Genomic DNA, 57,500 nt, shown 5'->3' with positions numbered 1-57,500 from the left:
TTCAAGTTGTTAATGGATTCGACCATGCTTACAGTGAAGGGTGCTTGAGGACCATAGGTTGTTACAGCCTCTTTTAGCTGCTTCACTGTTTTGAAATTTAAAACTTGGTAAAATCGCTGCCCTCCTGCCTCAAATACAGGGCATGTTAATATTTGAGATCTTGTCTCAGGATCCCAACTATCAACTGCGGGGGTTGGGGGCCTCCCAGCATATGGAGGTGGCGCTGTTGGTTGGACACTTACGCCCTCTGGTGATAGAAAGGTGTTAGTAGCAGTCTCCTGTAGAGGTGGTGCTGTTGGTTGGACACTTACACCCTCTGGTGATAGAAAGGTGTTAGTAGCAGTCTCCTGTTGTAACTTTCCCCCTGATGGCTTTTTCTGTTTTACACTTTCTTTCTCTGTCTGACTAGCTTGAGAGGCCTTCTCTTTTACTTGAATCTTTTCCTCTGTCTGACTAACTTGAGAGACCTTCTCTTTTACTTGAATCATTATGTCTTCTCCTTCCTCTACCATTGTCTGAACTGAAGGCTTTGGACTAAGCAAACAAGATACGAATGTCCACAATGGCAATGTGCCAACTGGCAGAGTCCCTGGGCTTTTCTTTTCTACTCTTTTTAAATCTTCACCATGATGGTTCCATTGTGATATATTTAACAACTCCTCCTTAAAAAGCCATGGGCTACATTTTTGTATTGTATCAACGTATGCCCTGACTGCTCTTGATTTTACTGGGATGCCTCCTTCCTCTAACAATTTACTTAACACTCTTTCAGTTTGTTTTTTACTAATTTCTGATCCCATATTTCTACTATAATACAACCCAACAAGATGACGCCAAACAAAACCGAGACAGAATGAAATAAAAAGGGAACAACAAAAAGTCATTATGGCCTTTCTATCCTCCTGACATGGGCATCCGTCCTTTCTCCCTATCTGTTCCTCAGATGTAAATAGTTTTTCCTCAGATGTGAGCGGTTTTTCTTCCGTCTCACTCATCTCCAGGGACAGGCAACTTAAAACAAAAGTGAAGCAAAATAAAAGAGGAATCTTAAAATGGCTACCCATCCTCTCGCCCTGCCCTCAGGGGCGAGCAGTTTCACTTACCCTCAGTCGCTCCCCGTGCGAGCCACCAAATGCCGCAGTCTGGCTGGGCACAATCAGGAGCCACTTGTCAAAAGAAACTAACTTTATTTTTAGAACCACACACGACAAACAAAATAGCCTCTCAGGAAAAACCCTCAGAGCCTCAACTGCCACCACCGGCTTTCCACAAGCCTCTCTCTCCCACACAAGCTTCTCTCCACCTCCCACAATCCTCCTGCTCTTGAGGCCGATTGGCTGGGTCACGTGGGCGGAGCCAAAAAAGTCCCCCAATGAGCAGCTCCGTGGTCTGAAAGGGCAGGGAAACAGTCCAATGAGCATCACCGCAGAGAAGCCAATCAGCTAGATGTTGCTGGGGCCGAGGAGCCAATCAGCTAGATGTTGCTGGGGCCGCTGTGAGCCAATCATCAGCCAGCAGCTGGAAGTTTGTTGGCAGCTGGAAGTTTGCTGGGGCCCCTTTGGCTGTGGCTCTCAACAATACCCAAAAGACCTAAGAAGAGCATACTACAGGGACACAGCCACATCAATGTTTATAGCAGCAGAATTCATAATAGGTAGAATGTGGAACCAACCTAGATGCCCTTCAATAGATGAATGGATTTAAAAAATGTGGCATTTATACACAATGGAATATTACTCAGCACTAAAAAATAATAAAATCATGGCATTTGCAGGCAAATGGATGGCATTAGAGCACATTATGCTAAGTGAAGTTAGCCAATCCCTAAAAAACAAATGCCAAATGTCTTCTCTGATATAAGGGGGGTGACTCAAAATGGGATAGGGAGGAAGAGCATGAGAAGAAGACTACCACTAAATAGGGAAGAGAGGTGGGAGGGAAAAAGAGGGAGAAGGAGAGTTGCACAGAAGATGGAAGGAGAACCTCATTGTTATACAGAATACATATATGATGTTGTGATGAGAAAAAGAAAAAAAGTGTGTCATATTAGATTGGATAGAGAGAAAGGATGGGAGAGGAGGGGAGGAGTAGGGAGGATAGGAAGGGCAGCAGAACAGACAATATGATTGATGTATGTACATTCCATGTATGTATTATATGTCAAAATGCATTCTACTGTCATGTATGACTAAAAAAATAAATAAAAATTTTAAAAAAGGGAAGTTCAATTGGGACAGTAGAGCATGTGCCAGGACCTGGAGCCTTGCCTCAGGAGAGGCCCATCTCCCAAGGTGGGCTCTCAGCCACCTGCTTTCCCACTGAGTGCCCTGGCCTCACATAGCCTTCCCTTCTCCCCTGGTGCAGCAACTGCTGCCATGCTACCCCCCAGGTAAGGTGTGGGTGCATGGGGGGTTAGGGTAGGGTGCCCACACCTGGGGCATGGCTGAGGCCATCCTCCATCATCCCACAAGTCGGCAGCACCCTGGCCATTTCCACAGGCACCTCTTGAAGGGTTGAGCCTTTTCCCCAGCGCATCTGGGTGCCTGGTGCATTCTGGGGTGAAGGTTCTAATTCCTGGGGGGTTGCTTTTCCTGCCATGTTGGCTGGGGTGGCACCTCTTGGGAATGGAGGATGCCTGGCTCCACTTGCTCGCCTCCTGCTGGGGCGTGACACGTCCACCCAGTCCTGTGGCTGGAGGCAGCAGAATCCTGCAGTGGGGTGGAAGGGTCTGCTAAGATCCAGAGCAGATGCCTGCGAGGGTCTGTAACCTCTTTGGAGGAAGTGCGACACTAAATAGTCAATGAAAAGCAACATGACAGAGAGAGAGAAGGAGAACGGAAAACACGAGAGAGGAAGAGGGAAAAGAGGAGGACCCCCTGAAGACACTTTAATACCTCTCAGGTGACTGTGCCTTTTGGCAGAGGGCTTTGCCTTCTTACTCTGCTCTGGCCCCTCTGAAGGCGGACATGTCTCCATCCTCCCTGCTCCTCCTCGTGGAAGCAGCTGCGTCTCCCTCTCCCTTTGGCCTGGGGAGGGGGCTGAGGATGGTGCCAGCTCAGCCTGGCTAGCTCTAAAGATTATTCTAGAGCCCCTATCCTTTTATAAGTAATCCTTTAATTAAACCCGCCTCAGATCCTCCTAAGTGAGACGTCCTTCCACCTCCATCCCCAAACACCTGGTCTTTCTCCTGTATTTCACTTCGAGTTCAGCGGTCCAGCTTAGAGCCTGGTGTCTGTCAGTTGACACACCTTTTCTGAGCACCCAAGACACATCCAGGACACTGACAGACAAATAAGTGACTGGGAAAGAGTAAGGCAACCAGGTATAGATGGATCTGGGTACTGTGTGGGACCTGTGGACCAGGTGGGCAACACTAACCCTATGGCTACAGGACCATCCACTGTCCAGAGACAGCACTGGGGCGGGGGTTGTTCCACACTATGGAGGAAGATTCTTGGGTGGGCAGAGAAGCTTGCACAAACTTCTTATGGCTGCATCAAAGGTCTTTATCACTGGAAAACCACCATGGCTCTTTCAAAAATGGCCTACCTGGAGCAAGTCCGTTCACCTAGCTACAATCCTGGATCTGTGAAATACAATTACTCCTCATTCTTCCAGATTCTGTGAATTTGACAACCTGCTAAAATGTATGTGCAACTCCAAAACCAATACCTGCAGTACTCAATTCTCATAGCGCTTTTGCAGGAATTTGCAGACATCTGCAGAACTGCCAAGCCTTGGGTCCTTTCACATGCACACCCCCAGCTGAGGTCATTCAAAGTGGTACTCTGACTTTTTGCTTCAGTTCTCACTTGCTACAAACAAGTGTCCTTTTCTATTGAGTCCACGATTTTTTTTTTACATATTTGCATTTTTTTTTTCTTGGAGATTTTGCTGTTTCAAGTGGCCCCAAGCAAGCACTGAAGTGCTGTGTAGTGTTCCTAAGAGCAAGATCTGGGACTTACCTGTGGGGAAAATATGCTAGATAAGCTTCACTGGGGCATGAGATATAGTGCTGTCAGCTGTGAGTTAAGTGAGGGAAACAGAAGTGCATACTGAACAGGGCTGCAGCCTGACCGGTGGCTGAAAATGTGACCATAGCCCATAGGAACCTACCCCGAGGGGCAGCAGTCAACATGGCTAATTCAGTGGTCAGGGACTTTAGGACAAGAATACCAAGCATCAACAGTACTCCAACTTTTTGAGAATCAAAACTCTTCTTAAAATCTACATTCTGGGGAGAATAATGGTTTCAAGTGCAGTTAGATCATAGTGGGGCGATCCTGGTTTACAACAGCGTATCACAAATTTATAAGGAACTAGAAGAGAGGAGATTAGAGCTTCCTGACACTAAGAAATGGTGAATGTTTAAGGGGAGGGCGTTGCCAATCAAGCTGTACGTGGTGTGTGTGTGATCACTGTTGAGGGCCACAGCCGAGTTGGGATGACCATGGCATTTTTGCCAGAATGGAGTGGTTGAGAGGTGACGCCAGCAAGCCATTGAGATGATGATGGTTATGTTAAGCTATGTATTCAATTGTATATTAGACCCCTGCTGTCCACCTGGCCTGCTACTTTGGAGCTCTGGAGGTGGGGGGGATTCCTGGGGAGTTCTGTTGGTTGGGGAAGTGCCAGAGGAGGGATTTCCGGAGGAGGGATTGCCTGTTGGGGTGTGGTGTGTCCCGGGAGAAGGCCGAGTGTGTGGCATTCAGGGGAGTTCGGAAATAAAATTTGTTCCTGCTTGAGTGTCTCGTGATTTGTGCCCAGCCAGACTGCGGCAGATCACCACTCCACACACCTGCGTGTAATAATAAAATCCATGCCTAGAGGACTTTTTCACGCTTTTTTTGTTTTATTACTGGGGATTGAACTCAGGGGCACTCAACCCCTGAACCACATCCCCAGCCCTATTTTGTATTTTATTTAGAGACAAGGTCTCACAGAGTTGCTTAGCGCCTTACTGTAGCTGAGGCTGGCTTTGAACTCGTGATCCTCCTGCCTCAGCCTCCCAAGCTGCTGGGGTTACAGGTCTGTGCCACTGCACCTGGCTTTCCTCTTCTTTTCCTTCTGTTTCCCTCCTTCCCACTTTTCCTTCCTTCTCTCACTCCATCTCCTTCCCACCCTCCCTCACTTTCTTTTTTTCTTTCTCTCTTCTTCACAGTGATTGTTTAGGTGTAGAGACCTTGTCAAGTTCAGTTTCGGCCTGGGTACATCATAGGTGCTGCGGGGAGGCAGCGGCACGAGATTTCTTCTTCCCAATGATGTCAGGAGTCGCAGTGGCCCTGGCCCTCACCCATGAGCTCAGCAGGAACTGCACGTGGTCATGCTCTAATGCTACATTTCTTCTTCACTTCTCACCTGGAATACGGCAGTAAGGAGAAACTTCCGGCCATCCACCCAGTGGTATCCTGAATATAGTTTGATTAAATGAAATTAAAGTTGGGGTCGATGTTGGGTCTTCTCCTCATTCACCAGTTCTCCAAATAATGAAATGGTTTCCAGGCCTCCTCTGGCTGAACTCTTTATGTCATTAGGAACTCACAGAGTTCAGCTTACTTAATGTTTCAGCCTGTTGCTATGATTACCTTGTTGGTGCTCCAATGATGTCATCTCTGGCCAGTGAAGCTGGTCCCTGAGTCCTTCCATACATGACCAGTCCTCTCAGTCTGCCCCCTTGCTCTCTGACATGACAAGATGTCCCAGGCTCATTTGTGTACAGTGGGTCCCTGACTTAATGATGGTGTGAATTAACAATTTTTTTTTTCTCAGCTTAACCACTGAGCAATACACCCAGCCCTTTTTAAAAAAAATGTTTAATTTTGAGACAGGGTCTCATTAAGTTGCTTAGGGCCTCATTAAGTTGCTGAGTCTGGCTGGCGTTGACTTTGCAATCCTCCTGCCTCGGCCTCCGTAGCTGCTGGGATTACAGGCGTGTCACCACTTCAGGCTAACAATCTTTTGACTGTGGGATGGTGTGAGTGTGTACCCATACAGCCACTCTGCTTTTCATTTTCTGTACAGTATTCAATAAATTATGTGACATACCTGACACTTCATTGTAAAACAGACTTCACATTAGATTACTTTGCCCAGCTGTAGACTAATGTAAGTTCTCTGAACATGCTTAAGGTAGGCAAGGCTAGGCTATGATATTCCATAGGTGAGGTTATTAAATGCACTTTTGGCTTAAAAATGTGTGAGTATGTGTGTGTGGAACAAACCCAGGGCCTCATGTATGCGGTGTGAGTGCTGTATCACTGAGTCGTACCCCCGCCCCACATTTTCCACTTATGATGGATTTATTAGGCCATGACCCCATTGCAAGTCAAGGAGCAGAGTATTTCCTTCTCTGGAATAAGCCATTTCTCCTTTTAGTAATACGGACTATTTAAAAACTGCATCTGCACATGGGAGATGCCTCATTCTCTTATTCCCCAAGATGACCTTATTCTTTTCCCCCCAGATGACCTTTAAAAAGGTTTCTAGTATAACCTTCCTTCGTGTCTTTATTATGAGTGACTGTTTACATATTCAAGCCCCTCCAGGTCTTTTCCAACTTTCTCTTTTCACTAAATAGTTCCTTTCAGCAGTTTGGCCAAGTGTCCCAGCAACCTGTGTATTCAAGGTTTGGTCCTCAGGGTAGCACTATTGGGATGTGGTAGAGGATTTTAGAGGGAGAATTAATAGAGGTCTTGGGGTCTCTGGGGGCACACACTTGGAGGGGATTTGGGAACCATGCCCCTCATCTTCTCTTTTGCTTCTTGGACACGAGGTGAGCAATTTTGCTCAGCCACATGCTCCCCATCATTGCTACGCAGCAATCCCACTAAGAAGCCTAAATATACTGGGCCTTCCAAACATGAACTAGATCCTCCAAAACTGAGCCCCAATAACACTTTTCTCTTTATGACTTAATTATCTCATGTATTTTATTATAGTGATGGACAGCTGAGTAACACACTGGCCATCGCCTCATGGTCTATAGGTATATCCTCCATTTTTTTCTTTTCTAGCTGGCTTATTCTACTAGTCCCGTCTTAGTGAATATTTAGATTGTTTTATCCTTTTGTGTATAAATAGTAAAAGAAGAGAATTTGCAAAAAGAAAACAAATATAAGTACAAGTATGTAGTGAAGAACTAACCCTGGCCAAAGAGAGATCTAGCCTCTGCCCTCAGTCACCGGGAGATCCTCTGGACTGGGAACATCCTGCTGGGCAGAAACATTGAGTTTGCCTGGGGGCTCTGGGCTATGGAGTATTAGTTCCAACCTCTAGAGGAACCAAACCAAAGGTATTAGCCCAGAGATAGGCGGCAGTCTACGGGTTAGCCACGCAGGCTGTGACCAAGTCCCAAGAAAACCTCTGGGCACTGAAGCCCTGGGTAAACTTCCTTGAGGCAGGGTCTTGCTGAGTTGCTTAGGACTTTGCTAAACTGCTGAGGCTGGCCTTGACCCATGATCCTCCTGCCTCAGGCTCCCGAGCCACTGGGATTACAGGCGTGCACCACTGCACCCAGCCAGGAACACACGCTTTTAAAGTATACTTTCATAGGCACAAGAGAGGAAGAGAGAAGGACATCTCTCCCCATAAACCCGCTGCTTCTTTTTAGTCAGTCTGAGCTAACTTCATTCATGTACTTGCCTTATAGAAAGTTCCCTGTGAAGTCTAACCAAGATCAAGGAGGAACCTCCTGTGGACAGAGGGGTGAAAGTCTGACCTGAGCCTGGGATGCAGGGTGGAAGGCCATCCACAGTGGGTGCAGGGTAGGATATTAGTTTTACAGAAGCATGTGTGCCAGCTTGTGTACGTGCAGATAAGGAGCTGTAGGGAAGGCCGTCCATCAAAATGTGCTCACAGTGGCTGCGATCTTTGATTAGTTGTTTTAACTCTTCACACTGAACACATTTACAAAAAAAAAAAAGCCATTTTAAAAGACACTACCATAAAACAACCATTCTATAAGTTGTCACTTAAGATAGAAATGGAATATTTGGCCTTTCTCAAGAGCAGGCAGGCAGTTTTATATAATCACTTCAATCAAGAGTTGCGAAGGTGAGTCTTTGATACATCCTGTAGACAGCTCCATGGCCAGCAGCCAGTGTGAATTTTCTTTACCATTCTAGGTCAGGTGCTGGGAATTCAAAGATAGAGCCTTCCTGTCTTCTTCCTCTGACAGATGCTGTGGCCTGAGGGGTGGGGGGGACTACATCTGCAAAGTGCCATGTGGCTGTCTTCATGAAGAGTCAGGACCAGAGAGAAAGTGATCCACTGGCCTTGAGAAGTTGAGGAAGGGCTCAGAGGGGATGTGAGGAGTGGCCTGGGTGGGAACAATCAAAGGTGGGGCTGCAGATGTGGGGTTTGGCTGCCCCGAGGAGCTGAGGCCACACAGTTGGCATGCAGGCCACCCTTGTGACTGGAGCATGATGTGAGCACTGAGGTGCAGGCCAGCGTTCTGTCAGGTTTCCACCTTAACAAACTGAGGAGACTGAAATACTTTCTCACACAGCCTGTATTGCCAGAGGTCCGTGAGGCAAGGCCGCATCCTCTGAGTGGGGTCTCACAGGCGCCCATAAATGCACAGGCTGAGCCTTGCTCCTTCCTAGAGGCTCTGGAGCTGCCCCTGCAGGTGGAGGTAACAGCTTTCCAACCTGCCCAGGGTCCTTGGTGGGCTTGGAACGTTCACCTCCCCTTCATTCCTCTTCTGACGTTGAGAGCCCTTGTGATTCCGAGGGGCCAACCCAGGTCATCTAGGATGACCTCCCTGTTTTTAAAGTCCCTTGATTAGGAACCTGAATTACATCTGTAAACTTCTCATTTGTCTGAAAAGAAATAGATTATACCCTTCCAGGGATAAGGGATAGAATCCTTGGTGCTGTAATTCTGCCCATCTTTCTCTCTCTGACCTTGACCTTGCCAGCCATCAGGACCTAGCAGATTCCTGCTGAACCATCCAGAAGGACAGTATGTGCATACAGGTGACAGAGCCAGTCACAGCCTCTCCAGGCCTTGCCCTTCTGTTGGAGGTGACCAGGGATTTGGTTAATACCGGTGCCCAGAAACTCTTGCCCTTGCTGGACCTTGGTGGAATGGAAGGATTTATCATTATTTAAAATTCATAGCCAACATTAAAAGAAAAAAACTCAGGAACAGGATCATGAAAATTCAGATTTCCGCTGGTCTTGGTGGCACATGCCTATAATCCCAGCAGCTCCGGAGGTTGAGGCAGGAGAATCGCAAGCTCTAAGCAACTCAGTGAGACCCTGCCTCTAAATAAAATACAAAACAGGGCTGGGGATGTGGCTCAGTGGCTGAGTGTCCCTGAGTTCAATCCCTAGTACACAATAAATAAATAAATAAATAAATAAATAAATTCACATTTCCATTTTCTCTCGAAAATCTAGCATTTCTGGCAACCCTGAGTTCCAGGTCAGGCTGGTACTGGGAAGCCCCAGGAGAAGAAAGGAGGACCCACATCTCTTTCCTTGGCGTATCCGCCACAGGAGGCCGCGTTAAAGTCCGCACCCCATCTCTGGGGGGACTCCACCAGGGCAGGACGGAACCAATATTTACCAGCGCCCAGCAGCAGCAGCCCCTGCGCATATATTAGCTCATTTAATTCTCCAAAGAAGCTCTGGAGAAAGGTTCCCTTCCTATTCCGCTGATCGGAAAGCAGGGTACACACAGTGCCTCCCTGGGGCGCACGGTCTGCGCGCTGGGCCAGGGGCTGCTGACCAGGCCACCCTTGCGGTCCCCGCGGCCCCGCACGCGGTCCGCCCCTCCCCGCCCCAGCCAGCGCGGCCTGGAAAGGGCCTCCGGGGCTCTCGCCGCTGGCCGGAGCAGGTCCTTCGCCCCGGGGCCGACCCGCTGTGTCACGTGGAGGGCCCAGCGCAACCGGGGCCTCCCGCGGGTCTACTGGGGGCAGAGTCCGCCGGCGCGGCCCCGATGCTGGAGCATCCCTTTCTGGCGCGCGGCAGCCGCGATGCCCAGGACCGGCCCAGCCGCGGGGGTGCGTCGCTTGCGCCCGGAGCCCGGCGATGAGCCTCTCGCCCAAAAGGTAAGGGACGCCGCCCGCCGTGCCCGAGGGCGCCCGGATCGCAGCGCGTCCGGTCGCCCTCTCCGCTCCAGACGCCTCCCCAGAGAAAAGCCCCAGGGAGAAAACCAACCGGCTAAAAGCCAGCACCGGCTGCCCCTGTGGGGACGTGGGGCTGGGAGCCCGTCTGCTTGGGGAGCTTTCTCTGTCCTCTGCACCTGGAGAGCCCCAGGTGCTCTGGAGAGCGCACAGCCAGGAAGCGCACAGTCCGCTGGAGCGCAGCCCTGCGCGTTGGGGGTCACTTGGGAGCTGTCAAGCCTGTGCCACAGGAGAGGCCTCCCATCCGCGGGGACTGAGCCAGATTGCGTGGAGACCTGATTCCAGGTCTTGCTGGCCTGGCTCCAGAGCCGCGCACTGCGCTCTGTACCTGCAGGAAAACAACCGAGGGTCCCAGCGCAGGATGGGGATTGCAGCCCTGGCTCTTTCTGGGCCTGCGGGACCCAGCTCCACAGTAGGCTCTGTGTGTTTGCTGTGACAGACAGGCTCCCCTGGATGACTTGGAGCTTCCAAGCAGCTGCTACAGGGCTGCGCCCTTTGGCGGGATAAGAAACAGGGTGGAGAGAGAGGCAAGAACCCCTGTTCTGATGCAGCAGTTTCCAGATCACGGGCTGGTCTCCTCCTTGAGCCTCTGTAAGGTGGGATTGGTAAATCGCAGTCACCTTGGTGGATGACCACACAGGTTAGGTCCAGCTCAGTGTCTGGCACACAGTGACGCTGGGCATTTCCTTCAGGCCATGCAAGTGTGTAGGAGGTCAGAGTGTTTTAGTCCTGCTTCCCATCTTTGCTGGGCTGGCCCTGTCATTCAACTCTGGGCTGAATGGTATCCCCTGCTCCTTTGCTCCCCAGGGGACTATGTAGCCTGCTGGAGAGAGTCCACAGGGCCCTTATGTGTGGGGTGGAACACTGGGCTTCCCATCTGGCCTGCTGTTCTCCCACAGAAGTCAGGCCCCTTCCAACAGGTGGATTCTACTAAGTCCTCTCTGTGAGTGAGTGGGTGAATGAATGAGTGAGCAGGCAAAGGACAGGAGGAGGAGATGGTTTCTTGGTTCCCAGTCTTGCCCTTGGTCCCAACATCTACAAAATGACAGGCTTCGTTGTGATCATGAGAGCCCTTCCTCTGTGTGTTTCATATTTCTTTGTCTAAATAAGAGACGCATGCAAATGACTAATAATTTGAGAGATCAAGAAATACAGCTGGGCATGGTGGCACTGGCCTGAAATCGCAGTGGCTGGGGAGGCTGAGGCAGGAGGTTCTCAAGTTCAAAGCCAGCCTCAGCAACTTAGTGAGGCCCTAAGCAACTTAGCAAATAGAAGAAGAACAGAAAATAAGTCAGAGTGCTGGCTGACTCCAGTGTGAGCCGTTTTGTTTAATGCATGTCTACAGGAGCCAGAGATTTTGCGACTCCAGATCTTTCAGAGACCTCCTCCAGGGAGCAGGCACTAAGGGTAATGCACCTGGTACCAACAGACAGTCCTCAGCAGAGCCCCATATTTTCTGAGGCGGCAGAACATCTAGATCTGGGGAGGTGGGAGGCCAGTTGACTGTTTAATCTTTTGTAAGTTAGCTTTGGGTCACAGAACAGGAAACTGCATAGTCCCTGAAAAATGCATCAGCATCCCTCACTTTCAGAGTTGAAATAGAAATATCCCAATGCTAGTGATTCCCAACCTCACTGTTGGTCAGACTCATTGGGAAGTTTTTAGGAAAGTACTTTGTTCAGCTTTGCCCCTGAGATTCTGATTTTACTGGTGAGGATGTGGCTCATGCCACCAGTAACTTTAAGGCTGCTGGGGATTCAGAGGTGCAGCCAGGGCTGAGAGCCTGTGCCCCATGCTGTTTCTTGTCAACTGTCCTCTGTGGTCACCTCTTGATATTTTGTGTGCTTCTATTTGAATGTTCTCACTCTTCAACTTTTTCATGCAGGTCTGTGATTACTCTTGTCTTCAAGCTCTTGGGTCCCTGGTGTTACCTTATAGCTATTTGCAGAGAAGTTCTTGTGAGGGGAAGATGGCAGTTACCAGAAGCCTGCAGAGGGCTGGCCAGGGCTCCCTGGGAGCACGAGAGAGCAGTGTTGGTTTCATCTGCACTACCCTCAAGAGCAACATAAAACCAGCCAGCTAGGTGGGAATGATTCAGTGACAGAGGGGACAGGGCTTGTGATGACCTGGAGGGCATGTCCCTTGCCCTAAGAAAAGCACAGTCACCTACCTCCAGCTGTGTCATGGGGTCGATCATAGATTGCAAAAATGCTCACCAAGTCTTCTGATCCTTGAATGCAGGCACTTTTGCAAGATGACTTTGCAATTCCTTTCCATACAGTTAGGGTGCATTTCTGCAGCCCTTGAACCTGCAGTTGGCCATGGGACTTGCTTTGGCCAATGGGACATTAGCAGATGTCCACAAGCAGAGGTGTGCGAAGCCCATGAGTGTTGGTGCTTGCTCTCTCGATGCTCTGGACGCACATGGCCAAGAGATGTGAGCAAGACCCTCCTAGAACACCCAGTGCTCATGACCTTCAGGATCAGCTAAGTTGGCTCTAAAAAGGGCTGCCCAGCTGACCTGCAGAACATGGGAAAATATTAAGTGTTTGTTCAGGTGATGAAGTATCAGGGCAAGCAGCAAAAACTAACTATAACAGCCCCACCTTGCCAGATGTTATCCATCTTTTAAATAGGAACCATAAGTTCAAATTTTTGTGTAAGTTCCAGTTTTGAAAAAATTTGAATTAGTAGCCAACATCCTAAACACATTCTACAGGCCCAAAAAAACATACCTTTAGAGTGTACTTGGCCTGTGGGTTGTTGGTTTGCAAGTGGCTATGCTGAGGGACACGAGGTATTTGTCCTAATGCCTGTTTGTGGTCACTCATTCACTCACCCTTCTTGCCAGAGTGGCCGGTGCCCTCCACCCTTGGCTGCTATCTGTACGGGATGCCTGCTGTATGGGCACTGCCCCAGGTTCTCCGGGTGGTCTTTCCATGCGGAAATGTGGGATCGCTCGTCCTCCTGGAGAGAGTGCAGTGTGAGATGGAGTCCAAGGAAGGACAGTGGGAGGGCAGCGCCTAAGCATGAGATCAGGCGTGGGGGTGGGGCCCGCGGTGGGCAGTGGACAAGGAATCCCATCTGTTTTGTCAAGAGAACGTTGTTCCTGGAGGGAAAGCCAGGGAGAGAAAGTTGGAGAGAGGGGATTGTGCGGCCCCTAAAGGCCAAGCCAAGGATTTCCCACTTGGTTATCTGGGCCAAGGAGAGTAGCTCTAAGGGAAGAGAAGTCACTGGCAGCTTTTGCACAGGGCGCCCTGAGAAACAGGGGCCTGCTCTGTTTATCCACGTGCAGGATGAGTTTATGGCAGGAGCAGAGGTAGGCACGACAGGGCCAAGACTGTTTGTAGTGACAGACGGAGTGTTGGCATTGGGAGGAAAAACCCGAGTGGAAGAATGTAAGTTAAGACGTGTGGGGACTTCTCTTGACCTTGAGATACGGCTAGTTGTGCTGATTTTCTTATCTATATGAACAAGACATGTTAGTGTGTTTTCAAAGCACTTCCATCAGCAGCTTCAGATTCCCGGCTCCTGTCGCCTGCCGGCCTGACGGTCTCTGGGGCTCGTGGTGGTCACTCCTACGGCAGGGGAGACTGAAGAGGGTGTCTGCTGGGCATTTGGAAGGAACGTCCTTGCTCTCCCCTGAGAACCTCTGGAATCATCTGTGCCTCCTTTCTGTGCTCTCCCCTCCCTTCTAAGGCTTACAAAGTTGGGTCAGGAGGGGAGGGAGGAAACACAGCCATTTAAAATCCAGTTTTAAATCTCGAGGAGAAGAGGAAATCTCACAGCTATGAGAAGAGGAGACAAGGGAGTCGGGGAGGTGCATCCCTCATGGCGCCCTGAGAACTGACGGCAGGAGGGAAGCCGCAGGGAAGGGCCAGTGTAGACCCTGCTTCCCACTCTCACTGACCCTCAAGTCACTTTTGAACTTTAAAAAGCGGATCCCAGGTCCCACCTCCTGGAGATTCTGACACGGCTGGTGTGGGGTGTTCTTGGCACCAGGGTCTTTGAAAGCTCCCCAGGGAGTTGACCCCTGCCGTGGGGACTGAGAACCCCTGTGTCCACCAGGGCCCTCTGTGGGCTGGTGCAGCATGTATGAGGTGCCTCCAGGGGAGCATCTGTATTTGGCGGTTGCCATTTTCATGGTAGATACGCACAGTGGTTCCCATGGGCTATCATTTGGATCTAGAATGTTCCCCAAAGTCCCATGTATTAAAGACTCCATCCTCAGCCTGTGACTCTCTTGGGAGGTGGTGGAACGTTTAAGAGGTGGGGTCCAGTGGGGGATCTTAGGTCATTAAGGGTGTGCCTTTGAAGGGCACATTGGGACCCTGGTCCCTTCCTGGCTTTCTCTTTCTGCTTCCCAGCTGCTGTGAGGTGAGTGGGTAGCTCTACCATGCACTGCCTGCCATATTGTGCTGCCTCAATACAGGTCTAAAGCAACAGGGTCAATCAAATGTGAACTGGATACTCGGAAACTGTGAGCCAAATAAACTTTTTTCTCTTTATTAGATGAGTGACCTCAGGTCTTTTCTTACAGTGGCAGAAAGCCAACTAACACACCATATGAACTTGAAAAGTATAAAGTGTTGGAATGGGGTGTCTAAGATAGGTCACTTTCTTGGGTTGGATGAAAAGAATTTGTTTTCTGGGAAGACACAAATGGCTTTAGTACAAGTAAGCGTGCTTATTACAGTTCATCTGCTGAGAACAACGTTTCCCAAGTGAAATGGGCAGGAGAGCTAGAAGTTGCACAGTAGCAGGAAGGAGGGAAGTAGGCCCAGAAGGCAGAGCAGATGAGATTGCAAGTGGAGACAGATGTCAGAAATGTGCCTCTTGTTAAGGCAGGGAAAGCCTCGAGAGCACTTCTGTGGGCTGCTCCTGGAGCAGGCTTGGTGTTACAGAGCCTGAGCAGATCTTGACAACCCAGGGGTGTCCGGATGGCCAGGGGCACTGGAGGGAAACCTGTGCTGGTCTCATTAAGGTCTGTGGTCTGGGTGATGTCTCACAGAGATAACCCCCTGGCCTGGCTCTTGGGGATGGTGGGAGTGGTTTTCCCCATCCTCCCTCTGGAGGGCGGGTGGACGGTCTACCTCAAGCTTATGAGTGTCAAAGGGCTCCTGTCTCCGGGTCCAGTCATAAGGATGTTATTAGCTTCATTTTTTTAAATTTGTCTTCCTGGGTGTCAATCAAATCCAGGCCTTGTACATGGTGCGCACACACTCTACACCAAGCCCTGCGTCATCTTCTCAAACCAGGAACAGCAGCAACTTTAAAAAGATATTGCTGTAAATACTTTTTTAAAAAGTCAGAATTCTCTGCTGTCCCAGTATGATCTTTCTGAGGTTTAATAGGACTTTCATTTTTTTAAACATATATTTATTTTTTTTCTTTTTCTTTTTTAGGCATAAAAGTCAGTAGAATCTATTTTAACATTTATATAAGCTAAGGAATTTTCTTAAAGTTGATGTGCATGCACTGAAAAAAGCTAGAAACAAATCAACTCTTATTGATACAAGATGTTTTTTACCTAAAACAGAATTCTAAGAGCATCATGGGAAACTCTTTCTCAATATTAAAGATGCTTGATGGAAAAATAATTGATATTAATAGTTTTTCTATTAATATTTTATTAGATATGTTAAAGAAAATGTATAATGTGTCAAAAACATATATAGTGCATCTTAGGTTTTGGTAATGTGCCCTGGGGAAGTGTCCTCCTGCCCTGGAATGCGTGTGACTCCAAAAGCGATTCATTCTTACAGCAGTGAATCCATCTCTAAGAATATCGTTCTGCATCAACTTTTAATTCAAGCATTTCTTTTTCTGTTTGGATAATTTTTAACAGCTTTATTGAACTATGATTGACCATCTGCATACAGTTTGGAATCTTTTGACCCTATGAATACGTGATGCATTTTTAAGATTAACTTGCCTGACCAGTAAGAGACACCCATTCAAAACAGGCAGGAAGATGGCTTCTGTTTACAGTGGATAGCTCAGGCAGTCAATTAGCTTATCAGACTATTTTTCTTTCTGAAGTATATGGAAAGGGCTAAATAGCTGGTCAGTGTGTGTATGTTCTTATCTCATCGATGCAGAATCAGAAATGTGAATCATCACACAGGGAGGCAGCAGTCCTGGCCCTAAGGAAAGGCAAACAAAGCCTCTAGAAACCCCTTCGGGTGGTCGGTATTAGCAACTGTTTAAAATCGCATCACCCTTAATGACAAGCAGGAGAATGTGCATGCGTGTGTGTGTATGTGTTTGTGCGCACGCACACGCGCATGCTTACCTGCACATGTCTTCTTTCCCATACCATTTGGAGGCCTGTGGGATATCTATGTCTTCTTTCATCAAGAAGTAATGCACTTTTTTAATCCTACAAAAACACTCATAGGGCCCCAAGATATTTATGTGTGCATGTGTGATATACTTGTGTGTGTGTGTGTGTGTGTGTGTAATATACAAAAGAATGTTGAGCTGAGCACAGTGGCACGTGCCTGTAATCCCAGCACTTGGAGGCTGGAGTAGGAGGATTGTAAGTTCAAAGCCAGCCTCAGCAACTTAGCAAGCCCCTGTCTCAAGGGGGGAAAATAAAGGCCTGGGACGTTGCTAAGTGGTTAAGCTCCCTGAGTTCCATCCCCGTACCCACCCACATAAGAATATGTAATGCAATATGTTTGAATAGAAAAAAAATGAGAACTACCAAAATGATAAGTTGCTTGTTAAAAAGAATACAACTCTGTGTCCTGTCAGGGATAACGTCCAGAACATATTGGATGAAAAGTGTCCACCATGAGTTACATGAAAGCCTTGTGACTGGTTTTCAGTTCCATGTATGTATAGAGTTCTACCTTAAGTAGATTTGGAAGACAAAAATAATTCACTTGTCAGATTTCCCCTAAAAAATCCCCTCAACTACCCACCAAGTGGCTTAAATATAATTTTGGTTTTATATACTTGGGTTTGTGTGCATATACTCATATGTATATTTGGACTGACAGAACCTCTATTTATGTGTAAATATGCCACGTAAGCCATGTACATATTCTGTTCAGTGCTTTCTTATTTTCCTTCCTCAAATGAGAACCTGTAATTGAGTTCTAGAAAATGCAGTGTGCACATGGCCAGCTCTGCTGCAGGATCCTTGGTCCCAGGGGACCCACCAGGAAGGGCACCTATGGCTCTGCTGATGGTGGCAGCCTCTAGGGAGCCGGGCTGGAGGCGGAGGGGCAGGGCTCCCCTCCATGCCTGATGCATTCCCACAAGGAAAAAGCAGTCTAGTTCCTGTCTGATGTTTTCTCCCTTCCAGAACCTTCTCTTGGCAGCTGCCTATGTTTCTGATGCCCAGTACAACAGGAACGTTCTGTTCTAAACGTCCCCTCGGGCCATCAGGTAATTAAAGCACCCAGCTGTCCCACTTGTCCACCTTAAGTTCTAGAGGTTGAGACAAACCTGGAGGCATTCTTTCCACAGGAACTTTTCAGAGGGGTCTAGGTACGGCACATAATTTGGGTAAAACCCAAGAGCGTTTTGTTCTGTGGTGCTGGGAGCCGACCCAGAGACAGGCCTGTGCTAGACAAGTGCTCCACCACGGAGCTGCAGCCCAGCCCCCGGGCCTGGTGGTTTGGGTTAAGTTCTAAGAGCACAGTGTCCCACGTGCAGGGAGCATCCGGTCAGTTAAGAGCAGATCAGGGGGGGCGTAATGGACACCACCAGGGCCAGGAGATGGTGTGCCCAAGCTGGACGCACAAGGCCACCTTTCTTCCTAGCCAACGTCACCTGGAGTGCAAAGGAGGGCTTCTCTTTTCCCTTCTGTCACCTCCTAATGCTACCCACACATTCACTCCTTTCCTGGGAATCCAGCCTTTTCTATCTCCCCCTAAAGCTTCAACTAAGACCAAGCCCTCGGCTAGAGTAAGGAAAAACCCTCTCTTACATCAGCGCTCGGTGTCAGTGTCTCTAAAAGCAACAAACAACCTCGTGTGCCCAGGCTGCCAAGCAGGAGTGGGGGGGACTGTCCCACCCTTCGGGGATCTGGCGTGTGGCAGCCACATCAGTCCCGAGCATACCGCGTTGAGATGGGCTGTGCACATTTTCACATTGGACTCAGCTACGCCCACATGGCATTAGGTCACTTTAACTGAGGGTTCACTTTGTCAGTCTCTGGTTCAGGAGTGTTCTCTTATTACTGTCACAAGGTGCTAAAGCTGGCTCGAGACTGTCCACCAAGTGTGCTTTGAGATATGATCATCATCTTGATGTTTTCTGTTAGTGTTTTATAGTTTGAGCTCAAGTAAATACTGCCCCTGCTCCTGAGAACCTAAAGGGCATGTGACCCATGACGAGTCTTATTTATTTATTTGTTTATTTACCTGTTTGTTTGGCAGTGCTGGGGATGGAACCCAGGACCTGGTGCGTGCTGGGTACTGCTCTACCACTGAGCTACTGCCTCACCCCTGGCCCCTGTTCGTCTTTGCACAGAAGTTTGAGTGCTATATAACTCCTGCTCAGTTGTTATAACCATCTTTACTGTTTTTCCTCTCCAGACTTTACTATTTTTATAACCACTGGGCCATGCGGATGGCCATGTACTTCTTCATCTCTGTCAACCTCTCTCTTGCCCTGTTTGAGGAACCGGTGCTGTTCCTGCTACCGTTCTTGGTAAGCATTAGAAAAAAAGATGGTCAACAAGACTTTGTCACCGATGAGTGGGGCCCCTTGCTTCTCCCTTGTTTTCCTCAAATGTCAACAAATAGGAATTTGACTTTATTTTTTTCTTCCTGGGGCTTCAGAGAATTCTGACTGCTTGTTGGCTAATGTGCCAATCATAAGGGATTTTGAGGGCAAGGGAAGTTTCCGGTCTTCTGTTTTATGAAGGGGAAATCATTCTGGGATGGTAGGAAGGATGTTTTAAAAGTTTGTTTAATGCTGAGGAGACAAAGTCATCGTGTGGTGCAGTGAAGGATGCACATCTGCCACAGGTTCAGCTTTTGTGGTGGTCATAAATGGCAGGAGTATTTTTTAGTGCTCGGTGCCTGGTCACAGGGGATTTTGAATGACACATCCCAGGAGGGTCTGAATGATAAGCTGATGACCTGCTCAGGCTGATATCTGACTCATCACTGCTCCCACCTGTCACAATGGCTGTCATGTGCTGAGTGCTCTGTCCACCAGAGCTCTCTGCGTGGTCTGTGTTCTCCTTAGCCTTGCTGATCCCCATGAGATGGGCAAAGCCCTCACCACCTCCTACTCACCCATGAGGAAGCTGAGCCTTAGGAGGATTGTCTAACTTGCCCAAGGTTGCTTAGCCACAAATGGGGAGCTGGGCCCCCAGCCAGGTCTGTCCAACTTCAAGGCTGTTGCTTTCTAATGATCACAGGGTTATTTATTCTTCTGTACTTCAGTTAGCTCTTGCTGTGTAATAAATTATCCCCAAACTCAAACATTTAAAACAGGGTCAGGACACTGTGGGCTGTGGGTCACATTTGGTGGCTGCCTGTTTTTGTACAGCCTGTGTGCAAGAATATGCTGCCAACAGAAGGTCTGCATTCCCTGCCAAGAAATGTATCTGTTGAAACCCAGTCCACAGTCTGACAGTATTCGGCAGTATTTTGGGGGTGACTAGGTCATGGGGTGACATCCTCATGAGTGCAACTAATGCCCTAATAAAAGATGCCCTAGGGAGCTCCCTGGCCCCTGCTAAAAAAAAGGCTGTCCATGAAAACCAAACCTGCCAGCACCTTGATTTTGGACTTTCAGCCTCCGGAACTGTGAGAACTACCTTCCTGTCGCTCAGGTGCCAGCCAGGCTCTGGTAGTGGGAGATTAATATTTTGTGACACAAAGGAGTAAAAATCAGAAGTATGGTTTGGGAGGCCCCAAAGCAACATTCCCCACACTTCCATAAGCTGAAGATTCTGTAATTCATGGACTCTCTGGACGGAAGCCTTTTAGACCTGTGACTGTCCATATGAACACGGGCTCTGTGGGGGCAGAGATGAGCACTCCCAGGCCGGGCAGGGTGTCTTTCGTCCCTCCCTGGTGCTGGCCCCGCCTGACCCAGGTGACAATTCACAAGTGTCCCTCTTGGCCCTTGCCTCTTCTCCCGAGTCCTCACCCCTCTTTGGGCCATTGGTCCTGTGCAGCTCCAGGGTGGCCATCTGGGTTTCAGAGTGTCCCTCCAGCCAGCATTGCACTGTCTAGAGGCCATGTGTGTTTGGGACCTTGGCCCCTTCCAGCATGATCACTCAAGCCCAGATTTGCACAGAGGTGTCCTGGGCTTACCAGGCCCTGGAGCCCACAGGGCTGAGCTGGATGACAGAAGGTTTTTCAGAGGATACAGCCCAGTCCTTGCCCAAGACCCAGGAGGCAGGGGAGATGACTGTGTCCCTCTGCTTTCAGGCCCAGAGCTGACCCCTCCCTTCCTGTCCCTTAGGGTCCCATCCCTCTGGCCCTCCGCCCAGCCTTGCCCTCCTCCTGGCCTATGCCAGGCTGCCCCTTGCTCTTGTCTTCCTACTCTGCTGCCCTTTTCTCCCATTGGTGGAGGGAGAGCCCTGCTATGGAAGTGTCACTGTGTCACAGCAAGCTGGGGCACATCGTGGCTGCCACTACAAGGCTAGCCAAGTACAGCAAGTTAGGGGCTGGGGCCCTGTGACCCCTGGAGGGACGCTGGTCAGGACTTCATACTTCCCATCGATGGCCTGCCCCCTCTCTGAACAGCCAAATCCATGCAGCATGGCGGAAGGACTGTGATGTTGAAGGAATGAACCGCCATTTCCAATCACATCTCTGGGAGTGTCTCAGTCTGTTTCCTAAGACAAAATGCCTGAGACCAGGTCATTTATAAAGAATAGAAGTTTCTTTCATCCGTGGCCCTGGGGACTGGGCAGTCCAGGTATCTGGTGAGGGCTTTGTGCTGCTTCAGAGCATGGCAGAGGTGGCACGTGGGAGACAGCAAATGCTGGGACTCCCTCAGGACCTCTCCTCTCATAAAGCCATAATGCCACCCCTCAAGACCTCCTCTAACCATGACCCCTCCAAAGGCCCACCTCCAAATACCATGAACATAAGACTCTGGGAATTAGGGCTCCAACACGGGACTCCTGGGGACACACCCAAATCACAGCCAGGAGTTGCCCTGCTGCTTGAGCAAAGGAACTTCTAGAAGCCTCTTGTGTGTGAACATGGGAGTGTGAGGGCATGGGACACCTGCCTGTGTCCTCCACACCCTCCTCTTTCCTGAGGGACATGTTCTGGGTCTTCAGCTGCTGCTATAGCCCCCAGAAGCTCTGCCCCTCTGGGTCACGTGCCCAGAGGCAGGTTTCCTCTGGAAGCAACCATTCCCCTCAGCAGGGAACTGGGCACAATTTTCTGTAAAATTCAGGGCCGTGGCTAATTCTTGGAGGGTGCTGGGAAAGGTAGGGTAGGGGACATGCGGGGACTGCAGCCCATCCTGCTGGTGGCAGGGCACTGAGCTCACACCGTCTTCCCCCTGTAGGCCACCTCCATCACAGAAGTGCTCTGCCTGACTGCGGTCTTTGGGAGACTGGTCCATTTTTTGCCAAGGTCACTCCTCAGGTTTTCTGGAAGGACACCGAAAACATCTGCATCATGGTCACCATTGCAGTGAGTGTTCATTGCTGTGTCTGCAACCAGCAGTGGAAACCCTGAAGAGGAAGCTTCTGGAGGTTTGCTTTGCCAAAATGACATGGCTCTGTCATGGCCAAGGGCAAACTAAGAACAAACTGGCAAAATGTGACAGCATTTTCGCTTCCACAGTCCCAGATTAAAGGGGGAAAGAGAACAATACTCTTACAGAAAAATGGCTGAAATTAGGTAAGGGTGACTCATAAAATGATAAATCATGAGATGGCTCATCTAGAAGATGGTTAATCTAATTAAAATACGGATTAAAGCAAGAATATAACAGCGGTGGGGGCTATAAAGCCATGCAGCCGCGCTGAGAGGAAAGACCCCGTCCTGGGCCCCTTGGAGAGAGAGGAGCCTCCTGCAGGAAGGTTCTTGGCAGTTCCTTTCAGAAACCGTCAAGGTGCACATGCTCACACCCTGGCCTCCCATTCCAGGAATTTAGCAAAGAAGGACGCTGTGACCAAATCCGCGGTGGCTGAGCTGGTCCTAATAGTGACAAACTGGAGATGACCCGGTTTCCTGAGAGTAGGCAGGACAGGAGCACGTGAAGTTGAATGCGGTGCAGCATGCAGCCTGGGAAAGTGGGGCTGAGGGTGACATGTGTTGTCGGGGGTGGGGGGAGGGAGGTGGGGCGGGGGGAGCTAGCCATCGGGCCTGAAGGGCAGGTGGGTCACACCCTGGTTAAAGAGAAGAAGAGGAAAGGAGGTTGTATATTCGTAGAAAGCTCTGGAAGGGCATATGGCAGGCAGGGTGATGCTTCTGAAATGCTCGGTCACGCAGAGGGGCTCCTGAGTGACTGGGAAGGACGCCTCCTCATCAGCAGGTCCGCGTGTCTGGGCCTGCGGATCCAGAGCTCAGTCCCACCCTCTGCTGTCTCTGTGTGACGCCGTCCTCCCAGGGTCATCCAGAGGCACCGTGAACACTGCCGGTGGGCATAGGACGCGTGCTGCCTCTGCTGTTGCTGTCCCCTGATTCCTTTACTGTATGGCCCTGGCTCGCTAGTCGCGGCCACATCAGGGGTTCAGCTCAAGTCCAGTGGGAGCAACGTCCCCTCCTCTTCCCAAGCAGCTCCCAGCCATGGGCACCTGGGGCTTCCTCTCCCATCCTCCTCCTCTCCTATACGCCCGGCCACAACGTGGTCCAGGCCTGTCACCCTCACCTGTCTGTCACCTCGACTTCAGATCCCAGATCTGTGTGTTTCAGATGCTCCTACCAGACGCCCACCTGGATGCCCACTGCAGACCTCCCCTCCCTTGCTGCAGAGTGTCCGTGAGCCTCTCGGATGACCGAGCCCGGGACCCCTGGGGTCTGCACCCTTCCCACCTGTGGTCTTCAACCCCAGCCAGCCCAGATGCCTCTGTGCCCCGCATGGACCCCCACTCTTCCTCTGCGCAGGGTGGTTCCTGTGCCTGGAAAGCCCACTTCTCGCCCTTTCTCTAAAGATTGGCTCATCTTTCACTCTATGTGGGCAGAGCCCTCACAACATGCAGAGTAGCTGTACTTTCCCGATACCCAGGAACATCTTCATTTTCTATTATGAAAAAGTAACGTGAACACTCTTCATCTGAGGAGGTACCTGTGACCACGAGTTTGGGTTCAGTCCCTAACAGTGCGGGTGGGTGGAGGATGGGAGGGAAAGAAAACTGTTAGGAAAGAAAGAAAGAAAATCCTGTGTGTGTGTGTGTGTGTGTGTGTTATTTTGGAAGGAACTTGCCCTTGGTGTTGCACCGCGCCCTGCAGGAGGAGCATCCATGCCCTCTGCTGAGGTCCCCCCTGGGTCCTCAGATCCAGCCCAGTGTGTAGAACGCAGCGGGCACCCAGCTGTAAACACCTATGTCAACACACAGCGGTCCCTGCTTCCGATCATCCAAGGGCTTTCCATGGGCTGGCAGAGAAAGCCAAAGCCATTGTCCTGGACCCGAGGACAAGTGTGTTCTCTCTTCCTGCTGTCCTGCCTGTCCCTCTCTCGTTCCATGGAGGGGCCTCCCTGGGTGGTGGCACTGCTCAGCCCCTACCTCCCATTCCTGTGTGGCTTCCGCCAGGCCTGCAGCCCTGCTGAATGGTGTGGCCCTCTCCCCGCGGCTCCCTGATCACGGGTTTCCCAGTGCTGTCCTGATCGCCCACACAGCGCAACATGGCCAGCCCTGTCCTTCCCACTGGATGTGTGGCCTGCAGGACAGCCCTCTGTTCTCTGACACCTCAGAGGCACTTTGTAAGGAATTCTGTGAGGCTGTCCTGCCTCTGTCACAGAGTGGCCTCATTCCTCGTCCCCCCACTGTTGCCCTTTTGGGAGATGATTTCCAGGGTTCCCAGGTTCTGGGCATAGGAGCTATCTTCCTAGCCTGGCCCTTGAGCCACCTGCCATTGGTCTTTGTCACTTGCTGCTGCTGCTCTCCATCTCCCCCTGGGACCCTCTGCTTCCCCAACTCGTGGGAAAGCCCTTCCCTATCCTCCCTTCCCATCTTCCACCCTCTTGAGTGGGGCTGGGAGACATTTCAAAGCTTGGCTGGTCTTTAGGGTTGCGTGGGTGCTGCTCCCCTCCAGCTGTGTGGCACGTCCTTGTCCGTCTCTCCTGCTGTGCTGGACCCTCCCCGAGGGCTCTCCCTGGGTCTGCGTGTCTCACCACCAAAGGGGCTGAATCCACATTGTTTGATGATACTGATTTATTCTTCTTTTACTTATATTTTCCCAAGATGCACTGGGTTCTTCTTTTGCTCCTCATTAATCTTTTGCATGCAAACCTGATGTTAATAAAGTACACAGGGGTCTCTGGATCCTGTCTTTACCTCTGACACTAGGTTAGTTCAGGACAAATGAAGAATAGTCAAGCAGGATGTAGGCTGGAAGCATGGAGCATGTGATGCATGGTGAAGGCTTAGATCAGACCATCTGGATTTCAGTCCAGTTCTTCCCCTTTTTAACTGTGTGATCAGAGGGCCCTGTGCTTACCCTCTCTGGGCCTTGTGCTCCTCCATCCAGTGATAGTGCCTACCTCATTATTGTGGTGAGGCTAAAATGAAGTAATCTACAGAAGGAGTTTATTATACCACCTGGCACATAGTCAAACCTCAGATGTTAGCTATGATGCATGCTATATTATGCTATTTCCAAAACTTGCCTTTTACATAACACTGTGACTCCCCTGGGTAGATAAATGTGCACCCACGTGATCATTTCCTCTGTCCTTGACAGTGTGACATTGATGCCTCTGTCCTGTGCCTCCCACAGCTGACCTTGATTGATCTGATCATCTATGGGTCCCTGGAAGCTGCTCACATCCACAGCATCAGATGGTCAAGGGCCTTACGGCCAGTCTTCTTAATTAACTTCCCCGAAAGTCACCAGGTAAGGGCACAGTTTATGAGGCACGATGGCTTGGTTTGGTTTCTGCAGAAACAGCTGATTTTGGTCAACAAAATTGATTCCTGTCTTTCCAGATCCGGAGGGCCTTCCACAGCATCCGGAATATGCTGCCGGACATCCTCTAGGTCTTCCTCCTGTTCCTCCTCAGCATGCTGATGTTCTCCTTCATGGCCCTGAGCTCTTTGGGGACAGGTGATCACATCTCCCTGAACCTTCGCCTACTCGGCTGAGCTTTTGGTAACAGGAGCCTGTCCCCAGAGCTTCCTTTCCCAGCACTCTGAAGGTGCCCTCGGAGGGGAAGAGTCCGAAGCCACGTGGGATTTGTGTGCCTGGTTTTCACTTTGTGCTTTTGGATCCTCCTGAGGGGGCTGAAGACAGCGGAAGGGATGCCCTACTTCACCCGCCTCCTGGAGATCACATTTGAGCTCTACGGGCTCGTCACGACAGCCAGCAGTCCTGACGTCACGTATGTGGCCCATCCAGGCTCACGGGCTCCTGTTACCTAGTGGAGTTGGAGTTGTTGGCGTGCGTGAGGACCGGTTCCATCCCAGCCCTGCAGACAAACCAACCAGCAGACAGACAGACAGACAGACAAAACAGCTGTCTCCTGACAGAGCATCGCTCAGAGAGGGAAAAGAGGGACTTGCTGTTTAATCATATTTATTGTAAAAGCATTGAAGGATATAAAATTTGACGGTAATGGTAGCCTAAATTTAGATGGGTTCTTTTAAAATGGAAAGCCACGAGAGGTATTTGTAAATATTCTGCTCTTAAGTATTGGAGCCCGTTTTCTATTCTGGAATCTTCTCTGAGTCTTGATTTAAGGGCCTGCTCTGTCTTTGGGGGGGAGCCGTGGTGGGTTCTCCCAAGCACGCTTGTCGTCGTTTGGCCGCAGGAAACAGGAGAGGCAGGTGAACAGCACTTGGCATCGCCGTACCCTCGACGTGCCAGTTCTCCGCCTGTGTGGATGCTGCGGGGGAGGAAAACCTGTGTTTCTTTCTAGCGTCCTGTTTGTTATGGATCTGCCTTGTTTCCTGGGTCTGAAGTGATGGAGCCATGCTGCTCTGAGCAGAAAGCCCTTCCAGAGTGTGGGCGGGGCTCTCCCTGCACAAGTCCCTGAAGTGCGTGGGGAAGGGGAAGGCGTCTGTCATCCAGTGATGGGCAGGACCCTCAGTGTGGCTCTTGCTGCTTCTGGGGCTGGCCCTGGTGAAAACATAAGCCAGGGAAGCCCCTGTCCTGCTGTGTCCTCATGGATCTTTTCTTCCAGCCCCCCAACCCCTCCTGCAGGAAATCCAGTTTCCATGGAAGTGGTTTAACTGTCGCGTCTCCTCCTGGCCAGTCGTTCACGGTGCCCCTTTCATTCTCGCTGACGTCAGGGGAATCTATCTGCCCCTCCCGCCATGCAGCATGGCCATGCTTCCGGTTCCCTCCATCACTCGGGGCAGGTGGCTCTCCTCCTAGGTCTCCATAACTGCGTGCGAGGGAGAGAGTTGGATGGCGACATGGCTCAGGTCCTGTCCGTGTTGAATGCTGGCGCCTTCCTAAGGCACCAAGAATGTCAGAAGGGCAGGTTTGGAGCGAGCTTCAGCATTAGGGACGGGGATGGCTCTGGGGACCCTTCGCAGCCCACAGGGGAGAGGGAGAGTGGGCAGGTTTGCCAGGGCCTGTGAGAGAGGGGATGTCACCTGAGGCCAGCCTGATAGGCCACAGAACCTGGATGGGTACCAGGGAAACATGACCGCCTCCTCCTAGGATGCCTGCCTACACCTTGCATTGGTTGTACTCTTCGTACTTCATGACCTGCATCATCATCAACAGCCACATCTTCATGTCCGTCTTCCTGGCCGTGGTCTACAACAACGACAGGAAGCACCTGCAGGTAAGTGCCTGAACCTGGAGCTGGGGGCCAGGAGGTGGGAGCGCCTCTGCTGACCCTTTAGGCCTTGCGCCATCCACCTCAGTAGGGCCTTGCCATTGCCTGAGTCAGGGGAGGGGCGCAGCAGGCAGCCTCGGCTCTCTGTCTCCTCGTCTCTCTGGCTGTCTTAATGGAGCTCTGTGTCCCTCTCCCTGCGTCTCTCTCCCCTCAGTGGTGCCCCAGCCCCTTCTTTCTGGAATCCTTCCTCTGGGGCGGAGTGGAGTCTGGAGCCTTCTGCTGTCCATCTGTTTCTCACCACAGATTGTCCTCCACGGGCTCCCTCATTGGTAAGATGAGTCCGTGACCGCAGGCGTGGTCAGCAAAATTGACGTGGAGCAGGGAGGGTGACGTCCTGGTCATTGGCTGACCCGTCAGTGACTCTCCCTGGACTCCTCCATGACCTCCACGTGTTTGGTGTTGAAGAAACGGACATCTTCTTGAATCTTCTCTTAAAACACCCAACTCTTCTTTTCTAAGGACGAGGTTCGAAAACTGGCCTCCCTGAAATGTCACCAGGTGCTAGAGGCATTCCGCCTTCTGAAGGTCAAGGTGGGCACCTAGGTTGCAGTGAAGGAGGCTGCGTGGAAGCAGCTGGTGAAGGCGGTGGTGCCCGACATCAGCACCTCCCACCTGGAGCTACTTCTGAGGACCTCAGACGAGGGACAGAGGGACACGTGGGTAAGGAGCCATCACCTCTGATGGCCCTCTTCACCGTGCTTCCCAAAGCGATGGGAAGCTGGGGATGTGGCTCAGTGGTGGAGCGCCTGCCGAGCATGGGTGAGACGCTGGGTTCGAGTCTCAGCACCACATAAAAATAAATAAATAAAATTGGGGTATTGTGTCCATCTACAACTTAAAAAATAAAATAAAATAAAAGCGATAGAAAAAGCAGCGGCTCTGTGCAGTCACTCAGGATCTGAGGCGTTGGTCCCAGGATCCCTGTAGACGCCAAATCCCAGGATGTCAAGCCCCATGGGGGATATGGCAGAGCAACTGCACAGAACCCAACACATCTTCCTGTACCCTCAGATCATCTAGAGATTTCTTATAGTAGTTAATGCTGTGAAAATCCTTGTTACACTAGTAGTGACAGGAGAAAAGGTCTGCACATGTTCAGTGCAGACACATTTTTTTCCCTGAATATTTTTGACTTGAGGTTGGTTGAGTCTGGGAATGTGGAACCCACAAGACAGAGGGATGACTGTTATTTTAATTAAAAAAATTTATAAAAAAATGGTAGTGAGGATTGAACCCTGGGGTACTTAATCACTGAGCCACATCCTCAGCGCTTTCTCTTTTTTATTTTAAGATGAGATCTGCAGATTGCTGGAGCTTCACCATGATGCTGACACTGGCCTCGGCCTTGTGATCCTCCTGAGTAACTGGGATCACAGGTGTGGGTCGGCAAGACAGGTCCTCAGCATTTAGCCGGCTCTATTTTGTCACTTGAATCATGATTATAAGTTAAATGAGACCAAGGTTCATCTGATTTGCAAAAGGAAGTAGTCATGGCCTTTTTTATAAAGATCCATCCGTGTGGTGAGAAGAAGATGCTGGCAAGCAGCTGGGTTGAACAGACTCCCCAGTATTTTGCCTTTAACAAACAGCTGCCTCAGTTTAAACATCACTCCTGGGCCAACATGTTTTTGAGGAAGATAACCAGTCAAATTTGCTGGCTTGCGGGTGGTTGATTATGTTTCTCAGGATACAGCAGAGCTTTCTGCTGACTGGTGGCTCCTTCTTTAAGTGCTACTTTCAAAGACAGTTTTAATAACACAGGTCTTCAATTACACAGTTCACGCGGGCTCACCTCGGAACAGGTGAAGGAGGGAAAGGGTTCTGTGGAGCGTCCCACATCCCCACTGGGTCATCAGGTGTGAGGACCTGTGGATTCCAAGGCTGACACAGGAATCCTGTTAGCACCCAAAGTGTTGGAACTTGAATCCAGTGTTAAACAGAGAAGCATAAAATATAAGGGCAGGAAAAACGGGTGGAGTAGAATTATAATTTTTTTTCCTTAGTGATATTTACTTTTTGTGGTCTCAAATGTTTTCTTAATCTTTACTTTTTTAAAAAAAATTGATTTTTTTTAGTTATAGGTGGACACAGTACCTTTATTTTATTTTCATGTGGTGCTGAGGATCCGACCCAGTGCCTCAGGCATGCGCTCTACCTCTGAGCCACACCCTCAGCCGGCTTAATCTTTACTTTTTAACTGATACATAATAACATAAAATTGTGTACATTTATGGGGTACCCTGTGATGTTTTGACACATGTGTACATTGTGTAATGTCTTATACTTGTTAATAAAGAGAGTATGAGGCAGGAAGTGTGGTCTACACTAAGGATGGGCCAGCCACAGTCCACTGGCCAAGTGGGGCTCCCTGTTTTTATAAATGAAGTTCTATTGGAACACAGCCATGCACATCCATTCATGTGCTTTCTATGGCCTCTTTCATGCCCTAATGGCAGAATCAAGTAGTTCTGACAGAGATGATGGCCTGAAAAGCCTAATGTAGTTACTATTGGACCTTTTAATAAGAGCTTGCTGATGCCTAAGCTATGACATTACATGGCAGATGGGTACAAATTCCTTCTTAACAAAAAATTACTACGGTCTTGATTTTCTATGGTCTTTCCTATCTGCTGAATCTTCTGGATTAACACATACACATTCAATTCCATCCACTGATGACATTTCTTTAAGCTATATGCTGTCACTACACATTCATTCTTTAACTGCTTTGGGGACTGGCCAAGTGGGAGAGAGGTGACAGGGTGGTGGGGACATATGACCCCAGGCATTCAGCAGCTCTTGGGACCATTGGCTTATCAGTCAAGTGGGTCCAAGTGGTTTGAGAAAGCACACCTGCATTTCGGCCTGGTCTGGAGGGTGAGCGTGACGAGGCCATGGGTTTGAGAGTTCCTGGGAAAGGACAAGGCAGTCAGGTGGGTGGAGAAGAAGGTCGGGGCCCAGGTAGAAGTACATGGGTTTCACCAGCTGCCGTGGTGCACGCCTGTAATCCCAGCACTCAGGAGGCTGAGGCAGAAGATCGAAAGGTGAAGGCCAGCCTCAGCAATTTAGCGAGGCCCTAAGCAACTTAGCAAGACCCTGTCTCAAAAAAAAAAAAAAAAAAAAAAAAAGGGCTGGGGATGTGGATCAGTGCTTAAGTGCCCCTGGGTTCAATCCCTGATACTAAAAAAAGAAGAAGTATATGGGCTTCATACGCTTTGGAGGTGGGGAGAAGGGAAGGTGGTCTGAGATTAAAGGTAAGTCAGGGGATCGCCTGAGGGCACAGTGAAGGGCGCAGAGTGAGTGGGTAACATGCAAATGAGCAGAATACTGTCCTGCTGCCTTAAGTGGGTGGAGGGTCTGAACAAGGGCAGGCAGGTGGGACGCTGGGGGACAGCAGTATGGCTTCTTGCCCTCGGGCTCCCCCTTGTGGGGGCTTCAGGTCTTCCTCTGTGAAATGCAGAGCTCAGTCTACACCAAATTGACTTCACCCTGGACCTTAGTGAAACACGGATTTGGGGTCATTTTTCTGTTGCACACAAAACGAGCTTTCTCCGCTTGGCTGACCTCCTCAATGTCCAGGTGGTCACCGTCAACATCAGGAGACATCTGCTAGAAGCCTGGGTGCCGCGGGTGTACCAGTCGTCTGCAAGCCTCTTGGTCCAGAGGATGGTCCGGCAAGGTGAGTGACACGGGGACAGTTTTGCTTTAACAACAGAAGACCCTGCCCACACCGCCTGCGCTGAGCGTGCCGCATTGCTGACAGGACAAACCTACAGCCTGTCACTGCTTTGGCTTCTCAGGGAGGCCTGGAAAGGGGTCAGGACACACTGTGTGGCCTCTGCTGGGAGAATAGGCTTCTAGAATGTGCTTCTTCCGGTGATGTCTCCCAGGACACTCGAGGACCATGGAGAGGTGTGCTCCCTGAGCCAGGGAAGCTGACCCCTCTCTGAATTCAGGAGGTCCTGGCCCCACCAGCGTAAACACAAATTGGCACTTTTTGTTGACACAAACCTGGCACTTTGATTCTGTGATTTATGGTCAGGACTGATGAGTCAGCTTTGTTGGGATAACTGCTAAAGGAGGACTGTGTATCCCTTAATTTTCGAGCCGATGGCCTCCGGAAAGAGCCATTTATCCTGGTTTAAGGCCTTACTTTTAACGTGTGTGGCCCATTCTCAGCCATAGTGGCCTCTTGTTTTCGTTACATTTAATGTTTCATAAAAGCAAATGGCTCCGAAGCCCCTGAGACAGGTGAATGTCCCTGTTAGCTGCCTGCATTTGGAATTTATCAAAGATCTTTACACGGAGACTCTTTTCTGTCAATTCCAATCTTGAACCACAGAAGGGCTCCTCACAGGGGAGGACACTAGGGTGGCCTCTCCATGCTGTCCCCTGCCTGTGCGTATGGCAGGCTCCCTGGGGCACCTGAACACCTGGGGCAGCTGTGCAGGAGCTGGAAGGGGGAGCTGAAGCAAGGCTGGCAGGCTGGCTTGTTCACCCACTTCGTCTCCAAACTTAGGAAGCTGGACCGGCGGGTCACCTGGAAGGTGTGCATGGGGAGTAGGTTTTCTGAAGCTGTCTTATTTAAGGCTGCGATTTTTCCTGGGGACATCCCGGACGGAACCCTAACCACCTCCCTGCCCCCTGATACTGCCTCAGCTTTCATCTGACCCAGGTGCTGCCCCCTAGGGGAGCCTGGGGAAGCTGCGCCTCTCTCCCTCCGCCTTGGTTCCTCTTGGGAAAGGAAGGCTGCACCAGGGTCAGCAGAGGCAGATGAATTCCAGCTCTGCTAGAACCTTCCTGGGTGAGGAGTGGTGTGCGTTGGGGATGCTGAGAAATAAAGTCTCTCCGGTAGGGCCCTAAAGAGGATCGCACTCCTTTCTCTGAAATGTGGGGTGACAGGGTCTCTCTCTCCCCCCATGGCAGGATCTTTGTCTGGGTTTTTGATGTCGTCATTCTAATCAACGCCATATTAATCGCCCTGGATGAGAAGAACCCCTTCATCTCCTACGCCGAGTGGCTTTTCCTTTCTCTGTAGTTCTTGAGATCCTCCTGAAGTTCTACACGCATGAGCCTAGAGCCTATTTTGAAAGGAAGCAGTTCTGGAACTGGTGAGTGTGTGTCTTAGGGAGGGGAGAGGGGACTTCCTGTCACAGTTCAGGGACATGGCTGCAGGTCTCCAAGCTCCACCTGTGTAGCTTAGAGGCATCTTATAATGAGCTCTTGGAGGGGAACCCTCTGTGTGGGTAAAGGCCGCAATTCCCAAAGTCAATTTGAACTGTCTAATTAAAATGAGAACCACAGACCTTGACATCTTGGAGTTGGGAAGGATCTTTAAGAGAAGAAGCCCAATGTTTTTCTCTACTTTCTCACAATACTTCTTTTTTAAAAAATATTTTTGTTCTTTTAAGTTATAAATGACAGTACAGTGTATTTGGACCTATCATACATACATGGAGCATAAACTCCCATTCTTGTGGTTGAACTTGGTGGTATGGACTTCCACTGGTTGTGTATTCATAAATGAACTTAGGAAAGTTATGTCCGATTCCTTCTACTGTCTTTCCCATTCCCAGCCCCTCCCTTCCCCCCACTCTGCCCTGTCCAACGTGGTGAACCACCCCTATCCCACCTATGGTCACTCACTATACTTCGGACACCAAGTGTGTGTGTTATTTTTTCTCACACCTACCAACTGTCCAACTCTGTGGTCATCAATTTTGTGTCCTGCAATTCAATTCAATTTGGACACAATTTGTCCACAGTTAGCATCAAATCCCACAGGTTGAGGGCTGAGCCAAGCCTGAGGACAGTCCCCAAGACTGTCCTCTCTCCAGACACCAACTGCATGTCCAGATTAACACCTGTGCTGCTGACTGATCGCCTATAAATCAGAGGTGACCAGAAAAACACTTTGGTTACTAGATTTCTGGTTGTTGTACAAGGGTACAGCTCATGTCAGCCAGACTGAGAGGTGCAGGGTGCAGGAAAAGGGGTGCGCAGCTCCCATACCCTCTCCAGGTGCGCCCTTCCCTTCCCCTCAGTAACCCAGAAGCTCCCCCAACACTATTGTTTTTTTGTGGAGGCTTCGTTATGTGTGCATGACGGATTACACATTGGCCATTGGTCATCAACCCATCTTCAGCCCCTCTGCCCTCCCCAGAGGTAGGGGGCAAGGATGGGGGTGGGGCTGGAAGTTCTAGCTCTCTGATCCCCTGGTAGGTTCCCCTGTAGATTCGCATCCCCATCCCGAGGGGCTTTCCCAGGGCGACCTCATTAAGCTCAGGTGGGGTTGAAAAGGGCTTGTGATGAATAGCAAAGGATGCTCCTTCCACCTCTGTCACTTATCACTGGAGGGACAGGGCTCTTAGGCGTTCAGGTCCTGAGACCAGGGATGAAGGCCAGGCATCCTAGAACATCATGGCCAAGGAGGCAATTCCTTTGGCAGCTTCCTTGGCCCGCTCCCTAACCTCACTGCCAGAAACTCAGCCGGTGTGGCTGGCCAGCGGGCTGTTGGCCAGCCCTCCCCTGGGCGGTGGACGTGTCTCCCGCCAAGCCTTCCCTTCTCCAGGCCGCTGGTCTCCACCCTCGGCCCTGGTGCTGTGCGCCAGCCGGTGCGTCTTGAGCTGCTGTGTGTCGAGCCCTGCAGGGCAGAGATGCAAGCCGCAGGCTGACTTTGGTGGTGCACAGCTAGGCGGGGTCTGACCCCTGTGACCACTGCTCTTAGTGCCAGGAAACTTCTCCCGAAGTGCACGTGGCTGGGGGGGGGGACCTGGTCGGTGTTTTCTTCTCCTTTAGCACCACTGTCAGGAAAGTCATGGCACGATGAATTCTACTTCCATTAAGTCGTAATGCACATAGTAAAATTAATACCAGGAAAGACCTACTGTGCATTCTGCAAGTATTCTTCACCAGATGGGCACAGTGGTGCACGCCTGTGGTCCCAGTGACTTGGGAGGCCGAGGCAGGAGGATGGTGAGTTCAAAGCCAACCTCAGCAACTTAGCAAGGCCCTAAGAAACTCAGCGAGACCCTGTCTCTAAATAAAATATGGAGAAAAAAAAAAGGCCGAGGATGTGGCTCAGTGGTAAAGCACCCCCTGGTTCCATTCCTGGTCCCACCCCCCAAAAAAAGTTCTTCACCAGTATAGACTTTTGTGGAAGACGAAGTGATGTGGGTTAGTGATTCCTGCATCTCTGCGGGTGACTCAGAGCAGCCAATGGAAGATCATGGGATGGTTCAAGCCTAGTGTTTCTTGCTTCCCATGCACTGACCTAAAAGTTCCAGAAATGAATTTCAGCACTGGCTAGTTATCTCACATAAGATGTTGGTTCAGTTTTCTGGGGACCCATCAGAGCCTGAGCTTGACATGCCTCTCACTTGATTCTTAATGGACTTTGCTTTTGCCATTAGGTTTGACACCCTGATCATCATCGCAGCCTGATGGCCACAGTGGCCGATGCCACCATTCAGTCAGGTCAGTGCCTCCAGCTCTAGGCTTCACGGAGGATCAGGGGCTCACTCAGTTCTCTGTTGAAAATCCACCCTGCACTGTGGAGATTTGGGGGCCGGGAGGGAGGACACCAGAAAATTATTAAAAGTGTTCCGTATTCAGGCTGGAGGTGTGGTTCAGTGATAGAGCACTAATCTGGTGTGTGGAGCCCTGGGTTCAATCCCCAACACTGGGAGGAAATATATGATGTCTCTGTGTGTACACACACACACACACACACACTTATATCCAATGCTCTTGAGAGGGATGGTGCCTTTGTGTGTGTCTAGCTGTGCAGTATTTTAGGGATTTCGCGTGTAGGAGTCCATCACACCAGATTCTTACCTGGTCATCTCTCCAACACTGGGCCGTGTCTCGGGGCTGCCCTCTACCCTTCCATCTCCTGCCTGCCTTGGCCTCCGACCCAAGTCGCCCCCACAGCAGGAGCCTGCACCGACCCTGCCCCTGCCTCTTCCTACCACACCTACCCCCACCCTGCGTGGGATTATTTAAGACTTCTTAAGGGAACTTGATGAAAAGAATTCTGGGGGAGGAAGGCTCGCTTGCAATGTGCTCTGTAGAACTGGAGCCACTTCCTGAGGACAGTCGGTATTTGCTCGCACAGCTCTGGGGCTGGGGGCTGGGGGCTGGGGACAGGGAAGCCTGGCCTCCACACTCACCTTGGCTCTGACTTGTAGGGATGGTTCTGGATTCAAGGCAGCACTTCTTCGTTGGTGCTCAGACCATTGCTCTCTTCTCGTTTCAGTGCTGGGCCTAGAACCCAGGGCCACCCACATGCTAGGCAAGTGCTCACCACTAAGCCCCACTCCCAGCCCCCTTTCCCATCTTGACAGGAAGTTGCATCACTGCCCAGGGACCCACAGTCCCAGTCCCCCCAGGGCAGAGACTGAGGAAGTGCATTATTAAAGGGTTATGTCTCTTGCCAGCAAGAAAATACAACAGTCAGCAGATCCTGGATATTGTCTTGATACCGAGCATCCTCCAGCTCCTAAGGGTCATCATCAGCATTCAGAGGTAAGGGGGCCGTGGCATGATGTGGCTGCACTTGGGTGGTTCCCCAGGTCAAGCTGATGGAAAGCCGTCTTACATGGGAGCTACAGACACTCCCAACCTGGAACCAGGGATATAACTCGCGTGAAGGGCGTGGGGTTCTCTGGGAACTGAGGAGGAGGGAAGCAGAGAGGAGCCAGAGGCTGGGTTAAGAGCACTCGGCTGTCAGCTCCCTGGGGACGCGTGAGCCACTTTCATCCCTGAGCCCAGCCCTGCATGTGACAGCATGAGAGTGGTCGTGCTGGTGGCTAATGCTAACCCAAGTTTGTTGACCATTCCTTATTAAATCCCACCCACAGTCCTTGATGTAGGAACTTCCTCTATCCCTACTTTATAGGTGGTGAGTTGAAGCATAGAGAAGTTAAGTCACTCTTCCAGTGATGCACAACCAAGGTGCATACCCAGGAGTTGGACCCCAGAGCCCTAGATAAACCCCAACCTCAGTTATTATTATTATTTTTTATACTGGGGGTGGAACCCAGAGCCCTACACATGTTAGATTGAGTTACATCCACACCCCCTTTTTAAAAATGCTATTTATAAAAACTTTTTCTTAGTTGTAGATGGACAATATTTAGTATTTAGTATTTTTTGTCTGGTGCTGGGAACCAACCCAGTGCCTCATGTGTGCTAGGCAAGCACTCTACCACTGAGCCACAACCCCAGCCCTAAGATGCGATTTTTAATAACATTTCAGTAAGGGGCTTTCTAAATTGCCCAGGCTGGCCTCAAACTTGTGATCCTCCTGCCTCAGCCTCCTGAGTAGCTGGGATTCCAGGCGTGCACCAGCACCCCTGGCCCAGCCTCACTTTTTGATTTAGGGCAGCTTCCCTTCAGGGGATGCCTGGCAGCCACCTCCGTCCAGGACTGGCCTGCTCCTCCAGGACAGCTTTAAATGGGGTCAACTTTGGTGGAGAAAAGCAGATGAGGCCAAGCAGCTCTCTCTTCCTCGTCCACCTGAGTCTCACTGGAGTTCTAGGTTATTATTGCTGCGGGAAGCTGCTCGTGACACCCATTCTGTGAGGCTGGCTTCTGCTACTGGCCAGGGCCACCGTGTGGACAGCTGCAGGACTAGGGAGGGGCTTTACGGAAAACGGCTGGCCTGGCGTCAGTTTTGTTCTCCTCCTTCTCCTTTGCCTCCTGCCAGGAACTCGGTTTGCTCCTAGGTTCCGGGTGACGGTGACGACTCTGATCACATTGGCCCACGATGATCACGTTTGGCGGACTTGTTCGTGCCCTCCTTTGCTATAGGATGTGAAATCACTCTAAGCCTCAAGGCATGGGAAGTAGGAAGAATAAGTCAAAGAGCGGTATGGGTCTCCAGCGGCCAGTCTTACGAAATACCAAGTTTCTAGAAGCACTGGGCGCACTTCCTGGCTGTCGTGTGGAATGCCAGCCGTCCATCGGGCTGACCCAGGCAGTGTCTCCCTCATCCCTGGCCCAGGGGATATTCTTAGGCCCAGGGGGATATTCTTAGCCAGCAGAGGGCTCACAGGGACATGGGGTGCTTCTAGCTCATGGCTCTGCTCCCGCCCCAGGCCTGAGACCCTGTGTTCTGCTTGTGGAGGGAGCCCCCTACTTCTCTCTCTCTCTTTTTTTTTTTTTGAGAGAGAGAGAGAGAGAATTTTTTAATATTTATTTTTTAGTTTTTGGCAGACACAACATCTTTTATTTTTATGTGGTGCTGAGGATTGAACCCAGCGCCTCGCGCATGCCAGATGAGCACGCTACCGCTTGAGAGCCACATCCCCAGCCCCCTCCTACTTCTCTTGTTTGGTGCTGGTGAGAACAAGGTCATAAGAGGCCATTTGGGACTGGGGGCCTCTTGCTTAGAGCTGTTGAGGGAGCCTGAAGGGGTGCACACTGCAGAAGAAGGGCACTTGCTTTTCTTTTCTTTTTCTGTCTAATGACAAGTCTATTAGCCTAGGAGAATGGAAAGTCAGCTGTAGGTCCCCCATTCCCAGCTCTGGGATTCCATTTCCCAGAGGTAGCTGTCAAAGCTCTTGTCGCTCTTCCTAAACCCTTCCACGTGTGCTGGTGTGTGGTGCATACCCCAGTTCGTTGTTCAGTCCAGTGGGGTGATCCATGCACAGCGGCCTTGCCCGACTTCATTCTACAGCACATATTTGTCATATGCTTTGGAGGTACCTGCATCCAGGGAAGGCCACCATGATGGAAAGTGCCCCAACGGGATGTGGTAGTGCACACCTGTAATCCCAGGAGCTTGGGAGGCTAAGACAGGATGATTGCAAGTTCAAGGCCAGCCTCAGCAACTTAGCAAGGCCCTAAGCAATTTAGTGAGCCCTGTCTTGAAAATAAATAAATAAATAAAAGGGCTGGGGATGTGGCTCAGTGGTTAAGTGCCCCTGGGTTCAATCCCTAGTACCAAAAAAAAAAAAAAAAAAAAAAAAAAAGAGAGAGAGACGAGTCCCCAAAATAGAAGACTCTAGAACACCACTGACCAGTGGGTGGGCTTGCCTTTCACCTTCACAGACCTTGTGGTAAGGCCATCCTTGGGCATGCATCTTTGTGTCCTCACACGAGTGTGAGTGTTGGGTGCTCTCCTAGAGGTGAGCAAAGGTAAATGGGTTCATGATTTGGATTGATAGTGACAACTTGCTTTCACAAACATGCTCTCGTATGGATTCCAAATGACATGTGTGATGTATCTGTTTCTCTGCTCACAGATGGATTTATTCACTGTTTCCATTCTCCCTAGATCTGATAGATGAGAAAATAGCACCATGCTATTTTGACATGCATTGCTTTAGTTGCTCATGAGGCTGAGCATCTTTTCCATGTGATTTTGGCCATTTATGCATATTTCCAGTAACATCCGTGGTTCTATTTCTCTATTACCTTCACTTTTATTATTAGCGTTATTGTTTTTGGTACCAGAGATCCCAGGGGTGCTTAAGAATGGAGCCACATCCTCAGCCTTTTCATATTTTATTTTGAGACAGGGTCTTGCTAAGTTGCTCAGGCCTCACTAAGTTGCTGAGACTGGCTTTAAACTTGGAATCCTCCTGCCTCAGCCTCCTGAGCTGCTGCTGGGATTTTAGTCGTGTGCCCGCATGCCCAGCTGGTACTTTTACTTTTGATATGATTTGTAGGACTCTTTGGCCTATTAAGGAGACAGGTCTGTGTTAATCTATGCATAAGACAATGACTTTTCCTTATCTATCACTTTCCCCTCTCCCCAGTCTTTTTTTTTTGGGGGGGGGTGTGTGCGGCTATACACAAGTTTAAATTTATTATATAGTCAGACTTGTTGATCTTTTTATAGTTTCTAGGTTTCACATCATGCTTAGGAAGCCCTTTTACTGCCCAGCTTTCCACCTTGTTACCTTTATGGGTTTTTGTTTGTTTTAGTACCTTTGCAGTTAATTTTGGCGTAAAGAACAGGTAAAGATCCAACTTCAATTCTCCTTCACTAGGGGACTAATCTATGTTTAGTGGGTATTTATCCCACTGCTGCCTTGCCAGCAGCTTAGCTTCTGACTTGGTAAATGTCCTGGGAGGTCCAGGGGGGTCCACCTGGCTGTGCCTTAATCTCTCCACCAACTACCCAGGCTTCTCCTGCGGACCGGCCGAGCAGCGATCCCTTCCCACTCACTCCCCTAAGCTGCGTGGCTCTGAGCTGGAGAGGCCACCATCCTTGGGAACACCGCTGCCCTTCTGTGGGAACTTGGGTGCGTCTAGCGCTCCATGCCCCTTGCTTCTGCGACTTTGGGCGCCCCCTGGTGTCCAGCGCCTCCCACCCTAGGTGGTCTACTATGCGTTTGCTGTCATCAGGATGGAACTGTTCTGTGACAGAATCCGGTCCTTTGACTCAAGTTTCACTGAAGCACTGTTGTGTGGCGACCCGCCCTTGAAGGGGTGGCATTGGCTGGGACAGGCACTGCAAGAACAGCTTCAGTGATCTGGCCGCTTCCTCCATGCTGCTGGAGGAGCTCACGGTGGTGAACCAGTGGCACGATCGCCTTTCTGGGGAGCTGGTGGTCTGGGCGCCTGCCCCTGGGGCGGCGTGTCCTGCTTAGTGACCTTGGGGTGCAGGAGGGCACCCTGAGCTCGGGCACCCGCAGTTTCCGAGCGCTGCTTCCTTAGCTGCCTGCTCATTGCAAGTGGCTTTGCCCTGGTGACCCATGAAGAATGCCAAATTTATGCCCTGTTTCCAAACCACACACACACACACATACACACACACACACACACACAAATTCTAACAATTAAAGCATTCATGACAGCCTATCAAATAATTGTCAAAAATGGGTAAAATTATATGTATAGCAGAAAATTTCAGAATAAGCTGCTGAATTTGTAAAATGAATCAATTTTTAAAACCCGTCAATATGATGTCTCAGGGTAAGCTACATCAAATATATATTTATTCAGTGCAAAGTGTTTGTTTCCTTCAAGAAAATGTTTCATGATACAAATAGGCCAGGAGCCAAAACCTGGAGATTTTTTCAGTTGAGAGAAACCAGGAACTTTGTGTTTCATTGTAGAGATTCTGCCTAAATCTCAGAAGCTGGACCTCAATGACATGACCAGATAGTGGGTTTATTGGAGAATGTCCCCCATTCCTAAAATGATAGTATGGACCATAGCCCGCTAGGCCAGGGGTAGCTTTGGCTTCTGACCTCTATTTGATGCCATTTTCCCCTCTCTGCTTCCCCCCACACCAGCTCACTCTTGAAAGGCCTTCTGTTCTGCCAGCCATAGTGACATCTGCTGGCTGACATGGGAAGTCACAAATCTGTGGGGACCCTCTCAACCAAACCTTCTTAATTCTGCCATTTATCACAGGGGCAGGGGTGCGGGCTCTGGAGGGCTGGGCGTCATGTCATTTCTCCCATATCCTCTCCCAAGAGAGCAACCGTGTCTCAAGCAGCCAGTTCCCACCTTCCATTCGCAGAACTGAAAGGCAGGCAGATGCAAACCCCAAGGCTAGCGTGGCCCCTGGAAAAGAAGCCACCATTCCAGGTGACAATAGACTTGACTGGATGCTTGGGGACTGAAGTAAGGTAGTTCTCACCCACCTCTGCACCCTCCTCATTTTCAGCAGGCCTCTGCCTGCGGCTAGGAGAGGAGTGGAGCTTTGTCCCCCACCTGGCCCTGCTGTCTCAGCGCTGCTTTAGGGGCAAACTTGCAACTAGGTGAGTCGAAAGGGGATTATTCAAACTCAGAGTTTCTTTTCTTCTGAACTAATGCAGGAGATGTCCACTTTGCGTTTCTGGGAAGTTCATGGTGTCCTAAGAACTCCACGTCACTTTGGCTCCTCAAAATGGTGTCCCTTGGTCAGCAGCACCAACATCCCTGCTCAGAGCTTGTTAGAAACGCTGCCACTCAGAGGTGCTGGAGTTTTGCACTAACAGAAGCCACCTTTGAAACAAGCCCCAAGGCCATACCTGCACACACCCAAGTTCATGTGCTTATACTCCACACTGGGTTCCTCACCTTGGCGCCCTTGGCCCATCAGGCCAGATCCTTCTTAGTCTGCAGAGGTCTTCCCCATGCAGTGTAGACATTCAGCAGCACCCATGGCCTCTACCTGAGTTGTGCACCAGCATCCCTGACTTATGATAACTCAAAAGGTCTCCAGGCATTGTCAAATGACCCCAGGGGAGGGGGAAAGTCACCTGTGTTGAGACCCATCAGCTTCAGGGTCACCTGGGACCTTGTTACAAACACACATTCTCAGACCCCACCGCAGATTGGCAAAACCAGGAGCTCCAGTGGGGCCCGGGAATCTGATTAAACTCTGTGTGAGACACAGGCACTCTGAGGTGGAAGAGGACTTGGGAAAGGCCCTGCAGTGAATCACTATTTGGTGACAGAGAAGTCACAGGGGCCACAGCATGACCACGAGGTTGCAGGTCATGGGTGATAAAGAGCCCAAAGCTGGAGCCACATGGGAACGTTTGCAGCCACACTTCCCCCTGTGCTATCTCCATGACCTTGGCCAAGTGACCTGATCTGTCAATGCCTCAGTTGCCACCTATGGAAAATGGGGATAACAAAAACACTGTTCCTCCTGCAACTATGGAGGGATGAGGAAGCTTTTATGGTAAGGTACTTAGAAGAGTGCTCTGCACCAAGAGCTTCGGACACCTCACCTACTGGTCTCATCTTCACCATCACTTGCCTGTCTTGCCCCCGATTGTTGAGTCCCCTACAAGCCAGCCAGGCAGGTGCTTCATTCTCTGCCACATCCTCAACAGGGAGCCCTGGCCTGGCCTGGACCAGGCTCTCAATGAACACGGGCGGAGAAAGGCATTGCAGTGCCCATGAGGACATGAGGACACCAGCAGAAGCCCTCTGTCTCTGTCTCAGGGGCTTGAACTTTACTGTGGATCCTGTATGTTCTGCAAAGGACCCCAAGCTTCCTAGATCCGATTCTATTAGAAGGTGTCCTTGCAAATGTGGCAACTGGGCAAAAGTGAGTTTCTCCTCCGTGTGGATTAGACGGGACCACAGGTAGATCTGCAGGCATGCTGTAACCAACAGTCAATCAACACACGCTTAGAAAATCATGGAAAGGCTAATGATGGGGGTGGGGTGCTTCACAGATGCCGGGTGTTTTCTTCCTCTACTTCTAGGATTCTCTCTACCCGCTCCCCTAAAGTCAGTCATACAACTATCCCCATTTCAGATACGCAAACACTGAGGCCCCAAGAGGTTACAGAACAAGCCCAAGGTCATTGTCTAGTAAGCAGTGAAAGTGTTCTTCTCATGCTGGTCTCTGATTCCAGACTCACACCTGCCTTTCTTCCCAGGGCACTTCCTGGTCTGCACACAGGGATCACATGCCTTAAGATTGGGAGGACAATCCTAATTTCAAACCTTCTACCTCACGTTATGCTGAAGACAATCCTAAGCAGCAGAGCACGGTCTTATTTGGTTTTTACAATCCATCTCTGGCAGTAATGAGATCTCTATGCCACAGCCCCGCCAGACAGCCACCTGGGAAGAAGGCAGAGTGACCACAGGAGTGTGGAGAGAGAGGACAAAATTCGGGAAAGTGAAAAACATAGAAGCAAGAGCTGAATACACTAGAACAGACAGGAGTCGCAGAGAGAGCTGAGAGGCCTGGAGCAGGGCTGGGGCGAGCCAGCGCATTCCACGGGTATTGATGAAGGTCTGCTGTGTGCCTGGCACTATGCTGCGCTGAGCACAGTCTCTGTCCTTGCCCTGTTAAAGATCCCAGTCTGGGGATTCAAAGCTGGATGACATTGTCCAGCACTATGCCATTTCTTCACACCCCAGCTGACCTCCAGCCCCCAGCACCATGGCCCATTTGCCTACAGTGAAGGCCAGCAGCAGCTTCCTGCCACGGTTTGCAGGAGTGGGTGGAGAACATCCCAGCTCTCTCACCCTGTAAGAGGGCTTCTATTAGAAGCATGATCTACATGGACCCCCAGCACTCCTTAGCAGGATTGTGCTTACTCACTCAGTGACAACAACTGGCTGGTACACCCTGTCTTCCAGGTCCTAATCACTTCCTGTTCCCACCTGGAGTTTTCTAGCATCGCCTCCCAATTAAACTACTTGCTAACAAATCTGGATGGCAGGGTCCACACACTTTAACCTCAGGGAAGCCAGAGCATGACAGAAGGTTCTAGAAAGGTGTGCAGTGATTCAAGTCTATCTGGCCATTTTATACCTGTTTTTAGTTCTCCTTGGCTGCTCTGACTGCCCTGATAGGTTTAGGAGAAAAGACAAGCCATATTTTGGCATGTAAAATGCATTCAGGCCAAGTCTCTTTCACACAACCTACCAAGTAGGGGTAGAATGAATTTTAAGTACAACAGAATGCCGAATGCCTACTCATTCCAGTGAAGACGTGCTGCAAATAAGACTTCGAAAAGTGTCCTCAGAGCAGATTCTATCATTCTGCATTTGTTTCTGAAAGTTGAGGACACCTGTTGGTACACAGTTCTAATGAGCCCAGGAAGACAAGGTTGATACCCAGTTGAGTTGGCATATGATGTACCAGAGCTCAGGACTTCAAGGCTGCTATCAGGTGGTTCCCGGGCTCTTCTGGTCCTCACCTTCACTCAATGTCTTTTTGTTGGTGATGTAGTTCAGCAATGGATTACTGGGCCAGAGACTTGTTCAGTATTGCTCAGCAGTAGCAAAACACTGTCACCAGTTGTAGGTAGCCAGCTCCAGGTGAGAAACATGATAGATGTTAACGCTCATGGCTTCACACCCCCAACCTTTTCCTCAGTGAATATGCTCTCTAAAATGTACATCAGGCTTAATTGTGTGGAAGAATTCTACATCTAGCCAAACCACACGAGCTTTCAAAAGCCAGCCCAATAACATTTAGAAGATTCACTCTCCAAAGCAAGCTTGCCAATGCCTGAGTGCCCCCACACTCTATTGGCGCCAACCTCACCTCCTTTTAGAATGCACACATCCACCAAGATATCACTGCCTGTGGTGGTTGAGCGGCCTTTCCGATGGACGAGGTGGATGTGAATGTAACACGTGAATGAATTAGCATTTACCAACAACTGGAAGAAAAAAATCCATTCTCTAAGATATGATGACGGAGCTGCTCTGTGATCTAGACCATCCCCCTCTCCTGCATCCTCTCTGTTTTCCTCTTCCTGGCTGGACCTCCAACTCAGCCCAGAAGGATGTGTCCTTTCTAGTCAGAAGCCCTGTCATTGCTTCTAATTCCAGGCCCTGATTCCTGGTTAACGCAGCCAGAGCTCGGTTTCAAGGTAGTCTCTTCAGATCCCTTCCCTACCCTAATCACAGTGTGGGCTCTGGCCCCACCCTTACTCTCTACACCACTATTCCACATTATGGTCTTCCTGTCCCTCTCTGTGACCCAGGACTGCCCATGACCGACCCCACCCAACAACAAGCTGTTGAACCAGGTGCCATCAGGGGTAGAAATGACCAGCGATTGCTAACTTGAAGATTTCACAGAATAGTTAATAAGACATCCTGACCAGTGAAATGACATAAGAGGAAGTCAATGAATTCTAACCTCAAGGGAAAATCCTATGGTACACTGGCTCTCAAATTCAGCTCCACATTGGAGCCACCTGGGAACTGTGCATAGTACTGACCCCTGGACCACCCACTGGCCCTGGGCTGATGGAATGGCTCTGGGCTAAGATGGGACACTGGGGTTTGTAAATTACCAGTTGAGTATAATATAAAGCAAACTTTGAGAACATTGCTTTTCTTCCCCAACATGAAGAAGTGTGTGCCTACAGATGCAGAAGTACACAAATATGCAGCATGTGGCTCCTTGAGGTCCATAGATTAAATGCACTGCAGTGACCAGCACCCTGGCTAGGAACACCACCAGTCCCCTGGAAGCCTCCTATTTCCACCTTCCAGGTGATCATAGCCCTGCCATCCAAGCATGAAGGAGTCCTCCCTGCTGAGAGATTTTAGTGTGGAGAATGGAGAACCCCTCTCTCCTCGGAGTCCCTGCTTTGACAACAAGTGCACTGGAGAAGTTTGAATCAAGTGGGAGGCACATGGGCAGGCTTCCTGGATGAGGCCCTATTGAAGGGAGGATGGGATCTGAGGAGTGGACCAGAGAGAGGAAAGATGGGAAAGGGAGGGAAGCTGGCGAGGACAGGGCAGCAGCATCACTGGAAGAGGCCCCCAGGAGGAAATGCTACAGACTCACAGCTGAAGACACCTGTGTGGGCCTCAGGTGTTTTCAAGCACAGCCTTCCTTGCCAATGTGTGAGCTTCGTGTTCTGCTGGACTTGGAGGAGTTTAGTGATAAATGACGTGCAGGGACCCACATGCAACAAACAGGTTTACTGATGGCACAAGGGCCTCAAAGTGAAACTATGCCTGCCAGTTATTACACATCATTCTGCGGCACTCTAGTTCAAACAGGGACAGCCACAAATTACTCACTGGGAACCCTCTTTGCTGCCGCAAGTGGATGCTGCTTGCATGAACCGCTTCACTTCTGAACTTCTGAGCTCTCCTGAGCAAGCACATTCAGAACCCATGAGGCCCAATAGGAAAAGTGTACCTATAAGAGAGCCCTTGTAGATCCGATCACCAACTTTAAAGAGGAAAGCTGCCCTCTGAAGAAAATCCATTTGCAAATGTTTCACTGAAATCAATGGTTCCCACTCAGAAAACAAACTAGAAATGCAGGAGCTTTAATGCAGGGAACCTGAATTTCCAATGGAACAGAAGCTTCAGAGAGAAACTGAGAGTGCCGGCTCTGAGAAGCACTTCTGCTTCATGCAGCTTCCACCAGACACAAAACCCAATGTGCTTACAGACAACAAGACCATTCCTTCAATTGGAAGCTGTCAGCAAAAAATGCTTCCATTCTGCACTTCCAAGCTTTTCTCAGCCAGCACGTTCAGACAACACTTTACACCCAAAGTGCAAATTGTGCTACCCAGAGAGCCCTTGGACCTAACATCATCACCAATATTCACGTGGAACATTGGATGGTTGACAAGATCAATGGCCCAGAGTTTCATTGAAATCTTTTCCTCAAATTTTTTGAAAAACTCACTGGAAATGAAGGTGCCCACGAGCAACAAACTCTGCTTTATACAAGACACAGAAACTTCTAAGTAAAGCCCGTGACTGCTGGCTCTAAGAAGGGGTTCCAATTCCTACTAGTTCAACCAAGCCCAAATCCCAATGTGCTCTCTAGAAACACTATTACATCCTGCAATTGAAGTTGTTTGCACACCCTGCTTCTCTTCTGCACTTCACATTCTTCTCATTGAGCACATTCAGAGAACAGTTCAGGCTCAATATCCAAAGTGTGCTAGCAGGAGAGCCCTTGTACCTTGGAGCACTTGCTCAGATAGGAAGCGATAGGACTGATGGGTGGGTCAATTCCTCAAAGATTCTTTGGAATCCATTCCTCAAACGGATTCTGAAAACTATCTTGAAGTTGCATGAGCCTGTCTGCAATGATCTCTGCTTTATTGAGTGCATAGAGGGTTCCAAGTGAAATGGTGCCATCAGCTCTGACAAGAGGTTCTGCTTCCTGCACGTTCAACCAGGGAAAAACCGCCATGTGTTCACTGAGAACAAATCTACTTTGTGCACAAACTTTTTCTGTTTGCCCCCTACAAATGGATCTCAGGATGCACATTCAGAACACATTTCCTGCAAAAAACATGAGAAAGTGTCATTGCAAAAGTCCACTCTGGTCTAGCATCACCAACATTGATTAGGAAATGAATTGCACAAGTTTCATTGTATTCCCTTGGTCTCCTTCTTCTAAAAACTCATTGATACTGCAGGTGCCTGACAGTAACCAACTTGCCATTGACCAAGAGCACAGTTGTTTCCAATGGAAACTGGGCCTGCTAGCTCTCAGAAGCCATTGGATTTAAGGCTACTTCAGCCAGGTACAAAGCTCAATGGGCATGATAAGAAAAAAGTCATTTCCTAATATGAAAGCTGCTTGCCAAAATTCTTCTGTGCTGCACTTCCAAAATGTTTTTAGGAAGCATACTCAGAGCACAGTTTCAGCCCATATGCAAAGAGTGCTAGCAAGAGAGCCCTTGGACCTAGGTTCAGCAACTTGGAGTAGAACTGTGGGACCACTGGGAAGAGCAATTCCCCAAGGTTGATTGAAATCCATTGCTCAATTGTTTGTCACAGAATTCACTTGAAATGCAAGTGCCTGCGTGCATTGAACTCGCATTGACCAATTGTACAGATGCTTCAGAGGGAAACTGCCACCTCTGAGAAGCAGTGGTTCTTCATGCTAGTTTAAGTAGTGACAAAACTCAATGTGCTCACTGAGAACAAAATGAAGCTGCTGAGAGACTGCTTTACTTTTGCACTCCCAAATTACTCTCAGCAAGCACATTCAGAGCCGAGGTCAGTCCCAAAATACAATGTTGGCTGACAGAGAGTCCTTGCATCCAGGATCACCAATTTTGAGAAGGCAATGAGGACTGCTGAAAAGATCAATTCCACAAAATTCCATGGAAACCACTCATCAGACCTTTCTGAGAACACTTAAAATGCAGGTTTCTGCATGCAAGGAACTCTGGGTGACAGATGGCAAAGTTTGCCAAATGCAAACATGCCTACCAGCTCTGAGAAGCCGTTCTCATTCACACTGCTTCAACCAGGGAAAAATCTCCATGTGCTCATTGAGAACAAGTTAGCTTGTGCCACTTGAAGCTGCTTCTGCAAACAGCTTCACTTCTGCACTTCTAAACTTTTCTCATCAAGCACATTCAGAGCACAGTGCAGGCATGAAACACAAAGTGTGACAGAAAGAGATCACCAACTTGCAGGAGGAAAGAGGACCAGCTGAGAAAGTCTGTTCTCCAAAGTCTCATTGATATCCATTTTTCACACTCGTTTACAACATACACTTGAAGTGCAGGTGCCCACATGAGTGAACTGTTTTGGATCAACGGCACAGAAGCTTCAATGTGAAAACATGCCTGTCACCTGTAAGAAGCGGTTTTGCTTTCTTCTAGCTCCCAAAGAAAAAAACACCATGTGCCCACTTACAACAAAGTTAGTCCTGCAAGTTGAAACTGCTTGCAGCAAATGGCTTCCATTCCCCACTTGCAGCCATCAGTGGTTGACAGATGGCACAGAGGCTTCAATGTGAAACCGGGAATGCCAATCATTACAAGTGCTTCTGACACTCTAGTTCAACCAGGGACAGCCTAAAGTGCTCAACGAGAACACACTTTGTTCCTGCAAGTGGAAGCAGCTTGCACGAACTGCTTCAGTTAGAAAATTCCAAGCTCTTCTCAGCAAGCACATTCAGAGCACAGTTCTGGCCCAATAGAAAAAGGGTCCTAGCAAGAGTGTCCCACACCTACGATCACCTTCATAAGGTAGCTTCCCATCTTCTGTGTGGAAATGGGTTTCTCCTTGGCCCTTATGCTGTGGAGGAGACCACTAGGAGCTCAGCTTCATGTAGGACCATCTGACCATTTTGCAAGCCCTATAAAGCCCTCACACATGCTCAAATGCTACAGGACTTTGCAGACCAGTCCAGGCAACAGTAGACATTCATTCATTGTCTAGAGTCTACAGATTCCTAGATGCATGGCATTCATTATCATCAAATGCACAATTTTGATCAAAAACCATATATATATATATATATATCAATCATTGCAATCTGAATCAAGAAAATCAGAAATATCCCCAAATCCAAAGAGTGGATCCCCATTGTGATGCTACCAGTGGAAAATTCTACAGTTGACCTCATGGGATGGTTCACAGTCAAAACACAGCTGCAAGAAAAATATTACATGACATGACCTTCTGGTTATGTGAAAAGTGGCATGTGAAGTACACATGCATGTCTTCTTCAGACATGGGATTCATTTGCAGGACACCTTATGCAATTGAAAATACTCTAAAATGGGAGAAATCAGAACCACGTCTCCAAAGTATCTCAGGCGAGACCAACTCCATCTGTCTATCTATCTCTCAGTGAGTGTGTGTGCTCTAGTGTGTGTGTGTGTGTGCTCTAGTGTGTGTGTGTGTATGCTCTAGTGTGTGTGTGTGTGTGTGTGTGTGCTCTAGTGTGTGTTTGTGTGTCTTTGTTTGTTTTTGTATCATGATAGCCAATACTTCATTGCCCCCATGGGAAAACTGACTCAGATAATGCCATCTGCCATACTCCTAAAAACTAAAGTTCTTGCTGACAGAATGAAACATTCCTTCCTCTTGGTTTGGATGTGTCCTTTAGGAATCACTGCTACATTAATATACTCAAATCATCAGAGTAGATCAGGTAACAAAAAATATATATATTTTAAAATAATAATATATTAATGGAAACAGCAAATACAGGATAGAGTAACAACTGTCTTACTAAACAAGGTCAAGGACAATGGCAAACTATAGGTTCAAACTTTGAAGCAAATAGTAATCAATGTAAATATTCCTGGGCTGCCTCAGCCCCGCCCAGGCACACAGCAGTAGAATGGTTTTGCAAGCATCCTCAGGAGGGCTGGAGCCTTCTTTGCAGGACGAGAGGGAGGTTGAGGCTGGATCCATTCATCATTCTTTTGAGAGAGGCTCCTTTTCCTCAGCACAAAGTTGGATTTTGTGTGAGGGTTCTTTGCATAAAATACATTGGCCTGCGCTGGAATCCTCAGCTCTGGGGAGAGAGGGGTGTACAAAAAGAAGGTGGCACTCAGGAGGTGCTCCCTAGGACACCCCAACATCTGAGAGCCTGTGCCAGAAATGACCTGAGCCACACCCTTGAGAGCTCTCCAATTCAGCACCAATACCAACAAAGACAGCCTTCACAGTCCTCCCTGAGGAAAAACTAGGCAGAGCACTTCAACAGACCTAATGTCTGTTCCTACCAAAGGCTTTGGACTCCAGAACATCCCAGGTCCTCTTGCATCTGCCAAAGCACACCACTAGGGTTTGCATCTGAAATCTCCCACAAAAGGCTCCTGTGCCAAAGATTCAGACCCCACATGGGCCATCTTCATAGGTGGCTTTGGAGGGAAGCATTTGATGGTGAGTGCTCTGATGTCATCATGAAATTCTCATTCAAGATGAACATACTAGGACTTTTTGGAGGAAGTGATCCTGGTAACAGTCAAACTGCAACTTCAGGGGAAATAACTGACATCTTCTTGAGACAGAGGGAGTTACCTTGGGTATCAGCTAAGTCAATCTCCTAATTTTACCCAGTGATTCAGTGATTCAATGATTCAGTGAGGCTTAAAAGGAGTGATCTAGATTCAGCAAATCACCCCGCGGCTAGAGTCTGCAGCGCACGCTGGGAAATGAGGAGATAGCGACGCAGGGATACAGCGCTGCAGTTTCTGCCAGCCGTGCAAGCACCGTACTCAGGGCTGAATTCTGGGTTCGAGACGGGGGAAGGAAGCGGTCCATCTCGGTTCTCCACACCGGTCAGACCACAGAGGAGGCCAGCAGCCACCATGTTGGAAAGCTGACGTCACCATACCTGTTTTCGACTGATGGCAGCTCATTCAGCCATAGAACAGGTAATTTCAGGCTGCAATTCGCCTGCGGCTTGCAGACAGATTGCTAGGGTTCAGTGCCTGGGTGCTTCTTAGAACCTGATCTTATCGGAGCGAACACCGAGCGAGGGGCGGCCGAGTTCTGGCTCCCAGAACCGTCCCGGAACCGCCCTGGCCCAGGGCCGCGGAGCCTGCGGAGGCTGCTTCTTGGACCCTGCTCCTATCAGAGCATACACCAAGCACTAAGCGGCCGAGCCCGCGGGGACTGCTTCTTGGAGCATACACTTATAGGAGCTTACACCGAGCACGGAGCGGCCGAGTTCCGGCTCCCGGAACTTCCCCGGCCCGGGGCTAGGAGCCCGCGGAAACTGCTTCTCGGTCCGGGTCCTGCTGAGGGCCGGTCAGGACTCACCCGTTGCTTTGGTTGCCCGGCAAGGGGAATGAAATGCTGCCATTCGCATAGGATACCAACATGGCAGAGATCTGATGTCAGCAGAAAGCGGCGGAGGAGAGATCTTCATCAATACCAGCGGTGACATAAGCAGTTGGTCTCCTGGTAGGGGGGGGTGAGGCACAGTCACCCGAGTCTCCTCAATTTGTCCTCGAGCCAGAGGGGAGGAGCCGGGCTGCCGCCAGCGCCCAGAACAGGCCCAGTGGCTCGCCAGTGTGGTGACCGCGTGACCCCAATTGGAGAGGGGGCGGAGCGGAGCCTCCACCCACACCCGCAAGGTGGGCAGACCCGCGACCCAGTGGTACATGGGCGTGGTAGGAGGGGCAGGGCAGAGCCGCTGTTCACGCTTGCAAGGTAAACAGACCTGTGACAGCCTGGCGGGTCAGGCCCAGTGGCCTGCCAGTGTGGTACACACGTCACCCCAACTGGAGTAGGGGCAGAGCAGATCCTTCCCCCACGCCCGGATCAGGCCCTGCCGGTGTGGTGGTCACGTGACCCCAATTGGAGTGGGGGCGGAGCGGAACCACCACCCGTGCCCGCAGGGTGAGCAGACCTGTGACCAACCTGCAGATCAGGCCCAGGGGTCCGCAGGCGTGGTAGGAGGGGCAGGGCAGATCCGCCGCCCGCGCCTCCAAGGTAGGCAGACCTGCAACAGACCGGCGGATCAGGCCCAGGAGCCTGCCGTCCTGGTACACACACCACCCTAATTGGAGTAGGGGCAGAGCAGAGTCGCCGCCCGTGCCAGGAACAGGCCCAGCGTCCTGCAGGCAGGGTAGTCACGACACCCCAATTGGAGTAGGGGCAGAGCAGAGCCTCCACCCGTGCCCGAAAGGTGGGCAGATCTGCGACCGACCAGCGGGACAGGCCCAGTGGCCTGCCGGTACGACAGACACGTCACCCCATTTGGAGTAGGGGCAGAGTAGAGCCGCCGCCCGCGCCTGCAGGGTAGGCAAACCTGCAACCGACCGGCGGATCAGGCCCGGTGGCCTGCCGGCGTGGTACACTCCTCACCCCAATTGGAGTAGGGGCAGAACAGAGCCGCCGCCAGCACCCAGAACAGGCCCAGTGACCTGCCGGCGTGGTAGCCACGACACCCCAATTGGAATAAGGAGAGAGCAGAGCCGCCGCCCCCACCTGCAGGAAAGATACGCAAGCAGTATGAAAAGACAAGGAAAGAAAGGACCACAAGCAATGCAGGTCAACGCAACTTTAGAAGAGGTAACAGCTGCAGCAGATGGAATGTCAGATAAAGAATTCAGGATATACATGCTTCAGATGATCTGGAGTATCAAGGAAGACATTAAACAGCAAAATCAGACAATGAAAGATCACTTTGACAATGAATTACGCAAACAAATCCAGGAAGCAAAGGATCAACTATACAGGGAGATAGAGGTTATAAAAAACAAACAAACAGAAATCCTAGAAATGCAGGAAGCAATAAACCAACTTAAAAACTCAATGGAGAATACTACCAGCAGAGTAGAACACTTAGAAGATAGAACATCAGACAATGAAGACAAAGTATTTCAACTGGAAAAGAACATAGACAGCTCAGCAAGACTGTTAAGAAACCATGAGCAGAACATCCAAGAAATATGGGATAACATTAAGAGACCAAACTTAAGAGTCATTGGGATACAGGAAGGTACAGAGCTCCAAACCAAAGGAATGAGCAGTCTATTCAATGAAATAATACGAGAAAACTTCCCAGACTTGAAGAATGAGACAGAATCCCAAATCCTAGAAGCCTACAGGACGCCGAATGTGCAAAATCATAAGAGATCCACACCTAGACACATTATAATGAAGATGCCCAACATACAGAGTAAGGAGAGAATTTTAAAAGCTACAAGAGAAAGGAAGCAGATCACATTTAGGGGTAAGCCAATCAGGATAACAGCTGATCTTTCAACACAGACTCTGAAAGCTAGAAGATCCTGGAATAACATATTTCAAACACTGAAAGAAAATGGGTTCCAACCAAGAATTGTGTATCCAGTGAAATTAAGCTTCAGGATGGAAGATGAAATTAAAACCTTCCACGATAAACAAAAGTTAAAAGAATTTGCAGCTAGAAAACCATCTCTTCAAAACATCCTCACCAAAGCATTAGAGGAAGAGGAAATGGAAAATAACAATGAAAACCAACAGTGGGAGGTAGGACAGTAAAGCGGGGGGGAAATAATCAAAGAGGAAAACAAACCATGTTTAGTAACAGAAATAAACAAATATGGCTGGAAGAACAACCCATATCTCAATAATAACCCTAAATGTTAATGGCTTAAAATCACCAATTAAGAGACACAGGCTAGTAGAATGGATCACAAAACAAGACCCAACAATATGCTGCCTACAGGAGACGCATTTGATAGGAAAAGACATACATAGGCTGAAGGTGAAAGTTTGGGAAAAATCATATCACTCATATGGACTTCGGAAACAAGCAGGAGTGTCCATACTCATATCAAATAAAATAGATTTCAAGCCAAAGTTAATCAAAAGGGATAAAGAGGGACACTACATACTGCTTAAGGGAACCATACACCAACAAGACATAACAATCATAAATATTTATGCCCCAAACAATGGTGCAGCTATGTTCATCAAACAAACTCTTCTCAAGTTCAAGAGTCTAATAGACCACCATACCATAATCATGGGAGACTTCAACACACCTCTCTCGCCACTGGACAGATCTTCCAAACAAAAGTTGAATAAGGAAACTATAGAACTCAATAACACTATTAATAACCTAGACCTAATTGACATATATAGAGTATACCACCCAACATCAAGCAGTTACACTTTTTTCTCAGCAGCACATGGATCCTTCTCAAAAATAGATCATATATTATGTCACAGGGCAACTCTTAGACAATATAAAGGAGTAGAGATAATACCATGCATCTTATCTGATCATAATGGAATGAAACTGAAAATCAACGATAAAAGAAGGAAGGAAAAAGCATACATCACTTGGAGAATGAACAATAGGTTGCTGAATGATCAATGGGTTATAGAAGACATCAAGGAGGAAATTAAAAAATTCTTAGAGATAAATGAAAACACAGACACAACATATCGGAATCTATGGGACACATTGAAAGCAGTTCTAAGAGGAAAATTCATTGCTTGGAGTTCATTCCTTAAAAAAAGAAAAAACCAACAAATAAATGATCTCATACTTCATCTCAAAATCCTTGAAAAAGAGGAGCAAAACAACAGCAAAAGAAGTAGAAGGCAAGAAATAATGAAAATCAGAGCTGAAATTAATGAAATCGAAACAAAAGAAACAATTGAAAAAATTGACAAAACTAAAAGTTGGTTCTTTGAAAAAATAAACAAAATCAACAGACCCTTAGCGATGCTAGCGAAGAGAAGAAGAGAGAGAACTCAAATTACTAGCATACGGGATGAAAAAGGCAATATCACAACAGACACTTCAGAAATACAGAAGATAATCAAAAACTATTTTGAATCCTTATACTCCAATAAATTAGAAGATAGTGAAGGCATAGATAAATTTCTTAAGTCATATGATCTGCCCAGATTGAGTCAGGAGGATATAGAAAATCTAAACAGACCAATATCAATTGAGGAAATAGAAGAAACCATAAAAAGACTACCAACTAAGAAAAGCCCGGGACCGGATGGGTATACAGCAGAATTTTACAAAACCTTTAAAAAAGAACTAATACCAATACTTTTCAAGCTACTTCAGGAAATAGAAAAGGAGGGAGAACTTCCAAATTCATTCTATGAGGCCAACATCACCCTGATACCTAAACCAGACAAAGACACTTCAAAGAAAGAAAACTACAGACCTATATCTCTAATGAACCTAGATGCAAAAATCCTCAATAAAATTCTGGCGAATCGGATACAAAAACATATCAAAAAAATTGTACACCATGATCAAGTAGGATTCATCCCTGGGATGCAAGGCTGGTTCAATATACGGAAATCAATAAATGTTATTCACCACATCAATAGACTTAAAAATAAGAACCATATGATCATCTCGATAGATGCGGAAAAAGCATTCCACAAAGTACAGCATCCCTTTATGTTCAAAACTCTAGAAAAACTAGGGATAACAGGAACATACCTCAATATTGTAAAAGCAATCTATGCTAAGCCTCAGGCTAGCATCATTCTGAATGGAGAAAAACTGAAGGCATTCCCTCTAAAATCTGGAACAAGACAGGGATGCCCTCTCTCTCCACTTCTGTTCAACATAGTTCTCGAAACACTGGCCAGAGCAATTAGACAGACGAAAGAAATTAAAGGCATAAAAATAGGAAAAGAAGAACTTAAATTATCACTATTTGCAGATGATATGATTCTATACCTAGCAGACCCAAAAGACTCTACAAAGAAACTATTAGAGCTAATAAATGAATTCAGCAAAGTGGCAGGATATAAAATCAACACGCATAAATCAAAGGCATTCCTGTATATCAGCGACAAATCCTCTGAAATGGAAATGAGGACAACCACTCCATTCACAATATCTTCAAAAAAAATAAAATACGTGGGAATCAACCTAACAAAAGAGGTGAAAGACTTATACAATGAAAACTACAGAACCCTAAAGAGAGAAATAGAAGAAGATCTTAGAAGATGGAAAAATATACCCTGTTCATGGATAGGCAGAACTAACATCATCAAAATGGCGATATTACCAAAAGTTCTCTATAGGTTTAATGCAATGCCAATCAAAATCCCAACGGCATTTCTTGTAGAAATAGAGAAAGCAATCATGAAATTCATATGGAAAAATAAACGACCCAGAATAGCAAAAACAAAGCTAAGCAGGAAGTGTGAATCAGGCGGTATAGCGATACCAGACTTCAAACTATACTACAGAGCAATAGTAACAAAAACAGCATGGTACTGGTACCAAAACAGGCGGGTGGACCAATGGTACAGAATAGAGGACACGGAAACCAATCCACAAAACTACAACTATCTTATATTTGATAAAGGGGCTAAAAGCATGCAATGGAGGAAGGATAGCATCTTCAACAAATGGTGCTGGGAAAACTGGAAATCCATATGCAACAAAATGAAACTGAATCCCTTTCTCTCGCCATGCACAAAAGTGAATTCAAAATGGATCAAGGAGCTTGATATCAAATCAGAGACGCGCTGTCTGATAGAAGAAAAAGTTGGCTACGATCTACATACTGTGGGGTCGGGCTCCAAATTCCTCAATAGGACACCCATAGCACAAAAGTTAATAACTAGAATCAACAAATGGGACTTACTCAAACTAAAAAGTTTTTTCTCAGCAAAAGAAACAATAAGAGAGGTAAATAGGGAGCCTACACCCTGGGAACAAATCTTTACTCCTCACACTTCAGATAGAGCCCTAATATCCAGAGTATACAAAGAACTCAAAAAATTAGACAATAAGAGAACAAACAACCCAATCAACAAATGGGCCAAGGACCTGAACAGACACTTCTCAGAGGAGGACATACAGTCAATCAAGAAGTACATGAAAAAATGCTCACCATCTCTAGCTGTCAGAGAAAAGCAAATCAAAACCACCCTAAGATACCATCTCACTCCAGTAAGATTGGCAGCCATTATGAAGTCAAACAACAACAAGTGCTGGCGAGGATGTGGGGAAAAGGGTACACTTGTACATTGCTGGTGGGACTGCAGATTGGTGCAGCCAATTTGGAAAGCAGTATGGAGATTTCTTGGAAAGCTGGGAATGGAGCCACCATTTGACCCAGCTATTCCCCTTCTTGGTCTATTCCCTAAAGACCTAAAAAGAGCATGCTACAGGGACACTGCTACATCGATGTTCATAGCAGCACAGTTCACAATAGCAAGACTGTGGAACCAACCTAGATGCCCTTCAATAGACGAATGGATAAAAAAAATGTGGCATTTATACACAATGGAGTATTACTCTGCATTAAAAAATGACAAAATCATAGAATTTACAGGGAAATGGATGGCATTAGAGCAGATTATGCTAAGTGAAGCTAGCCAATCCCTAAAAAAACAAATGCCAAATGTCTTCTTTGATATAAGGAGAGTAACTAAGATCAGAGTAGGGACGAAGAGCAGGAGAAGAAGATTAACATTTAACAGGGATGAGAGGTGGGAGGGAAAGGGAGAGAGAAGGGAAATTGCATGGTAATGGAAGGAGACCCTCAGGGTTATACAGTGGAGGGGGTAGAGAGAGAGGAGGGGAGGGGAGGGGAGGGGAGAGGTGGGGAGGGGGGAGGGTGGAGGATGGGAAAGGCAGCGGAGCACAACAGACACTAGTATGGCAATATGTAAATCAATGGATGTGTAACTGATGTGATTCTGCAATCTGTGTATGGGGTGAAGGTGGGAGTTCATAACCCACTTGAATCAAAGTGTGGAATATGATATGTCAAGAAATTTGTAATGTTTTGAACAACCCACAATAAAAAAAAAA

General features: G+C 48.9%; 1 pseudogene; it reads left to right on the top strand.

Moving 5' to 3' along the window:
• The first annotated feature begins 9,979 nt into the window (after window positions 1-9,979).
• LOC124075497 (two pore channel protein 2-like) lies at window positions 9,980-39,811 on the top strand (annotated as a pseudogene).
• Window positions 39,812-57,500: the final 17,689 nt, after the last annotated feature.

The sequence above is a fragment of the Marmota monax genome, unplaced genomic scaffold (genome assembly GCF_021218885.2).
Source record: "Marmota monax isolate L192 unplaced genomic scaffold, Marmota_monax_Labrador192_F-V1.1 WCK01_AAM20220418_F8-fsc00657, whole genome shotgun sequence".
NCBI classification, from domain to species: domain Eukaryota; kingdom Metazoa; phylum Chordata; class Mammalia; order Rodentia; family Sciuridae; genus Marmota; species Marmota monax.
The sequence above is the reverse complement of the archived record's forward strand: the minus strand, read 5'-3'. Positions and strand labels throughout refer to the sequence as shown.